This window comes from Amia ocellicauda, chromosome 12 (assembly GCF_036373705.1).
Source record: "Amia ocellicauda isolate fAmiCal2 chromosome 12, fAmiCal2.hap1, whole genome shotgun sequence".
In the NCBI taxonomy this organism is placed as follows: domain Eukaryota; kingdom Metazoa; phylum Chordata; class Actinopteri; order Amiiformes; family Amiidae; genus Amia; species Amia ocellicauda.
Window position 1 is genome coordinate 9207218 of NC_089861.1, and position 72089 is coordinate 9279306.

The 72089-nt window shown below is 36.2% G+C and overlaps 1 protein-coding gene across 2 annotated transcripts; it reads right to left on the minus strand.

The window, feature by feature from the left end:
* Nucleotides 1-526: 526 nt before the first annotated feature.
* On the minus strand, nt 527-54191 carry tusc3 (tumor suppressor candidate 3). Of its 2 annotated transcripts, XM_066718281.1 has the most exons (10): nt 54039-54190; nt 34136-34305; nt 30670-30787; nt 27102-27242; nt 26027-26167; nt 25526-25615; nt 9698-9761; nt 4048-4122; nt 1000-1090; nt 527-771 (listed from the first exon to the last, which is right to left on the minus strand). In XM_066718281.1, exons 1-10 carry the CDS (start codon nt 54141-54143, stop codon nt 756-758), a joined length of 1011 nt encoding a protein of 336 aa, XP_066574378.1. In that variant the 5' UTR covers nt 54144-54190; the 3' UTR covers nt 527-755. The 2 variants fall into 2 exon arrangements, with proteins under 2 accessions (XP_066574378.1, XP_066574379.1); XM_066718282.1 differs by lacking the exon at nt 4048-4122 and having other exon boundaries at nt 9686-9761; nt 54039-54191.
* Between the last annotated feature and the right edge of the window lie 17898 nt (nt 54192-72089).

Sequence of the window (72089 nt, forward strand, 5' to 3'; positions counted from 1 at the left end):
TAATGGGAAACAAGATTAAGGCATCCAGTTAGGAAATAGGGTACTGTGTTAGAAAACCTGCCACCACCTGCAAAGAAAATAATACAAATATTGTCTTTTAGCAGGATGTTTCAGAACAAACATTACATCTTTATGAGTTTATTGGAAAGTGAACAAAAACTTGCAGCACAGATCGATAATTGCGTGTATCCTTACAACACATGTACAAGACAGGCTGGATGTCATGACACCAGCTCAGGGCAGAGCACTCTCCATGAAAAGAAATCAAATAAATATATATAGTACTGCTGCTTTTCACAGTCATATATAAGCCAGTGATAAATGTAACCCTCTCATATATTACTTTTGTTAGAATAGAAGGACAATATAAAAATGAAATAAACATTTCATGACAAAATATGTATCCTTATGTTGTACAAATAACAATTCCAAATTATGCCGTTATATAAATTATATTAAGGCAACAGATGTGCTCCAAAGCACGCAGGTATTTTTTTAGATACACACAAATAAAAAGAGATAAAAGTTTGCAGAATACAAAACAGTTTAATAGGATTGGTAAGGAATGATTGTTCTCATTGTATTCATTACACTGTTATACATTTCATATAAATAACCGTGTCATTATTGTGGAAGTTTATTGTTTAGTATTAAAAAGACATTATATCTTGTCAAAACACATGCAAACTTATTTTTGACTGGTAAGCATGGGCATGAATTGCTTGTCTTAATGAGCTGGAAGACCCCTCCTGCTGTCACTTAATTAGAAAGCTGAAACAAAACAAAAAAAACAATAGTCATTTACACATGTATAATTGTGTATTATACTCATAACATAAGAACATGCTGTTTTATTGAACAATAGACATAGCTACAAATGACTCAATTATGTTTCCAAGGGAACAATACTTTTTAGAAAGCCAAATAAGCTATGCAATATACTTGTAAATTAAGAAGTTTGTCTTAATAAGCATTTAGAAATGTGTAAAATTGTATTACCTGTAAGGATAACCGTGATACTTTGATCTGAAAATGGACAGCAGGAAGCTGAAGAAAAACACCACCAAGCCAAGGCCCACAAGGCAGATAACTGAAAGAGAAAACGTAAAAAGCAAACAAATTGTAGGTATAATTCAGGCCACCGATGATAAAATACTTATATAAATGTGTTAAATGGTTCTTTCATTGATTAATAACCCCTACATGATTTCCCACTGCATATTTTGATAGAGTGGTAGTCTTAATACTGTAAATAGACAGACCTTTATTGGAAAAATGATAAATAATAATATGTACACACCTGCCAAAGCTTTCTGATTAGCAATTAGAAATTGATCCTCAGGCACAACTATTTCATACAACTTTTTATCCAAAACCTGTTACCTGGCTAGCTTCCCTACATCTGACACCAGCCCCCTCCAACTTCATAACTCTACTGCTTGCCTGATGTTCTTTCTACCCTGATTCACCAACGCTACTCTACTGGTCCTGGATCACAGCTCAAATCCCTTCTAAGACTCTTGCATTTGCTTAATGATGGCTTTACCAGACTGCACCCAGTTACCCATAGACTCTAATCTCTCTATATGCCCCCTCCTTAACACCCTGCTCGTGCTTTACTAGAAACCTGATGTACCCCCTCTTTGCTCCCCTACTAAGGTCAGGACCGCCCAGTCCCTGAGCACCTTCTGACATCTGCTCAAGTCACACCTGTGAAATAAGTACACAGTCCACCAGAAGGCAGGTTTGGGCTGCAAAGGACCCACCACAATCTTCTTGTTGGTTTTACCAGCTACATGATGAATACAACACGGCATACAATATTGAGCTACATCATGTTTTAGACCTAGCCAAAACAAATGTCTCAAAATCCAGTCATGCATTTTATTTACCCCCAGATGATGTGGGACAGTGCCCTGTCTAGATGCCAAATATATTCTCTCTGTATTACTGTTGCAACAAGACTGTGTAAATTATGTGCATTTCAGCTTTGCCAGATTCAGTTTCATTATAGTTGAATAAACTAGTTTGGTATTATTCAAACTGATCAGGATCTGAGTGTTCCTAGTCCACCTATCTATTGAGGGAATTAATTTCTCCTTCACTACCGTCATGAGCAAAACCTCAAAATCTCTTTATCAGTATACCAAGTAAACCCCCAATTTGAAAAACAATATGCCACTCGTCCTGAGCTGGAACATCAGGTGGTCTCCATTTCCTCATTAACACACTGTCTTGTACAAAATAACCAGGAGAAGCTTCCTACTGCATCCTCTGACAGTGCATTTTCGAACAGAGAAGAAAGGTCTTAGGCTTTCTTCTCCTCCAAATCAATAGCTCTTGTGACAGAGACAATTTACCCATCCCTTCTACGTGTACAGATTTAGCCTCCTTTTCAGGATGGTTGGATACAAAATATTGAACAAGACTAATAATAATGAGGAAAAAAAAACACTGCATCTGACACCTAATGACATAAAAACACGTTGAAAAGGACATTTACCCGATACAAAGTTATTTTTAACATACTTATTAAATAATGTAGTGTTGTTTTCTATTAAAATGTATCTTATTATATGTTTAAATACTTAATCCAGGAACAGTCACATTCAACAAATGAATAGTTATTATGGATGTATTTTTCCGCAGGCACTTCTAGAACTTTAATTTACATATCTGCTGCAGAATGACTGAGCTGACTGCTAATACTAGATTCAATGGAAGTTAAGGGCAATTCACATACAGATCATTATGTCTATTACTCCTGTCACGATTTTATTGAGCTCTACTTTGTGGAGCTAAAAATGGAAAATGGATTTGAAAGTTCATCACTTTACTAAATTAGATGGAAAAAAAACTACTTTGTTTATATAACAAGCATAATTCAAATAATTTACATTTTGTATTTAACATCTGAAACAATGCAGACCAGTCAAGTAGTGGTATCTACTCCTAGAATGTGCATTAGAAATGGGATTTTTAAATGCTATTAATTTGAATTTTTATTTCCTTCCCTATGTGTTTCTGCATTCAAACCAATTCAGAGATCATCTGATTAACAACTTTCGGTGAGCATATTACTATGAACACTTCCTGAGAACATGAATAATAAAAAAAGCTAAACAGAAACAATATTCTGAAACATTGTACCTGCATACTACTGTACTTCTCATGCATGTATGTCTCAAACACAACAATTACAAAATAAAATGTGGACTGCATGAACATAAATAGCCTCTGCCATTATGCATGGAAGAAATTAGTCTGAACCCTGTTTAAATAACCTACGTTTTTCTTTTGACATTACCGTTATATTATCAGACCCAGAAGAATTACAGTTTAGAGTTTGAGAACTGGATGAGCCTAAAAGCAGGTCTGATATTAAACTTAATCTTTTCCCGAGGAGATTGAAGAAAATGGCAGATAAAAAGCAGATAATCAGAAGACACACCAGATACAAGATGTAATGTTTTTGGAAGATGAAACCTGATTGCAAAGGGGAAGATGGCTTTTTATCTTGATTTCCTCAACATGTGCTGCCTGTATCAACCTATTGACCTTCAAGACAAAAATATGTAAAAACTACAGATAATCCCAAAAAGCATGGAAAGATGTGTGTGTGGAATAACAAGATGAGAGCGAGAAAGTGGCATTGTGAGAGTGAATCATTTGAATGCACATTGAATACTTTAAAGTTCATGCATATGAAAAAGCATGCGTAAGTATCCTGAGTTTGACTATTGAACACGGATTCCAGAATCTGAAGTTTAAAACTAAAATTCTAAATACAAGCAGAACATAAACTGTACATTTATGGAGATAACAAGCATTGAATAAAAAGACCACATGTGCATGATCCAATAAGATGGATATATTAACTCTACTGATACTCAAAATATGCACAGGCACTTTAGTTTCCTCATCAGTTTGGAGGCCATTTTACTGCTTCAACCAGTATGTTAATTTCTTAACAAATATTTTCTTTATTAATTTAAGAAAAAATATCAACATTATCAACGACATAACTAAATATTAAGTGCAACATACTTCTTCTTTTGCCAACGTCGCCTTTGGATGTTGCAGCTTCATTCAGAAGAACCATCCCCATGGTGATTGCAGCATCTGAAGTTGTTGTCAAGGAAACACCAGCACTGTGCAGCACATGGGATGCTTAAAAGAGGATCTTCAGAAGCAGATTTTCTGTTCCACTGAACTATAAAGTGTTAAGCTTGAGTTTTACATAAGTGTGATTTTCAAATATATATGGTAAATGTTGAGCGAAAGCTTGTTTTGTAATAAACTGAATTAAGTTTTAATTGTGTTCTTTGCAAAATGCTAGATGTCAGGAAAACTGTAATCATTTAACAGCTGCTACTGATGTGAAACTTTAAGTGCTTCCAAATATGTTGCTAAGAGCTCTATTTTCAAGAACACCTACTCAGAAATCAGTGGAGTTGAAATAAGGTCCAAGGAAATTGAGTACTTTACAATTGTCAGATCAGATTGAAGCATTTTTTCTGTTAAAACATTATTTATATATAGATATACATGATCAATGAAAATATAAAAATATAACCGTCAATACATTATTTAAAAAATATATGTTTTTAACAGAACAAAATGCATAGTATTATCCTTACCTTCAGGTCAGGTCAGATTGTTATTAATAGGAAGAACATTTTTTGTTAAAATGTATTCAATTCAATGTTTTGGTGTGAGAGCATTACATTTGATACTATCCTAACATTTTCTGCAATTGTTTGCAACACAAATACCATTTAAAAATAAAAATAATCAATTAAAATAAGTATAAGCATGATCATGAACTTAATGCAGAACTTGTATAAAAATAGCATTAAGCATTAAAGCATTAGCATTAAACATTATTCTCTGAAATCAGTGTTTTGCCAATGATGCAGAAAAACAGGAGCTAACAGTAGGATACACTTAATTTAATCAATACTGGACCCTTGCCAGATAAGAGATGTATATTTTTGGTAGCCAAATGGTGTTCCCCAAGAACTTAAATTGAATGAATAGCATAATGAATCTGGAATCCCTACAAACCCCAAACATCAAAATGTGGTATTTAAGTACATAAAATAAACAATCAATTTGATTTGGTGTGTACCCACAAATGTCTATTATAGTTCTCCATTATGAATGCATTAAAACAGCCACAGAGTAAGACGGATGTACTGTGAGGCACAATGAACTGCTAACTTCAGTAAAAGACCCAAGTGTCTGATATTTTTTCTAACCAGTTACTAATTATCAACTCTGATATGGACAGTGCCGTGTGTAAATGCCAAATATATTCTTTGTATTACTGTTTCAGCAAGATTGTGTAAATTATGTGCATTTCAGCTTTGTGTATTGCTCCAGTGTCTGTGTAGTCGGTTTTAGAATAAACAAAACTCTCTCTTTTGAGGTCATATATAGGTCAAAAGACAAGGGAGTATGTGATAAGGTTTGGGGTACCTCTCTGACATTCACATAATACAGATCAAATTATAGTCTGGACTGAAAAGCTGGGAAAATCACCTTGGAAGCTTTTATGAATTAATATTAAAAAAAGATTATTCTTAAGGCCACGATATACTATGAAATTTCCATGAAATCCGACTGCATGGAATCCAAATGTGTTTGATTTCGTTGGATTTAATGAAATCTGAATGCATGAAATTGCATGATTTCATCGGGTGAAATCAGATGAAATCGTGATGCAGTTGCATGCTATATAAAAGACGTTTGGGAGCGAGACTACGTGGTGACGTTTGGAGTTTTGAAAGAAAAAAGCAAGAAAGAAGATCGAGAGTGAAAATACTTTCTGTACAGGCATATTTAGTTATGGCAGCTTCAGCCATGCTGTACGTTGTGGCAAAAAGAAGAAGGCTTCACTCAAGCCTATGCAAGTGTACACTCAGTATTTGTTGCAGAAATTAATGAAAACAATACTAGTTTCAGTATTGGATTTTGCTAAAATATATTTGTCCAACATATTTGTATATTTGTTCAAAAATTGGACTTTAATATTTTTGTGATATCTAACACTGTTAGTCTACATTGTTTCATGTGTGCATGTATTTATACAAAACTAAAACAAACAAAAAACAACATTGTACACTTGACTTTGCTAAAACAATTTTTGTTACATTGACTCAGGGTTATGCATAAATCTGGAAGGCACACTATATGTAACGGTATGGTACAACAACATAAATTACACCAGTCTTCACAGTATATTTCTTAAAAGATAATTTATCGAGCATATTTAAACAAAATAAAAATGTCCACTACAATTACTGGAGATAATACGGTTAACATTAGAAGCGCTGACATTCTACAAGAACGAACTACCTACAAAAGCCAAAACTATAGTATAATAATGAAAACTAGCTCAAATGGAGTAGTGTATTTAAATGGAAATATGAACATAAAACATAACAATGATTGGTATAAATGACATCAAAGCTCTTTTTTTTTCTAAATGGGTACAATGCACAGTCAAAACACATAGATGACAGTTGTAAGGAGACTGTAATGCTATACAATGTGTTTGGTTTTCCAGCACATAGACAATGAGGTAGAGATTGCAACTTGTTGCAGGATTAAATCAAAAATGTTCTCACTGCGCGTCGCTCACAGAAGCATTAGCGGCATGTGTGCGAATGGAAATTGCGCTGCTAAACTATCGCGGTATTAAATCTGTCCCGATTTGCGCCGCAAAATGACCTTCTCGCAGCTCCTTTCTGGCACAAAACTGGTTTACGCAGGCGCTGTCGCGGCTCCACGGCTCCGTGTGTCCAGTGGAAATAACTGCTTATTGCTACAGTAACCGCAGTACAGTACAGTGCATGTAAGGAATTACATGTTGCGCCCAACATCCACACAAATAAAATGTTGCCTATTGTTTGTGCACAGAGAGAAAATATGTTGTAATTTTATATTATATTTTGTTCAGCAATGTGTCAGTGTTTGTTTCGATTATGTTTTTTACGTATTTCTTCATGACTTATTTGTTTAATTCACTCGTTTGTTTATTCTGTTGCTTTGTTCGTTGTTCTGAAAACTATTTGATGTCTTAAAACTGGTTTCCTTCTTAACACATCTTTCGTGGGAGTAGTACCTATCGAGTAAACATTAAACCTCACTACAAAGTTATGTATATTCAGCCTATATCATATAGGGGGAGTTTCCATGCATGATACATATGGCATTCCATTAGATTAAAGTTTTACACTTAACAGAAAAGGTGGGCTTGAGAAAATGCACTCACCAGTGAGAAACAGCTTATTCCAGACAGGTATATCCAACAGAAGGGCAAATTTAATGCCGGCCAGTATCCGTTCATATTAGGTTAGCATACATATTGTTGTTAAAATATATCAGCTGTTGAGCATTCACTGTCACGCACATCCAGAAACAGCCTAGAAATCCGTGTAAGTATCCTCTCTCACAATGTATCTGTACCATGGATGGAATGTGTATCTAATGTGTGCTTTTTGTAATCGAAATTCGGACATCAGGTTTTCAATAATTGATGCATCTCTCTCAATATGGGCTGAACGCAACTTTTAGGAGACGAACACTGCATCGAGTGACACTGCTGTCAACTTCCGTAAACATTCAGTATAATTGCAATTATTAATATTTACACTAAAGGTAAAGCATGGAGATGTCTGGATGATATTTCAGAAATCGGATTTCTTGTGATTTCACTGAAATTTCAATGAAATTTAGAGGAAATCGTGGGCTGCATTCGGATTGCATGCAATCGGATTTCATGGAAATTTCACAGTGTATCGTGGCAGAAGGCAAGAAGACATAAGAAATCCATGTTTTTCATGAAAACATAATCATCTGAACATCTACATTTGGAACTACAGTACCCATACTTTTTCTCATTTTGTAATGAAAATGTAACACTGATCATATAGTGCCTGGAAAGCAAAGGTGATGTGTTCACAGTGAGCTAATGAATACTGAAGCTTTTTAACTTTAAAAGTGATAAAGCACACACACTACACTGACTTTCCTCCTTAAGTGTATTCAGCCCCCCACAAACGCAAAAGCCTTTTGTTTTTTATGTTTCTTTTACACTCTCTTTCAGCACCTTTAATAACTTACATTTGAATACAGTAAATTAAGTGTGTTACTGTTGATAAAAAATACAAACAAGGCTAATTTATATATTTATTTAACAGCAAGATGATACTGAAATAAATAGGCTCTGCCTTGCATTTGATTTATTAGGAATAAATGGGTGGAAAAACACATCTGGTACCCATCATTTTTAAGGGCATACATATTAATACTTCACTCAGGTTTGTTTAATGAAACTGTGTAACCCATGTCTTGCAGATCAACGTTGTTGAAAACTGGCACAGACTCTAGAGATCTTTGGCACGGACCCAGATATGCTCCCTTTATTGGAGACAGTTGATGTTTTTTAAGAGACTGAACCTCCACACACCTCTATGAAAGAGTTAATAATCACTTTCATGTGAGAAATGGGATTCCATGTGAAAATGAACCAGTCATCCCTATGCTTTACTTTATTCATGTGTAAATCAGATTCACCACCTCCTTCTCTATCACAGTTTTTTAGGTCACCAAACTTATTTCCTGACTACAATGATTTTCTGAACCCAAACATTCAGAAGATATGTATAATCTTAGTCCACTAGTAGTAGAAAACTATTTATGGTTAAGCACTTCCTTAATAGATTTTTTAAACTGTATACTGAATATAAAATCAGAATATCAAGGCTTCTGAAACAATGAATTATTTTGTGTTTTCAATAATTAGGTTTGAACAAAAATCCTTGGCAAAACAGAAATATTTACATTACAAAACACAGGGCAACACTCTTTATACTGATTCCTATGGTACCATAAATGCTTTGTCAGTGTTGTGTCAGTACTTACGCGCGCAAAAAAAAACATTCCATTAAATTAACAAAACGGGTTACAGTGGAAAAAAAATTGCGAATGAGAGATCCACATTTTGAAATCAAATTGATTCCAGTCATCTCTAGTCTCCACTTGAAAGCAGCACATATACATTCTGTGTTGTTGCCGATAGCAACTCCATCTTTAAACATTTGTTTTGCAAGTTCTGACAACATTGGTGAACCTTTTTTGTATTAGGACTAAAATCACTGATTACTTGTGTCTGTGTATTTTATAGCATGGTACACTTGAAGGAACATGGTGCCATAGATACCAGTATACCGTTTTTCCCTGTATTTTGTATTGAATATCTGTTTTGCCAAAGATTTGACAAGCGTTAAACCCAAAATGTTCAGAAGTTTTTAACTACTGTATATTTAACTTTCAGATTTCCTCTAACCTTTATGCATGCTCTATTATGCAAAAAGAATGAGGTAGAATTTAATAACTGATACAATTATATACAAACATAGCTGCTTAATACTTTCTGATATTTTGACTTTATTGCTAAATGAAATAGCTAATTAAACTATGTACTTTTAATACATTGTTTTCACATATTTTCTGTCAGTACTCTTGAACAACTCTTTTTGTCTTGAACCATTTAAGAACTATATATTTTTATTTTATTTTAAAGAGTATTTTCTGCATCGCAGCAGTTTATGAAATGTTCAACTTACCTTCCTAATGAATACATTATGAACAAGGCATTTTATTGAGAGATGCTCACCACAAAGGATACTAAGCAGAAGAATTATGTGAGATTCTGCTACAAACTGTGCTTGACTGCTTCCATGAATATAGCTCTGTCAAAAAGAAAGAGAATAAAATACATTGTAATGCAAATTAACAACATAATGTACATAAATGCATTCATACACACATATACAGTACATCTGTTAACAGATGAAAATAATTGTGAGTTTTGTATTAATCAGTTAAATTATTTTTTTTGATCTGGAATTAATTCCATCACTTGATGTAATTTAAAGTAACCAAAGGCCTTTATGCAATTCATTGCACAGTAATGATTACATTGTTTCATTTATTTATTTAAAATAAGATGCCTCAAGACAAGGTACGGGTGAAAGGGGAATAAACGCTTCTTTCCAGATTCCACTAGTGATGCATGTAGACATTATTAAAAAATCCTATCCCCAGACAAAAAAAATAATGCAGTTAACTGGTTTTAGATGTAACAATTACAATTTATTGTAGGTTAGTGTCTTGTAATGTAAACCCTTCTAAACTATATACATAGAGGAAGCCTAAAGATAACCAATTTATTTTATGGAAAATGTTTAACAGAATCTGAAAATAATCCAACTGTGAGATACATAAAATGTGTGTTTTGCAAACATTCTGCCAATCAATCAGAATCATTGGAATATATTTTATAAAATATACATTATAGACAGATAGATACATAACATACATAACTTAACATCTCCCTAATATTATGTAATTATAATTCATATATTTATCACACACAAAGTTTCAGCACTAAAGCAGTAATTGGCTGAAGAAAAATACTAGGCCTAGGGCCGGATTAAATCAAAACTTTGACCCACCCACTAATAGAAAACTACAGAACTGTACTTCATTTTTAGTAAGATGCCGCTTTCTTATGATAACTAACCGCTATGATGTACAGGTTTGTAGTTTGTAGTCAGCCCCTATTACACATTTTAAATATATCACTTAAAATGTTTGCAATTGAACCTACTAACGTTAAATGATATATAAATGTATATATTACATACACAAGGCAAAAATATATACCTAATAAATGAGTAAAAAAAAACTAAAACAAAAAAACAATTACAAACTAATTTCCACATAATCATCCACCCTTCTGAATTGTATTGATTTTACTTCTTCTTAACATTGTTTACTTATTATTATTTCAAACCGATTCCCCCCTTCAGTTTTTCCACTCAGTGTTTTTGAAAACTTGTTTGACTTAAACCCAGATTTTCCACTATACTATAATCAATAGTTCAAATAAATTCAAAACCCATTTACTATTTGCTTGACTTACTTTCTGAAAACCAATCCTTGGCAATGGCAATTAGTTAATTAGTGACAGAACAGGTTTAACACACAGGTTTACAATTTCTCCCCCCCCCCCCCATTGGCATGATAAACACGTTTTGTTTTTCTCTAATTACTGAAAACAAATACTTTATACCCTACTGTTAGATCTACAGATGAGCAATACATCTCCAAACACTGCACTGCTTAGCACAGTCCTGGATTCATCACTCAAACTTTACCCAGTGTTGTCAGGTGCCTTTGCAATTATGAATCACTGTGGTTGGGTGAGGTGAGTCAATTCTAAATTTCTAGTGTGTGAGCACCATATTTCTAAGTGTTACGATAACCAGAGACCCAAAACCACACTCCATACCCTACACCCTATTTGATCACACATATTGCTTTATTTGTTTTAAGCTGAAATATTAAAATGATTAAAGCAATCTTTGACATTCAGTCTGTAACATAAGAAGCATAAGAAAATGTCCAAATCAAGAGGAGGCCATTCGACCCATCATACTCGTTCGTTGTCCATTAATAACTAATAGATCCAAGGATCCTATCCAGTCTATTTTCAAATGTTCCCACATTTTCAGCTTCAACCACATCGCTGGGGAGTTTATTCCAGATTGTGACAACTCTGTGTGAAGAAGTGTCTCCTGTTTAACTTCTTGAATGCCTTGAAGCCCAATTTCCATTTGTGTCCCCGGGTGCGTGTGTCCCTGCAGATCTGGAAAAGCTCCTCTGGTTTGATGTGGTCGATGCCTTTCATGATTTTGAAGACTTGAATCAAGTCCCCAAGTCTCCTAAATAATGTTATGGTTCAGACAATTGGGAAATTATGGTTATTTTCATAGTCAATGGGAAGAATGTGTTTGTGTAATTGTACATCCCTAAATAATATTGGTGGTAACAAAAAGGTAAATTAATTATATCTCTGTATATGTTGTACAGTGGCATGGCAATTGTTGCTGGGTATTCAGCCGATTTGTGTTGCTAAGGTAACAATGCATACCAGTCAACTTGATTGCAACTCTAAGCAGATTAGTGACAATACATTATTTCTAGTTATTTTCCACTCTATTTATTGCATATCTCAGTAGTTTTAAGATGTATACACCATTAATTGTATTCCGTGAGTTTTAGCAGCATATATGGAATACTATTACAATTATTAATATATTTATTTAGCAGACACACTTATTCAGGGTGCCTTACAATTATTACAATACATCACATTAATTTTTACATACAATTATCCATTTATACTGCTGAGTATTATTTATTGGAGTACCTTGCTCCAGGGTACAACAGCAGTGTCCCCAACCTTGGACAACCCTCTGCTCTGAGTCCTAACCACTACTCCACACTGCTGCCTAAACACAGAACAAAACTATAATCTTCACTCACCCTAACTTCTTAAATGTACTGCACATTTGTATCATGTTAATTGGTGTCTTATTTCCTTATTTCCTGGTGCACACGTGGGTTTCCACCCCATTTTGGATCTGAACCACCACCTCAAAGTGTTGCGCTTCAAGATGCACATGCACCACACCATCTCCTGGGCCATTCAGACAGCCAACTGGTTCATCACAGTGGATCTGAAAGACACTTTCGTACAGGGAGGTCCTACACTTTGCCTTCAAGGGCAAGGGGTACACTGTCCTCCTCTTTGGCCATTGCAGCTGTGGTTCCACACTCTTTGGCTGAACTTCTCACTCAGGGTGGGCCTAGGACGCCTCGAACCTGGGTCTGCAATGGCCTGTGTTGTTGTGACTGTGTATATCTAACCCAACTAAATTATTTTAATTATATTTTTACTGCCTCTACATTTAAACATAGGGTAAATAACACATGATAAAAACAACAATAATAATACGCAAACATTATTTGAAAATTGAATTGTATTTAGGAATCTGCAACTGATTTTTTTTATATTTTATTGTATTCCTATTATTTGAATGCACATTATGTTAATCTGCTGTGAGCATTAATAATATATCAGTACCATCTAAAAAGGTGCCTTACTAAATGTAACAAAATCATTGCTAAATTGGTCTTTCAATTTAGCATAATTTTTATCTGACATAATCCTCATACCAATTATATATTTTTGCTTGGTGGATGATCTGTGTCAGGTGATTTTCCTCCTGCCATGTAGCGAACATGTTGGGTGGATGGCAAAGTTTCGGTGCATGTGTGGGTGTATATCTGTCTCTGTGAGTAGGAAAGTGTGTTCGTGATGGCCTTGGGCAAAAGGGAGGCAATCTGTACTTAGATTTACTCATTCTTTAGAAAAGTATACAGTAGAGAATTTGCTTCCCACAATGCTGGGCTGCAAATATCAAGTAACTAAAGAGTAAATATACACAAAACTATTTGTTGAAGTTGTGGTTTATACAAGCATCCTTAACAATGATCAATATTGGATTCACAACATGTTTATTATTGTTGTATCTTAACAGGAACTCAAATGTTTATAAAGAAATGGTTAAAAGTTATTTAAATAAACTGGTTTAAAGTTCTTGGATTACTGCACAGATTTAAGTTAAGGCCCTGTGAATATGTAACAGCAGTAGATTTTTTACTTTCAGATCTTGCCTGTGTCTGCGATACCTGAAATGATTGTTGCTCCAGAGGAATGTGGCACGTACGTTAAATGAAGCTTGTAGTCATTCCTTTTCCTGTTCAATTCTATGTAAGTGATTTGAGACCACAGTAATTGGAAACAATGTCTCAGTGAGTTATTTTCCAGAGCTGGAGGCAATTCAATTAGCTTCAAGAACAGCCTGTATTAAATTTTAAACACTGCATATCTGTTTCTACAAACAGCCACAAGTGCATCCAAAAAAGGACTAGGATGTGTTGTCAGAATGCATATATAACAGAGAACATAGGTTTTGGTGGTTGTTTTTTAATCTATAAATAGTATTTCCACCACAATATATAAACTGAGAAGAAAATAATTCCCTGTGATTATGAAAATCCTATAATAAAAACTTAAAACTACATTACCTTGAGTTTCGCTTGGGTTTTTGAAACAGAACCCTCATGCAGATGGCATGTTTGATATGATGGCTTAAACATAACATTTTACATCATACTTGTAATCTTACAATCTATTTTGGAAAAAAGGCAGTGTGGTGGGTATGAGTACTTTGGTAGTTTTCAATATTAGAAGGTTTTAGGATTATTTTATGATAAAAAAGTTTCTGGATATTTTACAACCTTACTCTCTTGGTAATAACATGTCCCAGATTGTTATTTAGTCATTGCATTCCCTTGCTTCAATAATAGAAGCTTCTGTAACTCATACATTATTCATCATGTGGATTTGGCTTTAGCTCCATTAACTTGATGATTAAAAAAAAAACTATAATTCTCTTTATATGGACATATTGGGCAGGACTTACTTGAGGGGAGTTTTTTGCACAAGCTAGCTGTAAACAAAAAAATATATAGAAATTTAGAGAGTAGAGAGATGTAAAAGTGAATGGAACTGAAAGGCAGGACAACTGCACTGTATAAACTAAATTAGTACCTGCAGTTGATAGAAGGAGTAGTAATTGCTACAGGCATTATTTATACTTTGGAAGTTGTTTTTTTTTTTCATTTTGGGACACCAACCTAGTTTGTATTTGTTTATTTAATTAGTAAATAAAGGTTCCTAATTTTAACTTCATTCATCTAACTCCAATCCATATCAAGTTGGAAGCATCCATGTAATATGTGAGGTGGAACTGGTGTATCCAGAGACAGCTTGTGATGATGGAGAAGTGAAGTGAAGCACTAAAGCTAGGTGCTGGGGAGCACACTGACCCTGCAACTGACGTCTTGCCATTGGAATTTGTGCCTCACCAACAAGTCGAGGTGGTGCAAATTGCCTGGAGAGGGCACCATAAGAGGGCAGGAGGGGGTACACCTGGGCCATCTGCTGTGACTGTTCAGAGCTCAGACAGAGCAGTCAAGCATGGTCTCCACAGGGCCAAATATGAAGCCAGGCAAGATGAGGGTATCCAAAAGGCCTTATCTGCCTCTGGGACTGCCTTTGCTTGTGTCAATCATAAATGGCATCTTGCCATGACCAGGGACGCCCAGGAGTGTCCATGGCCCGAGCACCATGCTGTAAAGTCTGTTGCACTCCCCAGGGCTCTGTGAGTAGAGGTGTCTGGTGTCAGCAGAAGTTACTTGACAAGGCTAGCCATATAAATGGCCAGCAGGCTGCAGGTGTTGAGCAGCCTAGCTGCCTAAGCCTGTGCCAAGTAGACCTTCCACATCTTCTGATTATTTTAAAACTGCTATTAAAGCTGTCCCTGTTTGGTTGTGTTGAAAAAGATAAAATGGACAGTTTATTATAGCTAACACACAGTTTTCAATGTGTATTCCATTGAGAAGAGCTTTGTTTTTTAAACAGCCAACCTCTCTTTCATTTCAGTACTTTACAAGTCTGTCATCTGCCAGGCTTCGCATTGCTGCAAGAAAGAATAAATGAGTCATAGAAGACTTGTACAATTTCTCACCATGAAAGAATTACTCACTGACTGTACATTGTTTTCCCTCTAAAACTCCCTATATTGCAGAAGTCATACAGCAAGTTATTGTTGTGTTTGTGTCAGTAAGTAATTTCAAGTTTTGTATTACTTGCACAACCTTTAAATCTTGTATGCCTGCTGAACATAAAGGTACCTTTAACGATATTGTATAATGTAGTGGCTATTCACTGTGCTTCAACATCAGCAAAGTAGTTTTCAGGTTTAAATGAGAGAACCGTGTACAGTTTACAGAGCACTGCTGTAGCAGGTTGGGTGAAAGTCAGCTGAGCAATCTTTAGTTGATCACACACCAGCTCCTCCCTGTCGCTTCTGCGGTCCCTGCAGGTTTAGATTGTTAGCAGCCTCAGCTGCATCACTCTCTGATTGGTGCCACAGCTAGGCTGCAGGCATTTTGGACTTATTTGCAAATAATAACAGATGGCTTTGAGAATGTAATGTTTTTGTCTCATCCCTCATCTGCTCATGAAAAAGTGTTCTATTGCCTGTGAATGCTGTATAGGAGTAACTGTCCCGGCTGCATTTCTAAAACAAATGTGGTTACCTTCCTTCTATTTCACATACATTATGCCTTTAGTGAATTTTACTCATTCACTGGCCATGGTGCCTGTAGTCGCCTAAACTCTATTCTATTTTCTATACTGCCCGGGGTGACAGAAAAGCATATTTCAAGATGATAACTATGGAGCATTATAAGGGTCAAAATTAATTATTTAATTCATAAATTAATTGGTCAATTCTCAAATTAATTCACAAATTAATTTGTCAATTCGTAAATTAATTCGTAAATTAATTCATCAGTTCATAAATTTATTCATCAGTTCATAAATTAATTCATCAATTCATAAATCAATTCATTAATTTATTGTGCGGTTTGCCAAGTGATCTTTCAATATAATTTGCCAATTGATCTTTCAGTTTCATTTGGCAAACGAACTTCTTTTTAATGCTTGTCAATCACCCAAGGGGGATGGTTTTGGCCTTCTGGAGGCACCAATCGCACGCAGGGGGCGGGTCCGATCGATGGCACTGTGATTGTGACGCGGGGCTGGTGTGCTGCTGGGGAGGGACGACTAGTGTTGACGATATTTCCGAGTCCGTTTTGACTCGTGATAAGTGCTTTAAAGTCTCCTCAGTGAATGTCCAAAAAGCATATGTAATAGAGTGCTGTAACCCTATACACACAATTTTTTTCTCAATATATACATTTATTTTAAATGAATTCCAATAATTCAGTCATATGGACTACATGTAATTAGGACAGTTGACTGTGGTAGGAGGGTACTTTACTGTGTATGTGCTGGTGTAGTGGTTAAGAAATACAGCTACGAATCTGCGGATGTGGGTTCGACTCCACACGGGGGGGACATGGCGGGGGTCCCCCCCATAACATTGTGAAAATGACATACATGAAATTAGGCAGATTCAAATATATCTTTGCTTCACAACCACCTCTCACTATGGGACAAATCTGGCGAATAAACCTCACATCAACCGACATTATGCAGCAAACTAGACGCGGTTTCTGGTGCTTGTCAATCACAGATCTACTTCGGTGGAGCTGTAAGTGAAACGGGTGAGGATGCACACCTTGCTGTGTGCGCTGCTACAAATGTGCGTCTTCCTTGGAAATCAGCTGTTTCCGCCGCTGATGTAGGAGAATGCAAGTCTCCTGTTGTGATGCCCGAATTTATCAATAACATCAACATATATTAGTTTGAGGTCCATATTTATGCACAGATGAACGAGTCCATAGTCTTTCTGTCATAGTGGATCGAACATTTGAGTAGTTTTAGCCACTGAATGATTGCTGTTGCGGTCGTGACTGGTACATGAGCTCGTTACACTTTATATAACTCAGGGACAGAATCTGTAGCGATGAACACTCTGCAGCTGCGCAGAGCAGCGCCGGAGTTGTGCTCCCCATCCTGGGCAGAGCTCCGACCTACAGAAACTTTATTCAGGAAGAAAAAATATACAGCTCTGGAAAAAATTAAGAGAACACTTAAAATTGATTTCTGAACTTGGAGTGGTCTCTTAATTTTTTCCAGAGCTGTATATATATTTAAATCCAACACCTACATAGTAAATAACTTCTCCTCAGTGTGGAGTCGAACCCACATCCGCAGGTTCGTAGCTGTGCTTCTTATCCACTACACCAGCACAAACACAGTAAAGTACCCTCCTAACGCAGACAACTGTCCTAATTACGTGTAGTCCATATGACTGAATTATTGGAATTCATTTAAAATAAATGTATAAATTGAGAAAAAAAAAATTGTATAGGGTTACAGCACTCTATTACATATGCTTTTTGGACATTCACTTAGGAGACTTTAAAGCACTTATCACGGGGTCAAAATGGACTCTGAAATATCGTCAACACTAGTCGTCCCTCCCCAGCAGCACACCAGCCCCGCGTCACAATCACAGCGCCATTGATTGGACCCGCCCCCTGCATGCGATTGGTGCCTCCAGAAGGCCAAAACCCGCCCCCTCAGGTGATTGACAAGCATTAAAAAGAAGTTTGTTTGATTTAAACAAAAAGTTCATTTGGCAAATGAACTTCTTTTTAATGCCTGTCAATCACCCGAGGGTAAACTGTAAGATTACTTGGCAAACAGCACAATAAATTAATGAATTGATTTATGAATTGATGAATTAATTTACTAATTAATTTACGAATTGACTAATTAATTTATGAATTCAAGATTTAATTTTGACCCTTATAATGTTCCATAGATAACATTACTATCCAATCAAACGCACGTTGCTATGCATACAAAATTGCCATTCAAAAAAATTAGGAGGAATTTTGAGGTGCTGGGAGATGCCAATCAGGCTGTGGAAATGGATGGGTCAGTCAGTGGAAGGAGTGAAAGAGAGGGAGGAGACAAGGCAGGCTGAATAAAACAAAGAAAATATGTTGGTGTGTTAATTTGAACAAACAAATGCAATTATATCGAATACATATAATTATAGATTTAATTTCACCCTCGTGCTCATTTCAAGTTTAATGGTCTGATTTAAACTGCATAGGGAGGTCTCAAAATTAAAAATTGTTACTGTATTGTCTTCTTTCCTACATTCATTTAATTTGTAATGAATACTAATATTTTATATAAAACATCTCATTATTCCACTTAATCGAACAGATCACGTCCAACTTGTTCAACAGCATTGATGAACCCTCCCAATTAGCCAGTTCAGAAGGAAATAAAGGACACTTCAGGCAAAATTATCATTCACTTCTTTTTTAATCTCAGCAGGATAAAATACAAATGTTAGCTATTCATCAGGTCTGTTAAACTAATAATAAATGCTCAGTAGTTAAAAATAATTTTGCCTGAAGTGTCCATTATTTAAACACTGAATGGAAAAGATGCTATGCCTGATGAAGAGGAAATTCTAGCCTCAGGGTTATGTCACTTTTGCAAACATTCACATACTACTCTTCTAACGATAATGTTCATATTGTACTCTAAGATGATGTGTGACAGTGAGTTTCCTTGCTATACCCCTGTGCTATGCAGTACGATAAGCAAGTCAAAAGCAACTGCTGTTAAACAAAACAAACTGCCAAATCTAACATGACACAAACACGACACTATATGGAGCCACTTATTTATATGATAAGAGTAGTTAATGTAATAACTGTTAAATTCACAAATGAAATATCAAAACTTCATTTGTTTTTAAAATGTGTATATTTGCATTATACTACACATTTGCAAGAGAATGCTTATAATTATAAACAATAATTATATCAATTTGAAGAAAATGTTCTGTGACTAATATTAACAAATAAATGTAAAAAGGAAAAAAAAAAAAAAGAGTACTGGTGCTACCTATAGTTGATGCTCTACAGAATATCTGTAACACCTTTTGGTAAGTAATTGGGTAAAAAACTATTTCCCCTGCCAGAAATTGTCCTTAATCCGTTACTATTTAGAATAATACACCATAGTACTAATAGTATTGTATATACAGTGAGGAAAAGTATTTGATCCCCTGCTGATTTTGTAAGTTTGTCCACTGAAAAATAAATGATCAGTCTATAATTTTAATGGTAGGTGTATTTTAACAGTGAGAGACAAAATAACAAAAAAATCCAGAAAAACGCATTTCAAAAAAGTTATAAATTGATTTGCATGTTAATGAGGGAAATAAGTATTTGACCCCTTCGACTTAGTACTTGGTGGCAAAACCCTTGTTGGCAATCACAGAGGTCAGACGTTTCTTGTAGTTGGCCACCAGGTTTGCACATCTCAGGAGGGATTTTGTCCCACTCCTCTTTGCAGATCCTCTCCAAGTCATTAAGGTTTCGAGGCTGACGTTTGGAAACTCGAACCTTCAGCTCCCTCCACAGATTTTCTATGGGATTAAGGTCTGGAGACTGGCTAGGCCACTCCAGGACCTTAATGTGCTTCTTCTTGAGCCACTCCTTTGTTGCCTTGGCTGTGTGTTTTGGGTCATTGTCATGCTGGAATACCCATCCACGACCCATTTTCAATGCCCTGGCTGAGGGAAGGAGGTTCTCACCCAAGATTTGACGGTACATGGCCCCGTCCATCATCCCTTTGATGCGGTGCAGTTGTCCTGTCCCCTTAGCAGAAAAACACCCCCAAAGCATAATGTTTCCACCTCCATGTTTGACGGTGGGGATGGTGTTCTTGGGGTCATTCATCCTCCTCCAAACACGGCAAGTTGAGTTGATGCCAAAGACCTCGATTTTGGTCTCATCTGACCACAACACTTTCACCCAGTTCTCTGAATCATTCAGATATTCATTGGCAAACTTCAGACGGGCCTGGACATGTGCTTTCATGAGCAGGGGGACCTTGCGGTCGCTGCAGGATTTCAGTCCTTCACGGCATAGTGTGTTACCAATTGTTTTCTTGGTGACTATGGTCCCAGCTGCCTTGAGATCATTAACAAGATCCTCCCGTGTAGCTCTGGGTTGATTCCTCACGGTTTTCATGATCATCGAAACTCCACTATGCGAGATCTTGCATGGAGCCCCAGACCGAGGGAGACTGACAGTTATTTTGTGTTTCTTACATTTGCGAATTATCGAATCAACTGTTGTCACCTTATCAACAAGCTGCTTGGCGATGGTCTTGTAGCCCATTCCAGCCTTGTGTAGGTCTACAATCTTGTCCCTGACATCCTTGGACAGCTCTTTGGTCTTGGCCATGGTGGAGAGTTTGGAATCTGATTGATTGATTGCTTCTGTGGACAGGTGTCTTTTATACAGGTAACGAGCTGAGATTAGGAGCACTCCCTTTAAGAGAGTGCTCCTAATCTTAGCTCGTTACCTGTATAAAAGACACCTGGGAGCCAGAAATCTTGCTGATTGATAGGGGATCAAATACTTATTTCCCTCATTAACATGCAAATCAATTTTTTGAAATGCGTTTTTCTGGATTTTTTTGTTGTTATTCTGTCTCTCACTGTTAAAATACACCTACCATTAAAATTATAGACTGATCACTTCTTTGTCAGTGGGAAAACGTACAAAATCAGCAGGGGATCAAATATTTTTTTCCCTCACTGTAGTTATAAATTTCATATACAAGCAAATGTTTCCCACTGTCCAATTTACAGGTTTATAAAATAATATTGCTTCACAGTGCACAGGTTTATGATACTGTTGTTTGCATGGGATTTCTCATAACCCTAATGTATATATACACTCACCTAAAGGATTATTAGGAACACCATACTAATACTGTGTTTGACCCCCTTTCGCCTTCAGAACTGCCTTAATATTCTACGTGGCATTGATTCAACAAGGTGCTGAAAGCATTCTTTAGAAATGTTGGCCCATATTGATAGGATAGCATCTTGCAGTTGATGGAGATTTGTGGGATGCACATCCAGGGCACGAAGCTCCCGTTCCACCACATCCCAAAGATGCTCTATTGGGTTGAGATCTGGTGACTGTGGGGGCCAGTTTAGTACAGTGAACTCATTGTCATGTTCAAGAAACCAATTTGAAATGATTCGACCTTTGTGACATGGTGCATTATCCTGCTGGAAGTAGCCATCAGAGGATGGGTACATGGTGGTCATAAAGGGATGGACATGGTCAGAAACAATGCTCAGGTAGGCCGTGGCATTTAAACGATGCCCAATTGGCACTAAGGGGCCTAAAGTGTGCCAAGAAAACATCCCCCACACCATTACACCACCACCACCAGCCTGCACAGTGGTAACAAGGCATGATGGATCCATGTTCTCATTCTGTTTACGCCAAATTCTGACTTTACCATCTGAATGTCTCAACAGAAATCGAGACTCATCAGACCAGGCAACATTTTTCCAGTCTTCAACTGTCCAATTTTGGTGAGCTTGTGCAAATTGTAGCCTCTTTTTCCTATTTGTAGTGTAGCCCATCCGCCTCAAGGTTGTACGTGTTGTGGCTTCACAAATGCTTTGCTGCATACCTCGGTTGTAACGAGTGGTTATTTCAGTCAAAGTTGCTCTTCTATCAGCTTGAATCAGTCGGCCCATTCTCCTCTGACCTCTAGCATCGACAAGGCATTTTCGCCCACAGGACTGCCGCATACTGGATGTTTTTCCCTTTTCACACCATTCTTTGTAAACCCTAGAAATGGTTGTGCGTGAAAATCCCAGTAACTGAGCAGATTGTGAAATACTCAGACCGGCACGTCTGGCACCAACAACCATGCCACGCTCAAAATTGCTTAAATCACCTTTCTTTCCCATTCAGACATTCAGTTTGGAGTTCAGGAGATTGTCTTGACCAGGACCACACCCCTAAATGCATTGAAGCAACTGCCATGTGATTGGTTGGTTAGATAATTGCATTAATGAGAAATTGCACAGGTGTTCCTAATAATCCTTTAGGTGAGTGTATATGGAAACATGGCTTGCCTCTTTGTAAAGAATATGTTTTTGCCTATCTATATCATCTATAAATCTATATCATGTTATACAAATATATATATATATATATATTTTTTTTTAAAGTTAATTATAATTAGGTTACAATGCCCATTGTCTTCATGTTATCTGCTTTGATATAGAAAATAAAATCTTACTGATATACTGCTCTTCATTAAAGATTTAGATCTCATATTACGAATGTGGCATTTGCATGACTGATAAGAGGTACAAAGTCAAAGAAAATAAAGTTCTGAAAGTCACCATTTATACGTGTTAGAGAAGCATTTTAAATGTGTAAAGCATCACAATGTTCCTGTCAACTTCATACAGGTTTAACTGTGACTTTGGAGTAAAATAAGTTACTAATATTATCACCACTGAAGGTCAAACATAATAATCCAGATCACTGCCAATTTTATTTTCAATCTCTCTCTAGAGTAAAATAATTCTAATACATATCCTGACACATAGAAGTTTCTTTACATATTCAAAATGTACAAAAAGAGCAACAGGAGAATAAAGGAGACACCTATTTTGTCATTTTATCAAATTAAAGAACTAGCTTATAGGCCTATACATACACACACACATCTCTGCATATAAAACAATGTTAAATTATTCAAATTCATTTTGCAAAGCAAGAGAGAAAATGCTAAAATACAGTTTAAATAAATACTCTATGCAAAATGTTTTTCTTTTACTTTGGAAATCAAGGTTATGTTTTTCAATTTCATGCATGAATGCACAACCATAAACAATGAGGGCAGATTTCTGAGCAACACTCTCTGTTTTCTGGTACTTTAATTTCACAACTTTCAATGGTGACATTGTTTTATATAAAGCAATCATAAAAAAACTAAACAAAAAAACTAAAACAAAACAAAACACACTCATATATGTGCCATTAAATTAAATCAGTTACATTAACAAACATGAATAAACTACTTTGATGCCTTGATCTCTCCAGGGACAAATATATCATTCTTCAACAGAAGACATGATTATTTAGAAATGTCCTATTTTTGGCACTTACGCCTAAACAGTACAGTTCAGATAGAAATCAAAGGATCTGATTCAGGTCCTGGAAACAGGCATTGTTGATATCTTTTATTAATACTACAATAATATCAATGTCAATCCACTCCTGGATGAAGGTCTGCCCAAGATGCTTGCACTTGGTTCCATGTACATGGCCTCTTTTTCAGGTCACACCAGCAAAGTTACTGATTTAATCTTCCCATATTCCAATCTGGTCTTGTTTTTCTTTCTCATCTCTTTGGATCCATTGTATAGCTTCTTTAGTCCATCTTTGGTCTGTTCTTCATGTCATTTTCACTCTTTCAATTATGCCACATTTTCATTTTGTCTTGGATCCATTCATTATTTTTCTATCTAGAGTTGTGTAATTAGCTTTTAATTTGGGGTCTTGATTATAATTTATGTATCTTATTTTCTTCATATGTTATCTTGTTTCTTGAAATACCTTTTGATCTTGTTGTGATGCATTGATTCCTCCATATTATCTTGCAGTTTCCGTGGTGGTACTACTGATTTTATTAAGTGTGGTGCATGTTGATGATTTCTTGGGTTTATGATGTCGATCAGATTTGTTTGGTTTCTTCATTAGAATTATTCTTTCCTCTTTTGTATTGAGATCAGCTTTACACCAAACCAGTGTGTGGTTGCTTCCAGTTTTTAATCTATGTAGGGCAGTGCAAACTTTTATTAAATGTTTTCTGAAGCAAAACTTCAAGAGTTGGAAGAAGAACTTGGTGAAGTTAAATGGATTATAGAACTTTGTGAAATCAGAAGAAAAGGAAAAGCACTGAAGTTAAGTCAAGAGTAGAGCTATTTGATCATGGAACATAAAATGGTTACACAAGTGGTGTTGGATTAATTATACACAAAAGACTGAAGAATAACTATTAAATTTGACATCAGTTTTGACAGAGCAACAAGGACTGTTATCCAGCTAACAAAGAGATATCAACTTGCACCTGATGAGGACATATTAATTGATGAAGAAACAGGACTTCTATATGAAAAAGGAAGAGCACACTTTAAAATCATCGAGGGAGACTTCTATTAAAGAATTGGAAAACAAAAACATTATGAGTCCTCAGTCGGTAAATAGGCATATGGAGACAGGAATGAAAGAAAAAGCAAACAAAATTGACCTGGACAAATCCTAATGGAGAACTTTAGAAATGCTGACTTTTAAAATACATGTTGTGGCACAGTCTGCAATTATTTTCTTCCCATGCTCTAGAATATGTCTCTTCACTGATAACTTAAGTTGTGCATCTTAATAACTTAACCTCTCCACCTTCTTTCCTAATTGCTTCTTCTGTGTATATTGTTTAAGTTACATTTTGGATACTTCCAAGCTCATACACATTATTTCTAGCACAACACTAATGTAACTAATGTCATCTAACTAAAACAGATGTTGACATGATTCCAGACCTTGTTAGCCATTTGCATTTCTGTACTTGGAGATTAATTTCCTAGTGTGAATAATTTATAACCCCACTAATTATATTCAGGTGATGCAGTCTGAGCAGTTGCTGAATAACAAGAGTGCTTAACTAAATTAATGTTCCATCTTAACTTTCTTTATTTTCTTTAGTTGGTGACCAATCACTACTAAGTGAAGTTAAGCATGTCAATCCATTGCATTGCAGTTATTGGGTCGTGTGATGTGTTATAAATAAGCCATAATTGTTTTTGTCAACTTTAAATTGCTTTTTTAATGCATTGATCTCTGTGTGGTTGAATACGCATCCTATATTTTGAGTAATTGTATTGTTAAGTGTTTACACAAGAGGACAGCTTAAAAAACAAACATGTATGCACAAACTGATCAGAGTAATTTTATTCCCAAATCTCTGATCAGCATTGTAAGAAAAGCCCCATCCATTTTCATATAAATTTATAAAAAGTAAGTAATCAATGTGCTGCTTCATCCCAGATTCTGAGATGCTCTTTCTGCTCAGATACCTAAAATCTGCAAGTATGATCTACACTAACAAATTCAAATGATATTATTACAAGATAAAACAGCTCACCACTTGTCCATTCTGTGGGTTCTTGTGAGCGTAGGGCGGGCCACGTATATGATTCCACATCTGTCCTGATGTCATGGCAAACACCACACACTGAAACAAAGACAGGGATACTGCTGAAAACTCTGTCAATGTTACATTTCATGTAGACCACATACTGCACACTGCCACTACCACTATGCAACTCACTCTCCTTATGCAATTAATACAAACGCAGATGTGTGAAATGTACCTATTCGATTAAAACAATTCTGTCTATTCCATCTACTGAGAAATATGTTTTTGTTTATAATGAAATTGTAATTAATGTAATGTATGTATAAATCTTAACATTGGAGATTTGAAAGCCTATTTGACTTCCACAAGGGTTCCTTGCAAAGATCAGCAGCACATGCCCCTGAAACTTGAACCCTCAGCAAAGCTTTGGATACATTAAAAACTGAAACACTTTAATGATTGCATACAATTTAAATTTGAGAAAAATAAACCAAAACATTTACATACCAGAGCTGCCATTGCCCAGCCAGTTTTATTGTAGATAAACTCCAAGTTATTCCTTCTTAGATATAGCAAACCACCAACCAAAGACACTAGGAGAGCCAGAGCTATAGTACCAGAATAATTGGGTGGTCTAAAAACCCGGATCTGGAATACCAATTGAAAAAAGACATATTAAAATAATACATAAAATACGTACATTTATTATAGCATTCATTTACCAGGGATTTTTTTTCCATTGCATAATTCAAAATTCAAAGTAGTTTTTTAACATTTAACATTACCACCTTAATATATTAAAATTGATTGACCTCCATAAAAGAAAATGCAACCGAGTACATGTTGTACTGCAGTTTTGCTGTAAACATTAGCTGTTTCCATCCACTTATCGAACTTATGTTTTGTGCAAAAATTCTTAAGTTCACATAAAAAGTATTTCCTAAGCTAAGGTGCGTTTCCATTCAACTGATGCAGTAAACACAATATGTAAAAATATAAAAATCTGGACATAATTTCCTGGAAAAGCACTTAGTCAAACTTATTCGATGAGGCATTAGTAAATCGGTAAAACCCATTTCAAAGGCATTTGTCACATTTGTATCATACTATCTACATGTGAACAAATCCACCTCTGTTGAACGTAAAAAACTTTTTGTCGATGTTGCCAAAATTCAATCGACATTTGCGGTTTCCATCAAGTCTGTAATAAAGTTGGTTTTATTCCAGAGGACTTTTTATTGCAAAAAAAGGCTTTATGGAAACCTGACTATAGTTAGTTTTCAGCCATTTGAATACAAATTTTATAAGCACTCCATACATAATATATATGAACATTTGCTTATACAATAGTGCAGAATAACACTAACAACTGCATGTAATGGAGAGGCCTTGAGTGGTATGTATCCTCAAGTGAAAAACATGTTGGTAACATGATATAGACTAGCTGTATCCTGCACAGGTTGCATAATAAAGCTGTATAAAGCCAAAGTCAGGCATGATGGCCTTCCAATTAGTCAAGGTGGAGAATGCTCTCAGCACTTGGAATGAACACTTTTCAAAAGTAAAAAGAAAAGGAACTAACTTGCACATCAGTTCTGTCAGCTATCCACTTAGCCAACTGCTCTGCTGCAAAACCAATCCGCTGCAGGTCGAATGTGTCAGCTCTCTTGGGCTTGCCTTTTGGCGGAAAATGCATGAATGTCGGGGCTGAGTTCATGTTGAGCTGTGAAGGAAAAAAATGGTGCCTCTAAATGTTAATTAAGTCAAGCTTATATTGTGCATATCAAACAGCTTCTGGTTCTTTTGTTTTAGTAATTCATGCATGTGGGTGACATGGATTTTGTTGAAAGGCCTCACAAGTGGCTTGAAACATTTAATTATTGCAGTTTTCAAAGTAAGAATTACATAAATTATTTGTTATACATTAATGAATACGTAATATTATGAATACATATTACTTAGAAGCCTCATCCTGTGTTGGTTTCCTAACCCAATTTCCCTGCAGTTACAGGAAACATATACTTCACCACAACATAATTAATAACATTTATGAAATGCTTAATTATAATTGCATAAAGCAAAAAGTGTGAACTCGTAATTATTTAAAATTAAATATATTTTTCATGTTAGTAATAAAAAAACAAGCTACATGGTCTCAAAATAATTATTCAGAATGTTAGAAATAGTATTAGTTTACCAAATAGTCATTAGGGTTGTGACGAAATTCGAATCCGTATTCGTTTACCAAATCCAAACTCCGTCGAATACTAAACCAAATGAATTTGAATTTGTAGCAAAATATTTTTGTCTACCATTGCAACACGCACATGCATGAAGTCAGCCCGCTCATTCGGTCCAGATGTTATTTTACAGAGAGAAGGGATGATGTGGTTGTTACAGATAGGGCTGTAATGTTGTCGGAGCGCACTAGACCAGAGCGCCGCTCCGGCACTTTAAAATTTGTTAAGGCAGAACTCCGCCTCTGACACAGGGGTGAAGTTCAGCCAGGAGGAGCGGTGCCACTCTTTCAACACCATGCTTCTCAATTCGAAATATTTACCATTATTAATAAATGTATTTAAAACATTTCCTTGCGCGGCGTATTTGTATGAAATAATATGATGAGAATAAGTAATAAAGCCTGATTAATAATGGAACAATTCATATAAAAACAGTGCATCCAGCATCCGCTCCTTTTTATACTACACCATTGGAGGTGACTGAATATTTTGGTGAAACTATAATTCAACGAAAGAAAAGCACATTGTTGTGGAAAATGAACCAGTATCGACTACCTGTCCTTGCAAGGTAGGTTGAAGTGCATCTTTCTGCACCACCCTACAAAGTCAATGTATTTTCAGTGATGGTGGTATCTATGGCGGAGTTGACGTGTGTGTTTTAACTTCACTCACAAATTAGCTCTATGTACAGCTCTTGTGCGGTTTTTGCAGGAAAATGCCAGAAAGGCTGACAACATGTTCAAATTAAACTGGTAGATGTGCCTTGCGGCTTTAATAGTTTGTATTAGTGTACTTGAATGAATTAATCCTTGCTTGTCCTCTCGGTTGATCAAAGTCCAGTCCAATAATTATTTATTGTGAAGGAGAATGATGGTTGCATTGTCCCACTTCTTTGGTATTTGTTTCATTTTAAAACACTGAATTCAATAATACAAAACTATTAAGTGGCTTTATATTGGTGTTTCTCTATACACTCAGTGGCCACTTTATTAGGTACAATTGCTCGTTAACACAAACAGCCAAACAGCGAATCATGTGGCTGCAATTCAATATATAAAGCATGCAGACATGGTCAAGAGGTTTAGTTGTTGTTTGACAAAACAGAATGGGGAAGATACGTGATCTAAGCAACTTTGACCGTGTTATGATTGTTGTTGCCATGACATGGTGGTTCCAGTATCTCAGAAACAGCTGACCTCCTGGGACTTTCACACACTATAGTCTCTAGAGTTTACAGAGAATGGTGTGATAAACAAAAAACATCCAGTGAGCAGCAGTTCTATGGGCAAAAACACCTTGTTAATGAGAGAGGTCAGAGGAGAATGGCCAGATTTGTTCAAGCTGACAGAAACACTCCAATAACCACTCTTTACAACAATGGTGTTCAGAAGGGCATTTCTGAACGCACAACGCATCAGAAGCAGAATGGGTTACAGCAGCAGAAGACCACGCCAGGTTCCACTGATGCATCACCTAAGAACAGGAAGACGAGGCTGAAGTAGGCACGTGATCACCAAAACTTCAATTGGAAAAATGTTGCCTGGTCTGACGAATCGCGATTTCTGCTGTGAAATGCAGAAGGTAAGGTCAGAATTTGGTGTAAACCACAGGTATCCATGGATCCATCCTGCCTGGTGGCTGGTGGTGGTGGTGTAATAGTGTGGGGAATGTTTTCTTGGCACACATTAGGCCCATTAATACCAATTGAGCATCATTTGAATTCCACAGTGTACCTAAGCATTGTTGCTGACCATGTGCATCCCTTTATGGCCACAGTTTACCTGTTTGCCCCATATCACAAAGAATGCATCATCTCAAGCTGGTTCAGCGAACATGATAGTGACTTCAGTTTACTTCAATGGCCTGCACAGTTCCCAGATCTCAATCCTATAGAGCACCTTAGGGATGAGCTGGAATGAGAGGTTTGCAGTATGAATGTGTGGCTGAAAAATCTGCAGGAACTGTGTAATGCTATGGAGTCTGCATGGACCAAAATCCCTAAGGAATGTTTCCAGCACCTTGTTGAAGCCATGGAGTGAACAATTCAGGCTGTTCTGGAGGCAAAATGTGTCCTACCCAAGAATAGATGGGTGTACCTAATAAAAAGTGTAAATGAAACAAAAAAGATAATGTTTTGTTTTTGTTCCAACCGAGCTCACAATTACTTAATTGAACCTTAATTAAAGTAACAATCTGCTTTGATTTGACTTTGTATATTGTGTAATAAAAGAGTTGGTTCTTTAATAAGTGATTTATGCCATTCTAAACTTAACTTAAAACCCCTACTGTTTAAAACAATTAAAATGACTTAGGAAATTATTACTTCAATTAGGTAATTGAGAGCTCGGTTGGAACAAAAACCAGAAGGGTAGGGGCTCCTCCAGGACCAGGATTGGGAACCACTGCTTTCAACAAATGATTGTATAAAAAAACAATGCAACCATTATAGCATTATTAAAATAGCAGGTTTTCAAATGCAACCAATGTTTCAGCATTATTAAAATATTGATTCGTTGTCAGTTGTAATGTTAATGTGAGATTCACATCTTTTTTTTTTAACTGTATTATTATGAAGGAAGGGCCAATGTTGCCCAATGTCTGAATTGGAAATAAACACATGATTATTCTATACCATAGTCACTGGCTATGATTAGAAATTCATGAATGTTATTAAATATATACTAATAATGCAGGGGAAGGGGGGTTATTTAATTTTAATTTGTATTTATTAAATTTGGTACAGTGAAATTATAATCCACAAAAAGAGAGAGAGATAAGTTATTGTGGTAACAACAGAAAAAACATATTATCATGTGACAGTGAATTACAAACACTTTGTGTGTGGTTACTTTTGTTCTCTCTGGAAATGTTAATTAGCTCAAAGAAAAGCACAATAATAGACAGAATTACCTGCTGGAACACATCCGCCCCCTCATCATAGTCCACCACAGTGAAGAACAATTTGTTAGAAAAAGCAGATGAATAGCGCCAAGAGTTAGCCAGCACCTGGTATTCTTCATTAGCTTGTCTGTTAGAAAGTGCAGAAATGAAAGAGAAAGGGAATAATCAGTATGCAGGGTTAGTAACTGAAGCAGTGAAGGAGAAGCACAGCATCTTGTATACTACTGAACTTTTGAAAATAATAAGGCATAAAGAGGGGTTTTAATGACTTCCTTGTGTTAAAGGTAACGAGCGATTGTATTTATTTTATTTATTACAGATATCATATTTTAAGATATATTACATTTTTGTATGATTTATTCCTTCAAACTTGTTTTAAGTACCAGACTGGCTATTGATTGGATTAAATACAAACTTTTGCAGGGAAAAGCTGCAAGAATGTTGCAGATCTGAATTTAGCATTTTTTCTTTTTGCTGTAGTGAATCTCAAGTATTCAGTATATGTGTACTTTGATAGTTTTCGATATTAGAAAGTTCTAGAAATATGCATTTAGATTAACAGCATAGTTTTGGCATAACAGGAAGTTCTGAATATTTTTGAACTTTTTTTTTCCTCTGTAATACAATGGGCTAGATTGTTTTGGGTCCATTTATCTGTGGGTTTCATTGCAATCTATTAATTTGAGAATAGAAGATTCCAGAGCTCATACATATTGTAGCGATTCTGAAGCCTTGCTAAGGGGCCTGGGCCTTTTAGTGTTTGTAAGGTCGCTGCACTTTGGCATGGGAGAACGTGGCTCGAGTTTAGCCATGGCTGGAATCTCACAGTATGTTTGTGGGTTTGACTTTAGCACCACTGACATATATGTGGAAAAAGCCAGAATTCTCTTTGTATGGACAGATATGGTTGGAACTTATTTGAAGGGATTGTTTCCAAGCTATCTTAAAATGTTATTTAAGTAGATCCAGTCCTGTGTAGAGAAAACCATTAAGGAAATTAAGGAAAGCAGCAGCTGATCGAAGAAGCAGGAATATCTCAGCTCAAGGAGAAATATATAAACTTTGGAAGATACTATATAAATTGTAGGCTACCAAACCTATTTGATTTGTTTATTTATTTAATGTATTTATTGTTTATCTGGTGTTTAACTATACTATACTGCCTATCCTCTGTCAGTCTTGGTCCATGTTATAGTATCTTGCGTAGCGCATAGGAGACAGTAGATTGCTGGTGTAGTTTACAAAATTTTAATGAAACGGCAGCATCATGTTATGGGGATGCTTCTCTTCAGCAGGAACTGGAAAGCTTGTCAGGATTGAGGGGGGGAAAGGATGGTGCAAAGTACAGGCGAATCCTATAGCAAATCCTGTTCGAGTCATCCAAGAATACATACTGGGTGGAAAAAAAGGCTAAAGGCACACTGGAATGGTTTAAAATTTAGAAAGTGAATGTACTTGAATGGCCCACTCAAAGTCCAAACTTGAATCCAATAAAAAACGTCAAAATGTTTGGCAAGACTTGAAGATTGCAGTCCATCAACAATCCTCAACAAACTTGTCAGAACTGGAGTGATTTTGCGAGTTTAAAATTACACCATCCCACTCTACAAACGTGTTACAAACCAATCCAAATTGTAATTGCTGCCAAGGGTGCTTCCACCAAGTACTAACATAGGAGGCTGAATACTTATGGAATCAATATGGAAGAGCTCAATAAGAATCGTGTGGCCCACTAGGGTGATTCAGGGCTGCAAATCTGGCACCCTTATTGTCACAGGCTTTTTGCCATGGCTTTAAAAATATCTTCTCTTATGCTTAATTAGATAACTTGTACCCCTTTCCCAAATGTAAGTTCCCAAGTTTTGTGTTAACTATATCATGCTTGTTAGTTAACTAGACTACATAAGGAAAAGGTAGGAGAATAAGCAAATGACAGTGATGTTGAACAGATTTTACATTATGACCCAATATATAAATCTGTCTGGTCTTAGACATAAATTAACAAACATACAAGACAAGACACATCTAGAATATTCTTTGACAGAATAGAAAACATGAGTGATACATTGGTAAATACATACATAAATAAATAATACTCTATAAAAACATGACACTACAAATTCCATATGTCATGACATGTCTGAAAGCATAAGTGTCCTTATGATATATTGACCTTACATATCTTAGCAGGGATAGCAATCATTTTTCAGTTTTGGACCACAAACACCTTAAATATTAAAAATAATCTATGAGAACAGATCTGTTCTTCCCCCAGTCCATTATCAAAGAAGCTTACTATAACATGCTATTAGGATGGGTAAGATGAAAGGCATGGTTTGCTCCAGGCAATTCATGAAAGATAGGAGAACTAATAATAGCATCTCTATAATACCATTCAACTCACTTGTAAACACAGTTGACCTGCTAGTGAGGGTTTAAGGCCCAGAATATATCTCCTTTTGCAGATGGTAACAACTTCTTTGTCAGGCATGTCTGCATAAATAAGGTATGTTTTTAATGGGTATGAGGAAAATCATCCGGAAAAATATTTATGCTGGCAAAGCATGAATTCAAGTGCAGCTAATGAAGTACCTAGACAAAATAAATCACAACTGTAGCTAGAACCCACAGGATGAATCTATAACTTTCATAGAATGAGAGATGGTAGATTCGTTATCTAAACTTACAGATTTTATTAAACAATTGCATCAGACACAATCCCCATTTTCTCCACTGTGAAATAGTTTGGGTCCTGCATTTTGCACATGTATTTCAATCTTTCAGCTCAAGATATAGCTACTCATTAAGCCACCTATTAAGCAATCATTAACAATCATCCCAGTACATTATTTCAATCTCAATTACTTATTCTATTCCTACAAAATTGAACATATTTGCACACTGAATAACAAATGTATGACTAACATTGATTTAATGGTGGTTGTGTTAGTAATAAGTTGTATGAAGTACTATTCAGACAATGTGTAGATTCATTTATTACCAGAACACTGATTATTGTTTATATTTGACATTTTCTCAACTCATGCAGTTACTCATTTAACTTTAATGTTTTATTTGTTTTACATTTCTTTCAGTTATTGGTTTGTGGGGGTAGTAGGGGGTTTGTCAAAGCTGGGGCATGGGGGTGCTGTTATGGATTCAATCTTAAGCTTCACATATTACAATGTAATGTATTAAAGAAAACCTTATTTAATTCATTTCGTCATGTTTTGAAACAAAAGACTGTAGATTTAATTTTGGCAATATTTTAAAAGTATTGTATATAACAGAAATGGTGGCCGGTGTTCCTTACACTTACTATTATGCTATTATTATATTATTAAGATTACTTTTACAGTATCCAGTTTTACTATTAATAATTAATAATAACACCAAGTATAATACTAATTAGAGCAAATAATGTTCCTTATTTTTTTATAATGGACTCTGCGGACGGACATTAATTCCTCTATACCTGCACACGGAGCATTGTCTCTGAGGTTGCAGAGCAGTGAACATCACTATCACGGAGTAGTTACGTGGAGGTGCCTTAACAAATCTTCTGAATTTCTCTCCATTCATGCGGATGACGGAACGTCTGGAGCTCCACTCCATCAACTGGTCGACTTTCTCGGCCAACATGTTCTGTTAAAAAACAAACATGTAAGAATTATGCTGAAGAAAAAAAATATAATTATGATTATCAGTTACAAAGTACCTGACTTAAAAAATTCAACCCCTGCCTTCAAAAACAATAAGAACAATTCTTAATAACAAGATAGGAAAATAAATACATTTTCATTTTAACCTACAATATTGTGCATGCTCAGTAGAGCATCAAGTCATTTTGAATTTTTTTTTTAAACTGCCTGGTGCTCTTATCTTTAAACCAGAAGGAGGACAGAATTTTTTACATTAAAAAATAGCAGGGTATACATTATGTTCTTAGCCAAACCAATACTAGACTGTCAAAGTGTTGGCTCTGCATATAACTGTATGCAGGAGGTTTCAGAAAACTGCATTGAGGCCTTTGATAAAATAAATCATTGTACAGGGTTTATTTTTATTTGTTGTATTATTTATTTACAATGTGCATGAATATCGTCTAAATATATATTTATTTTTAATGCAGCTGTTCCTTTGTAATATCCAGATTTAACATAGAAGGCTGCAAAAAAAGCAATGCCTTAATAATAGTGGTAGCAAGTGCATACTGTTAAAGTATATGAATCAGGAACTTCAGTGGTTTTTATTGAGACAATCGATCAGATAAATTCATAAAACACCCCAGGAATAATTAAGCTGAAAACTGCATTTCAAACAGAGCCTGATATGGAATAAATCATGTTAATGTATTCTCTATACTGTGCAATTTTACAAGTAATTTTCTATTCTCTTCCATGGATTTTAGTAATGCAATAAAAATGCAATTAAATAGCTCTCATAGATGTCTGGAGTGATTGTCTTCATATCTAGTATCACAAATAGGATCTTCATTCTACAGAAGTGTCGAAGGCCAAAGCATATGTCCTCCTGGATATGTTATGCAACAGAGATAATCAGTGTAATAAAGATCATTAATGTATTAAATTCATTGAATACCACTTTAACAATAGATAGGCCTACTTTAGCACAGAAATCGGTAATACTCATTATGTAAAAGTACAGGAAGAGAATTGTACTTTGGTGAAAAACTTTCAAAGAGGTAAAGGCAATATGGGTGATTGATGATAAAAGGGGGGGGGGGGTAGTGTAACGTAGATGATTTACCTGTACAAGAAAGGTTATTTACTAGATAAGTAATTCCTTACAAAAACCACAAGTTATCCAATCAACCATCACATACATTGTAGGCTACAAAGGGTTAGATCAAATCAAAGTGATCATGCCTCTAAAACTGGTGTGAAAGCTTTCCGAATCAAAAGGAAAGAAGAGCTGCAAAAGATACCAGTGTCAAAACAACCCCTTTGATGTCAAAAAACAGGAACTCTTTAATTGATAGGTGAAGTAGTTTCACATTGGTTTACCAAAAATCAGTTCACAAGCCTTTCAGAAGTCAAAATCTATTGTGACTTGAGGAAAAAGCAATAAAAATATATCAACCATTCTGAATACCTTGCAAATGCCTCAAGTAATTTCCTGTATATCATATATTGATGATGTGCACACATTATATAACAGTAGACAAACTATTGCCATTACATGCTGATGAAAAAAGAAAATGCTTCATGAAAGATAGAGCAAACTTATTAAAACCATTAAAATATAGTGAAAACATAATGAAATCTTAACACTTTTAGTTGCAGATTATTTTAGAAATGTGTAATGTTGTTTATGTCTAGTATATCAACTATATAACTGCAAAAACATTGAACATTTAACAACTGAGTTCTTTATACTGTATATTGTATGTGAAATATGAAAACGTATTAGCCAAAGGCACATGAGGGCTCCCACACTGCCAAATACCACCAGCTGGCCTGTTGATTTCATAGTGACTGCTCATGTGTTCAAGGGGATCTAGTGATAGTATTATCAGTGTTTTTTCAGAAAGCACAGTTAGAAAGATCTGCTCTGTAGCTAACCACCAAAACACATTTTTTCCACTTAATAATGTGGCTTTAAATATTTGCCAAGAGCCCCTTTCATTATTCCGTGCTCTAGTAGAGGTAAGCTGCGAAGCCAGGGACACATTGCACTGACACACTTCTGTTGACACTGTTAACACAAGTGATTCTCTGAAGAAAAACACTAACCAAAAACAATATAAGCTTACTACTTTACATTTCCTGCTGCAGATTCATGTATGAAATGTCATTTACAGTAGATTCTGTATCTCATGTTATGCCTTTTACTTTCCATAATAATATGGTGGGTATGGTTTAAAGGCTGCCAAAATCTTTTCAGCAAAGCATGAGACACTACTATTAATTTCTTAATTAAAAACAAACATAAATAACATGATTTACCTAAGCCTTTACATACCCCCTTTAGCCTAGCATGTGTTTAATGCAGAGGAGTAACATGGGATTACTGAATCAGTTAAACCAACCAATACAATTTGGTAATGTTATAATGCATTTGATGTTATTTCTCATGGAAAATATGATTCGCATAGCACTGTTTCACATATTATAATTATGTATTGGTAGATGCCGTTATCCAGGGCAACCTACAATTTACATAATCATTACAAAAGTGCAGTAATACAAATCAATATAAAGTATAATTTGTAGCATTATGATGGGTTATTTTGATAAGAGCATTTTAGCTCTGAGCTGAAGCACTGATCCAAAGAAGACCTCTCCCCACAAAGTTATCAGATTTCCTTAAAGAGTGGGACTGGTTTACATCAAAGTGACAGTCTGGGAGGATGGCAAAGAGAATAGGCCAAATAGTTTGGAATCCTGCTGTGAAATGTCTGGGGAAGGGGGCCTGTAGGTAATAAAAACTCTTAGAAATGGACGAGAGCCGAAATCCAGACACAGAGCTACGAACCCGGGCCAACCGGCATTTCCAAAAGATGGCATGGATTGACATCAGTCATAAATCAAGCCCCCCTCCAATAGGACACTGGGGGCTGAAACCGAAATCCAATCTCACAAACTCAAGAACCAATCACCTATTGATCTGACAGACGTATAAAGAACAGCGCACGGTCTCTCTCTCTCTCTCTCTCTCTCTCTCTCTCTCTCTCTCTCTCTCTCTCTCTCTCTCTCTCTCTCTCTCTCTCTCTCTCTCTCTCTCTCTCTCTCTCTCTCTCTCTCTCTCTCTCTCTCTCTCTCTCTCTCTCTCTCTCTCTCTCTCTCTCTCTCTCTCTCTCTCTCTCTCTAACCAGAAACTCGCTGCCACAGCTCAACCTGTAGCTCTGTTGCCAGAACCGGAACCAGAAACCAACCAAGTCTTTGCCGGCAACAGAAGAGTTAAACTGAGCCGTACGAAGAATTCTTTTAAAGGACTTTATTAAATAAAGAACTTTACAGACTGCGCTGCCCGCCTGTGCCCACCTGATCAGTGGAGTTTTACAGCTGGACAATTGAAGTCGACTGTATACTGTATATAACTGTGTTCAGTTATTTAAATAGCTATTTGAGTCTTAAGAAACTTGACCCTTGGAACGAACAGGTCCCTGCTCTGTTTGGAAAAGACTCTACATTCGCGAAACCCCAACTTCCAGGTGCATCGACTGAGTGGAAGTTCTTGCACAAAGCCGAACCGGACTGCCTTTGTTCCAAACCACACGGACCTCGTGCCGTGTGCTGTTATCTGAGCCCGAAGCCAGAGAGGCCTCTCTGCGACGAAGTTCAGATAAGTTTAACAGTTTGGAGTTCATGATTCATGACATTTGAGAAATCAATTAGAAATGTTAATCTGTGATTCATAACTCTAGAATGTGTAATATCATTTAGTTTTCTTAAATATAAATGTGTGTTGCATTAAACTGTTTTGTTGATAATTTTAGAAATAAAATCTGTCAACGCCGAGAAATATCTTCTCATTCCTGTTTAACTGTTTAGTCTGAAATTGACACAAGTTAATAGACACCAGATTATAGATGGCCCTGAATATCCTTAATCATTGAATAATAATCAGTTAAGGGAAATTGTGGTAACAAGTAATGATAGGATCTTTCTCAGCACCTAAACGTAAATGAGACTGATATATATATATATATATATATATATATATATATATAACGAGAAGTTACCTGACATAAATACTAACCTGCGTAGTTATTTAATGTCTGACTAACAATACTAATGAGAGACTCACCTTCGTCTTACTAACCGGTATTGTAGTCAATGTGTCAACTTTTTTTTTTTAACGATTTGTGTGTTATCATATGTGATCCCATGGTCTTTGATTTGGTCACGGAAGTGATTTGTCTTTGATTTGTTTGAATTTGAATTTTAATTAGTTTTTCCCTTTTGTATAATTAGTGTAGTGCTACATTTAGTCTTTGTTTTTGAATAAATTTGACAATTTATATCTTTGGAATTGGTGTCTGTGTCCAATTATTACAGAAATTGAGTTCTACAAGATTCCAGGATTCGTGATAAGGTGATACTATAAATTCACTTCTTTAATTGAAATGTATAAGTGTACCTTACGCTACAAATTTATGCATTACAAAAAATCAGTAGTACACTTAATATAAAATACAAAGCATATCCTAGTTAAAGAGTTCAAGTGCAGACATGACGCAATTAAGTTCTATATGCGATAATGTTACTGGGCTTGATGAATTGAGTAAAGCCATTCATTTTAAATAAAACTGAATCTAAAATTCCACTGTACTAAATCTCCCACATTCTGAAATAATTGACTTTGGACTTACAAGAGAAATGTACACAATGTGTTATTCTTATTTATGTATTACTTACTTATTTATTTAAAATCTCTTACATAAGCAGATCTGGCTATTACATATTTCATTGTACTAACATTAGGAAATTGAGCGTTTTGTTATCAGAAGCTATAGCAGAAGTTCATTTATAGTTATATCTAACCAACTGCATAAAACAATACTTCAGTAAACTGTAGAACATTTTATTACAGATGGAACTACATTTCTGTTGATCTGGTGTGTAAAATTAAACTACAGCTGACATACTGTATCATAATAATGTTCCAAATTTATTTTTTATACACTGTTTCTTATTTGCCTGCTTCTCTGAATGAGTGATGTGATTTCTATTGCTTGTCAATGATTAAGTAGGCCTAGACCTGAGGTCTTTAAGTCTGCAAACACTGCCATTGAACAGCACATAAAAGGTCATTCACTTAAGCCAAAGAATTGCATGTTCTGAATAACCTCTCTTGTTTTGTTCAACGCTCTTTATTCATTGTTTAAACCCCAAAATATATTGAAGTTTAGGAAAGAGATGCACTGCATGACTTTTTTCCAGCATCAAAATAGCTGTTTATGTTTTGCATGGGCTTTTTGCCTTCTAAACCACAATTATATATTTTTTGGTTGTCAGCTGAAGCTTCCAGAGATTGGATTTAATATACCTTGCAATAAAATAGGAAGGGAAATAATATTTAATACTAAAGCCATGACAAGTCATAAGAAATAAATCTGAAAATGCCTTGACTAATGACTTGCTGAATTAAACCCCAGGTCTCATTTTTCCCCTGTCATCTAGGCTTTTTGCAACAGGCACACAGCATATTTAAGACTAAAATCATGCAACATTTGGCTAAGATAAAGTACACTGTGCTTCCAATCTTAGATTGTCTCATTAAATAGAGATTACTTAAATGTATATAAACCTGGGGCATTAAAAGTTTTTATCCCATTTCACATATTGTTTTTATTCATGAATACCGTTATCATTAAATAAATAAATGTATTAATAATAATAAATAAATCCCACATATACAGTAACAAGTGCTTCCCAATTACAGATGAACTAAGCACATCCTGAAACACTGAACAGCATTCATTTGTCCATATAGAGAGCAGCCACTGAATAGATGAAGGTTTCGATTTGTTAAAAGTTATTAATATGATAGAACTAAACAGAAAAATCAGATACTTATACACTCCTACCAATAAATGAGAACATATAAACCAATCATTTTAGTGTAATAAACAATACTGATATCAAATTCATAACCACTACTCAATTAATAAAGAGCCTTAATGTAACTCTGCCATCTGGGGTTGCTGAAGTCTGTAATTTTACGATGTTCTGACCTTGTACAACCTGTTCCTAGCTGGGGATTTACAGAGGCAAAATAAAAGCATAAGTAATGTGTAACCCAAAAGAAAGAGTTTGCAATACTCAAACGTCTGCAAGTCTGCAGCCACAGATCTCCAACACAGGTAAAAGTATCACCATGCTCAGAGGGGAAACTCAAGCGCTGACAGGAGCTCCCTCTACCTCCTCCCCTGCTACTTTTACGGTCCCCTCAGCCCATTGTCCCTTGTCAGGGTATTGTAGAGTTAAGGGGGGGGGTGTATTTTGATAGAATATTCTAGCTCTTAGCTGGAGCTCTGATCTAAAGAAGACTTCTCCCCAAAAGTTACCAGAATTTCTGAGCTCATCGGCCCAGGAACTGTTCTACATCAAAGTGACAGCCTTGGGAGTATGGCTCACCTAGAATGGGCCAAATGGCTTGGAATCCCTGCTGTGAAAACATCTAGGGAATATGGCTTGGAAGTCATAAATCCCTTTGAAGCAGGCGAGAGCCGAAATCCCGAAACAGAGCTACGAACCCAAGCAAATCGGCATTTCTAAAAGATGGCATGGATTGGCATCAGGCATGAATCGAGCCTCCTCCAATAGGAGACTTGGGACTGGCACAAATCCAACCTCGCAAACTCAAGAACCAAATCGGCTATGATCTAAAAGGCATAAAAGGTAGCGCACAGCACTTTTTCTCTCTCTCTCTCTCACCTGAACCAGTAACTCGCTGCCACAACTCAACCTGTAGCTCTGTTGCCAGAACCGGAACCAGAAACGAACCAAGTCTTTGCCGGCAACAGAAGAGTTTAACTGGGAGAAGGAGATTGAGCCGTACGAATAATTATTTTAAAGAACTTCATTAAGTAAAGAACTTTAGAACCTGCGCCTGCCAGCCTGTACCCATCTGATCAGTGGAGTTAATACAGCTGGACAATTGACTAAGTCGACTGTAATACAGAAGCGTTGAGTCATTTAAATAGCTATTGAGTCTTAAGAAACTTGACCCTCGGAAACGAACAGGGCCCTGCTTTCCTCAAAGACTTTGTCTTCAAGTAACTACAGTGGAAACCCTGCTTGCCAAGAAGACATCCTGTGCACAACCTTGAAGCATCAAACCAGTGGAAAATCTGTTTGGAAAACTTCCAGGAGCATCGACTCAGGAAGTTATTGGACAAAACCGAACCGGACTACCTTTGTTCCAAACCACACGGACCTCACCCCACCCCGTGGAACCTCGTGCCATGTGCTTTTATCTGATCCCGAAGGCAGAGAGGCCTCTCTGCGACGAAGTTAAGATAAGTTTAACAGTTGGAGTTTATTATTCATGACATTTGAGAAATCAATTAGAAATGTTATTCTGTGAGTCATAAACTTTAGAATGTGTAATATAATTTAGTATTTTCTTAAATATAAATGAGTACTGCATTAAACTGTTTTGTTTCACAATTTTAGAAATAAAACCTGTCAACGCCGAGAAATATCATCTCATTCCTGTTTAACTGTTTTAGTCACGTTAATAGACACTAGATTATAGGTGGCCCTGCCTAGCCTTAATCATTGAATAATAATCAATTAAGGGGAATTTTGGTAACAAGAAATTATAGAATCTTTCTCGGCACCCAAACGTAAATGAGACTGATATATATAACGAGAAGATATTTGACATAAATACTAACCTGCATAGTTACTTGATGTCCAAACTAATAATATTAATGAGAGACTGACCTTCATCTTACTAACTGGTATTGTAGTCAATGTGTTTGTAATTTTGTTTAACGATTTGTGTGTTATCATATGTGATTCCATGTTCTTTGATTTGGTCACGGAAGTGATTTGATCTTGAGAGAATTTTAATTAGTTTTTCCCTTTTTGTATAACTAGTGTAGTGCTACACTTTATTTTTGTTTTTAATAAACTTGAGAATGTATATCTTTGGAATTGGTGTCTGTGTCCAAATATTACAGAAATTGAGTTCTACAAGATTCTACGATTCTTGATAAGGTGATACTTAAATTCACTTCTTTAACTGAAATTTATAGTGTACCTTACGCTACAGCATCCTGGTTGCTGCTGCAGGATGGGTGGCTGCCACTCAGCCCTCCGCCATCTCCATTGCCACAAAATAACTAATAAAACCACAACACTGTATTAAACAACAGAATATCATATTTCTCTCAGCAGATACAGGTAATTTGTTACAGAACAGCAGCATTGTTTTTTCAACCCTGAATGTCTTGTTCATAATAAAACTAACACCATTTTAAATAATACAATATATCTCATAAAAAAAAAATCTTTCAAAATTAAAAGTTTCAAGTAGGAATGTCCCATTCACGTCCTGAACATTTTGCTTGTTTTAAGTTCTTGGCCAGGAAAACAAGTGTCCACGTGTTCTTCTGTCAGCTTAATATATCCAGGACTGCAGATTATGACAGATGTGCTGAAAACTCATTCTGATGCACAGATGGAAGCTGCAATGCATTATTTGCAAAATCTTCACATACATTTGCTGATGCATGGCCAAAATATTGGGTCAGATGACATTCATTAGACTGACGATTCATCCATTACAATTTAATTTAAAATAACATTTTTTCACTTAACACTTGCATTGAAACGTTAGTCTAGCAACTAAATTCTAAATATGAATGACATAATAGTAATGTGAAATGCAACTCTGAGTTATGACAGCAATACACCCTACTAGCTAGACATTGGTTTGTTTGCTTGGAAGCAGCCTATCCCACCCACACATTGTTAGTGACTAAAGGACCTCATATGACATCTGAAACTTGAAAATCCACTAGGTGTGGATTCATTACAATTGTTCAGCCTGGCAATTCCTCCTCTTCAATTTATATTTTGAAATTCTTCTGCTTTCCGATTTTACCAGTCTTCCCTCTGCCCCTCTTCTTAACCACTTATGATCCTCCTCAGTCTCTCCTTCTCTCTCTCTCACTTTTTTTTTATAACTCTTACATATTACAAGACAATGAGTAGGGACTGTTTGAATTTTTGTCTACAGTCCCATAATGCCCTTTTTTTAAGGTGTAATGTAACCTTTAGCCTAAGTTATTGAATATAAATAAGCAGCAGTCTGCAGTAGTGGTCAGGGCTCTGGATTCCTGAGTGGAGGGTCATGGGTTCAATCCCAGGTGGGGGACATTGCAGTTGAACAAGGCACTTGACCTAGATTGCTCCAGTTAAAACCCAGCTGTATAAATGGGTAATTGAATGTAGAAAATAATGTGATATATTGTAACAATTGTAAGTTGCCCTAAGAAATATAAGAATAATAATGTTACTAATCATCCAAAAAGCAATTAAGAAAATAGATTAAACAAAAAAAACAAAAAAAAAAAGATTATCTTTAAAGCTATATTAAAATGCATAGAACATTTCATGAAACAAGGACAGTCAAGTTTTGGTTTAGATGGTTAGATGTAAACAGCCCACAAAGGGCCATATTCATAAAACTTTATGTTCTCTTTTTAAAAAGGTTGAACTTTATTTAGAAAATCAATGTTCATAACTCTCATGCAAGCAAACCCAACTTAAAATGAACATTAGACTTCCACAGCAAACAGAATACTCTGTACAGCAGCTCCAGAATCTGAATCCAGTGAAAAACTTTTGTTAAATACACTCATGAAGTAAGAAATAAATGTAACTAGAGTTGTTAAATATTACTGAGTAAAATCCATTCTGTACTCTTTAATGGCTGCATCAATGTAGCATTTTCCAATGTATTGTTAAAAGTGCGAACACCACCACACAAACTGATTAAACACTGTTTTCTTCAGCTTAATGAAGCAATTAGAAATATACTAATTGTATGCAATAAACCAAAGCCTCTATTTGCAGTTGAGCAGACTAAGCTTTTATTTCACATATAATGGGCACATTTCATTAAAATGTAAATGTGCTATTGATTATTTGTAAAGTGAATTCTTATCAGAGAATGCTTTCTTTAAGTTTCAAAACTATCCTATTCTAATATCTCTAATTACTCTGTGCTCTTTAAATTGTTTTATTCAGATTAGCAATGTGATGCAAAAAAAAAAAGAGAATGTCTTCTCTATTTTAATAACAGTAGTTAATGTGAGTAATTGACCTATAAATTGTCCCATATTATTGTTTTAATTAGTTTAAATACAATACATTCATATCTATGGGTTTCTGGGTAACTAAGTTTGAGTTAACACACAGTTGTGAAAGATCGCAATTCTTGACATGACAATGACCTCAGCAGGATGAAGGTATGTGATACATAAAGTAGTCCAGGCTAGTTAAGGGAGGCAAGGGAGGCAGCCCCTCCCCAAACAAATCCTTCTTAAAATTAACTTGATTATATAAAGAACTATTCTCAACACTGCAGATAAAGGAGTGTACACAGTCCCACAACTGAAAGAAAATCTGCCACCATATTACTAATTGTCTGGTTTGGGGCACAGTGGCTCATGATAAATGTGTACTCACAAATGCAAAACAAGCGTCACATTTCTTTTTTCATCTACAAACACAATTTTGATTGCGTAAATTTGTGTTGGACAAGGATCTACAGTATATGTATAGATAGCGGATTGTTAAATGTAATCTTTTTCACTCTTTCCTCCATTAAGGATTCTCCAGGTCCATTTTCTTATATATTAATAATTTCTTATATATACATACGATGCCTTGCAAGAGTATTAAACCCCCTGCAAAGTGAAGAAGGTTACAAGAAAATGGCAAAGCTACTGAATATGGTGAAGAACACACTAAACTCATATTGTGCATTTTGTTCAATCCTCATATAACCATAATTAAGAAATGGAATGTGCTTCATACCGCCACTGTCACTACCCAGATTAGGGTGCTTTTAAAAACTGAGCACCTATGCAAGCTGGTTAAGAATGCCATTGAGAAGCCAACGGTGACTCTGAAAGATTTGCAAAGTTCTATGTCTGAGATGGTCAGTGTTCATACATTTACAATATCCTAGAAACCGTTAACACTTACTGACCCCTCTCAATCCTTCTAGGGCTGACCCCGGGCTGCCTAAAATTTTGTCCTGCTTTTTTTCTGACCCATTTTACTGTTGAGGTTTTAAGAGGTTTGTTCACATTTGTAGCTGAAACGGAGGCCTAAACGTGTGACGAAACGAAGTCAGGAATGAATAAAATCTGCTAAAACAAACCAGTTACACACGACATGTATGATTACAGGTGTATACTATACTTTGGTGGTCTGACTTGCATCACACACTGGCATCATGAGTGGATTTAAATAACTGGAGTCAATATGGTCTCAATGTCACATAGTTGAAAGCCTAACTATTTTGTGTTACCAGGATAATAGAAATGTTATGATCATAATATAGCTTTGTTGGAGAATTGTAATGGCTTTAGAATTCCCTTTGTGGAAAGATTTAGTATTGACTGAGGGTGACTGCCTCAAGAACAAATCAATTCTACTGAGAAGGTATTCAGTGAGATCTTACAGTGACTGGGCTAAGGAAAAGGAAATCTGCCTGCCAGGCTTTTCTTAGGAATCTCAAATGCTACCATTATGCTGCAAACTGAGACCTAAGCCAGTTTAGATCTAGTGTTAAAGGAGATTATGTCATGTTTACACTGTGGTCCAGATTACAGAGATTCTTAAAGTGCGTTTACACTGTGGTATAACTATAATATGAAGAACGATTTTTTGGGGGGTAAGATGTAGATAATTACACGCATAAATAGATACTCAATTATTATGATTGATCCAGGCATAGAACCCCTGGATCGAAGAAGACTGCATTTGTATTGCAGAAGCTCACTGATACGAAATAACAGTGTTTTACTGGATTTGCTACTAGGCAAGATAATAGTCATTAAGTTTGAAAAGTGTAGGGAGAACAGAGGACTCAAAGGTAAATCAAGTAAGACTGATGTGGTGCTCCGATAACATTTTTTATTTTATTTTATTTTTTCAATGTGAGGCTTACACATACATTTGACAAATAAGGATGGATTGTCTAAGACGTATGGCACCTCAATTTCTAACTTCATTTAAAAATAATTCTGTAACCTGCTATGAAGCAACAAGGTTCAAGATTTCAATCTGTGTATGAAATTGTATAAAGAAAAGAGCAGTGACTAAAGAGAGTGACTAAAGCTGCTGTTCACAGCCCTTATCCTGGGTACCCCTTGTGTCTTCTTGACGGGTGAAGTAAGAGCGCAGTTGCAGTTTTATTTGACAATTTCCTGTCTGCTCTTAATATCACTTAAAACATAGTTTGTCTTTAATATAGATTTACAGACAGTCCTTTTATTTAGGTGGTGCTATAAGTCGAAATGATGTAAGACAAATCTGATTTTCCCATGGAGACAAATTATGTAATAAAGGGTTATGTTCCTGTCCAATTGCCCATTTTTTATAGAAATGACCTACAATGTATATAGATTCAGCAAATGTATGTAAACGTACATAACTTTTAGGAAGGATGTCTGACTCTCACTTTATTCGCTATACGCTGTTATACCTATCCCCTCAACCTGGTGCAGATGTCTACCTATGGTTACCTGGTATGTTACAGGTACCTGATAATTTCTTAGTAATATTTTAATGACATATAGTTTTTATTGTACTAGTTTTTGTTTAAATCTTCGTCTGTGTGGTTGCCGGCAGAAAGCAGATAAAATGATTAATTAAAGAAACAATTACTAAAGACACCATAAATTACGACTTGCTGTGGATTTAGGCTAACCCCATCAATAAAGTCACCTCAATAACTCCCAGTTGAAAAATACAACACTGAACACAAATTTAAGGAATCTCCATCATTTTTTCTATTTGTTCTCTTCAGGCATGACCCACTGTTTATTTTATGGTAATTATAGGGTATGATTGTTAGCCAAGATACATTTAAATATATTCAAGATTAGTTTTATTTGTATTAATAATGATTTGTATATTTCTCCCAAAATTTCCTATGATGCTGCAGATTATAATCTAGTATGTTATTCCTCTGTAGACTCCTGTTTCCAATAATGCTATGCAAATTAGGTTTTTTTCCAGGATCATGATGCATTTGGTTATCTTCTGACACACTGTCATTCTTTGCAATACACAGGGGTTGAAAGTATATTGAACAATTTAACAAGAAAATATGGAATGGAAAAATATGACTACTATGACATGATGAGATAATTAACTTTGATTATAGAAATGCAGGCTCTCGAGTTGTGCTGATTTATATCTCACACAGATTACTAAAAGAAGCTGGTACATCAATATTGCAAATCTCATTAAGTAATCAGAACATATCACCATGTTCATGAATTAAACAATTTCTCTAATTACACTAGTTATTCCTAAACAAAGCATAACATTCAGTATCTCTTGTTTATTTCACATATGCATTTTAATATGGCTGCACAGAAAACATAAAGAAGAGAATAAGACAAATCTTGTAATCCTTTTATGTTATACAAAGATTCAGGCTACAATGTCAACTACAGCTGTAGATTAATTAAGCAATTTCAACTATCAATGTGATTTATGTCCTTTTACTAATAAAAGGAAAGTGATTAATCAATTACCACATTAAACCTGATTTCTATGTCACTGATGACAGTTGTTTTCAGTGTAGATTTAAATACACAATGACTGTACAAAGTATTAAGTACAGCCAAGGTAGATGATATATTGGTAACATGCATTTAAGGCAGTTACTTATTAACTTTAAATATTGCTCATCTTTTATCAACCAAACATTTATTAAGATTCATTAAAATCTAAATTAATCTTGTAAATCGCAAAAGGCCTACATGTTTCAAGAATAATCTTATTGAGGAGCAGTTACCAATTTGTATACAACAAATATGGCCTGTTATCATTTTAACATGCTAATTTCAACACATTTAAAAGGCACTTTTAGCATCTAATTGTATTATCCATGATACCCATGACTAATGGTTCAGATCTATACTGGAGTGTATGTGGCCTAAATTCTCCCATTGAAACATGCCAGTCATTTGCATCTGTTAGATGTCGCTATGATACAGGACTCTCATCTAAAATCAACAAGACATTTCTAGATTTTACAATAATTATGTGTCAGCATTCTCTACTACAGAAAATAAAACTATAGGACTCTTCATTGTTGTTGCTGCAAATGAACTTTTATCAGGCTTAGGAAATGATGAATCAGGAAAACCTATAAACCTGAAAACCACTCTCCTGAGTAAAGAAAAATATTTTGTCTCAGTGTACGCTCTTACAATCTTTTTTGCCTCTCGCCCAAATTTCTGCTGGAAGTTACAGACTAGATGCAGGTCAAAATCACAAAAGATTAAAACCCAAAGCTTGGCATCAACATTGTGAAAATGTATATGATTTGGCCCTCATCAACCTGTCAGTCAAGGAATTTGCTTTATTTTCATCTATACACAGATCTCACTCCAGAATCTACCCTCCAACCTTTGGTGTCCATTGTACACTCTACTATCATATTACTTATGTCATTATCAGATCATCATGCCACTCTTTATAATTTTGCATGGATTGCTAAATCTCCCCATGTCCACTGCTGGCACATTAACTCTATTCTATACAAAAATGATAGTTCCACTCTATTTTGTTTTTCAATTAAACAAATCTAGTTTAATAAATGTACCTGTTTAGAACATTGGAAACCTTTTTTTTCTGATAGTAGTGCGTAAGAACATAATCTTCTTATGAAAAATCTTAACTTATTACATTGAGCTGAATTTCTTATACATAGGTTGAGACAGAACTATAATTTCAATGGCAGTCGACCCAGACATTTTTTAGCTTTGAAACTCCAAAGCAATTAACGTTTAGCAGATTTTTAAACAATTAGTTCACCACATGAGAAACTGACAGACCTTATGCAAATTAATTCTACATTCCATTATTTTTATTCAAAATTACAGTAGTGATATTACACATGATCAGGGAAAATGTATAAGCTTTCTTGAAAATATTCAATTAACTCACCTATTTTCTGCTGAGGCAGATGAACTTGGTGTGCATATATCCATAGATTAATTGAAGGAGGCACTACAGGACATGAAAAAGGGTAGGGCCTAAATCTCCTGGAATCGTTGGCATGCCCCCAGAATTATATTGGATCCCATTTTACTTGAAATTACAGCGATTGCAGCTGAAAAAGGCTACTTTCGAAGAGACATTAATACTGCAATAGCTTTATTATTGAAAATAGACAGATGGAAACTATTCTGCTTTATCTCCGATTCGTACAGATGCCAAAGTATATGCCAAAGTGTTAGCACATCATCTTCAATTGACCAGATTAGTACATCATGACCAGGCAGGCTTTATTAAAATCTGTCTTGCCTCTGACAGTGCTTGTCACTTCCCTTATATTATAGGCCACTAGCTGCTACCGATATTGTTTCTCTGTGTGTGATTTTCTTCCATTATTTGCCAAAAAAGCCTTTGATCGACCTGAATGGGCTTATCTATGCTTGGTTATGGATTAGATGCATCTGTGATCAAATTTGATCAACGTGGCAAAGAGTTTGGACACTAACTTCTCAGAAAAGGTGTTGACAAGGCTTAATTGTTCTTCACATTTTCTCTATTTTTAGATGCACTCATCAGGGCTGCCCACTTTCATCTCTCTTGTTCATTTTATCTTTTGAACCAGGAGCTCAAGCCATCTGCCAATCTACTATATTGACCACAACTGCGACAAGTTTATGACAAGTAATAGTCCTTCCTTTTACCCACAATGGAGGAACAAGGGAATACATAGATTAGGAGATATCCTTAACAAAGATGGCTTGTGTACATTCCAGGATTTACAGTCTCAGTATGACTTGCCAGGACCTTTTTTCTTTTTCTATTTACATCTTTGCTCTGCATTGCATGTGTAGCCAGTGCAATACTCCGCAGAGATGTTATAAAATTAAACTCATCTCCAGCCTGCTGTGTATTTTCTGTTCCAAGGATGCTAAGGGCACTTTTCTACATATGTTTTGGGAATGCTCAGATAAAATTAGCTTTCGGAACCAGGTCTCTTTATCGATGTCCACCATTCTTAACAAAAGTATTCCTCTCTTACTTAATGCTTTCATTGACTGATGACTACAACTTTGATATCTCAATACAAGAGAGAAACAGACCTGGTTAGCAAGCATCACTGCAGATAAGAAGATACAGATTATGCACTAGGAGCCTATTTACTCCCTTTGCTGGCATCATTGGATCCTTGCATTTCTTGACATTATTTATATGAAGCATTGAACAGATAGATCCACAGTGCCAGGAGACTATGAAGGCATTGAACACTGCTGCTGAAGCAGTTAAATCTTTGTTACACGATTCACTTTAGGGCATATTAAAACCTCCTTATGTTGTGTTCTATGCAAGAAAAGAACATGGCAAATGTTTAACAGATATGACCCACTGCAATGTAAAACTTTGAAGTCAGGGCTGACATGTTTTCATTTTCATCTCAGGGCTCCAGGGTTTCTGTAACTAAGTAGAAGGAATGTATCGGTTATAGAACACTGCTGCTAATACATTAATGAAAAGTTTAAATGAAATACACACTTTTAACATAGGATGTATTCAGATGAAGAAGATAATAAAAAGACAACACTACTACTATTATTAATCTTAATCATTAATATGGTGATTTTATAATGCTAAGCATCAACAAGAATATTGATTATGCCTATATAGTGCTAAACTACAATGTAAAAGCCTCCCATTTAAAAATAATGAAGATAGCGATTATGTAGTAGGGTTTGGCGATATGAAAAATTACCTTGCGCTGATGATAGACGTTTAAACATCGTGCTATCTGATGTTATCAGCCCGGGGAGGGGAGGGGGGGGCAATAATCAATTGTGTACTGACTATTAAGTTCCCCACTAGAGTGCACCATTACTATATTGGACCTGAAGAACAACATCTGCAACTGCTCCTATTTGGGCGTTTCTTGGTTTTTGGCCAAACGATAAGGACGTACCATGGGACATAGCGGAGGTTATTTATTGCATATGCAAAAGACAGATATCTGGCAAAGATGCCCACACAGTTAATCTACATTCTCATCTGTGTTACCATCACCCCACTGAATTTGCCACATTGCCTTCAGCAACCTTCAATAGTGGGAGCTTTTGCAAAAAGTAAAAAATAAAAACTGTATGGAGTCATTATCACCGATAGAAGATTATCATCATTGTCTATCAGCACAACCCTATTATGTAGTGTTCAACAACAGTGACAAAATGCAATTCATAATCATTATTATTATAATGAAAGCATGAACAAGACCAATAATGGAGCATTTCAATATACTTTCAGAGTGAATAAAGAAAAAGTATCAAAGAAAGAAAATACCCTATTATGGATTGAATCTACAGTTGTTATAGTTAGGCTCTACATTTTATGCAACCAGCTTTCTAAAGGCTGCACTTGTTCATTTACTCATTCTAACAAATTATATTGAATAAGAAGTATTAATAAAGCAATGTATGTCCCTTTAAATAAATGCCCATAGTTCTTGCTGCTTAATCAAAATGCCAATGTGCCTTAATAGAATGACTAATTGAGATGATTAAAAGAATCGTGAGATTATTAATCAATATGTGGTTTAATTAAGCAGACTACATGGCCACCTTTCACAGGGAGGAATGAAATGCAGCCCTAGAAAGCAGGTTACAAAATGCATGGCTCTAATCATATTAAATTAGATTGATTAATGCATACTATTGGGGTTACACCTATACCTAATCATTTTACAAATCATTAATATGGAATTTTCAAACATCTAAAATCTCTGACATCAAGAACATTTCTGTTTTGGGATATGGCTCAAAGCTGATCAGACATTCCAAGTTTTAATATAGGGCCTATTAATTCAGTGGTGACACTTGAGCCTCCCACAGAAAAGAAAAAGAAAAATGGCATATAAGATATTGTTTTTATATACGTCATTCTACTCATAATTTAATTTGTACCCACCAGCAGAATACGAGGCAAATCTTGGGTGAATTGTGGTGTAATTTCTCCTATAAGTATTTCAGATCACTTTGTAATGTACCCTACATTTCTTTGGAAACAGCTTAGAGTAATTTTTTTCAGTACTACAGTGATAACATAGTATGTGAAAAAACAATGTGGAAATGCATAAATTAAGCAATGGCATTTTTTTTTGGTAAAGATAACAGAAATTTTCTAAAAGACATAGAGAAAAAGAACATACTTTTATTTGATTTTAAAGCAAACACATATCAAATTAAAAAAGACGCACACCATTTCATTCATACAGGAACATATCCTGTATGAAATGATGTGAAGCCCTGCTAATACTTCAACTTAAACCAAAATGCATGCATGCAAACATTGAATTACTTTATTTGATATTGAACCTTTTTCTTGAAAAATATATAATGTTACTGATTAATTTGTTATTGAATCAAGAGCACAACTATAACAAAAACATGAATAAATAATGCCTATTTTTAATTCACTTTATGCATATTATTCATTGTTGATTGATGTTCTCTCTAATGCCCAATTCTCTTGGAAAATAATTATTTATCTTAATGTGAAGCTACTGAATATAATACTGCATATGTCAGCATTATTGTTTTATGAATATCCAGAAATCACAGGAGTGATTTCACCAAGAAGTAAAATGTAAAATGCTGCTTCACTGCTTTAGCACTTTTTAGTCCAATAACCTTCTCTTCCACCTCCCCTCAGAGATGACTTCCTTCAAGGTAAATACAAATAATCTTTTTTCCTAGAAACATATATTGTCATATCAGCCCTCTGTGTACAGTAATGGAGGTTTTTACTTTCTGTCCAAATGTGCACGTACACCTTAGTAAGAAGCAGCCCTGCAACTTGTATAATATTAATTTAAACAGCTGCAGTTATTGTTGGTAATATCTAGCATTAAAAACACAACTGAATTAAGTAAAGAAGTAGCATCCATACAGGGATCAGCATGTTACTGCATAACACCTAGGCCTACTCCTTATCAGCACAAAGAAAAATATATACACACATATGGAAGAAAATATAAACCAGAATATGCACTTTACAAATGTAATCTCTAATTAATGTTTGGTTCATCACGTAAATATCACAAGTTTTATTCTGATTAAAGTACAACCACATAGCCTACTTTCTAAAGCATGTGATGCATTTTAATATAACACATCAAAAGGGGGGATGGTGAGAGACACCTAAAATATATTAAAAAGCATTCATTTATGAAGAACAGGTTAATTATTTTTTTTATCCATTACTATAATGTTTTTAGGTTAGTTAATATGGATGGATGTAATAATAAATTCATATTAGCTATATAAGGGGTAAAATCATTCAATTTAGAAATGTACATTTAAATAAAAAACACGTTAACGTTTTCTGTATGTGATGGTATTTATCCAGAGCATCATAGTTGTTGATGTTTTTTGGAGATGTAATCGCATGAAAAGCAGTACGATGTTTTAATACAGACAGGACTCATCGCGTTATAATGTCATTTATTGGAAACGATGTATATGTAAGAACAGACCTAAATATATCTGATATCTTTCTTCCTTTTCAACACAACACCCAATGAGAGGTCATGACAAGGCATCATCCAGCATCAGCAGGCAGGACCGCTGTTTGAATGACATAGAGAAATAAATGTGTCTGTACCTCCTTTTTCTTCTGGCCTCCTCCTAACTGAACACATAGTACCAGGATAAACAGCAAAGAGGTGGATAGCAGGTGAAGAGGAGACGTCTGGTTAACGGACGCCATGTTTGCAGGTGCTCTAGTGTACAGCTCTGTAGTTAATCACTGGTTACTGACTTGCCCAATAGGAAGCTAGCGGGGGATTGTGGGAAATGCAGTTTAAGGGGATATCCTGAACTGACGGTTATGTGACGGTTTGTGTTTACTTAGGGAAAAAAACAGTTAGCTAATTTTAATTGTTTGAGTTTATTATTATTATTATTATTATTATTATTATTATTATTATTATTATTATTATTCAGAAGAAAGACAAATTATTTGGCAAGGTTAATTGTGATTCATTTAAAACAGGAAAGTATAATTGTATGGCAATTTTATGAATATGGTTGGTTAGCCTGATTTCTATAACCAAAACACTTATAAAAGTGCAGCAAGTGGATACTTAATATATATTTTATATAAATCCTTTTGAAACATGACCCAAATTAGTTACAAAAAAACTTATTTTCTAATGTTTATCGGTAAATTAAATAAACCTGGTCCTAATTTGCTAAACATAAATCTCAGAAGTAAATCAATCAATCAAACAAAAAACAAATCATGTATATATATATATATATATATATATATATATATATATATATATATATATATATATAAAAACAGTTTGCTTTTACTCTATAAAGAAGTGAAATTAACACATTTACAAAAAGCTACCTAGATACTAAATATCTGACATGTTAATTTGTTTGCAGAATATAAAATTCTCTTGATTACTACAAATCACAAGTGACATTTTATGATGGTATCTAGAAGTATTTCCAACAAAGGTCAAATTTTATTGTAATTTTAAATTACATAAAGAAGAATACCCAGACGTATACCTTAATATACTACACATTGTTTTGTTTACGAGTAGAACGTCTCTACTGATTTAGAGAAAATAAAGAATTTACAAATTCATGACGTCGTAACATTTATTTCTCCCTCGGAAACAAATGCAACAAACCAGATGCTACAGCACGTAACGTACTACCACAGAAATCTCTCCCCAGAGTAGATGGCAGTAGTAGGGTTCGTAAAGCTTGTACAAGACCGCAGAAAACCATAATTACCACATCCTCTACCAGAAGATCTCCAGTTGAAGAGAATTAGATGACAAGCCAGAAGAGAGGCAAAAGCTAAGGCATTTAATTTTGAACTCTGTTTATCTGACTTATTGCTATAGTTTTACGACAAAGATGAGAGAAAGTTGCAAACACTGGAATCAGGAATCCAAGCCCTTCCAGCACATTCCTCTCTCTCCCTCCCTGCCCTACCCGCTGCTCTGTGCATAGCTTGTGCAGAAATTAAGCAAGAAATGTCCCCGTTCTCCATCTAGCTGTAAATGATCCCTTTTTAATGAAGACAACATCCAGCAGGGACATCATTATTGGTGCATGGGTAAAACAGCTTCTTCTACTCCCCTTTCATGTTATTATTATTATTATTATTATTATTATTATTATTATTATTATTATTATTGAAGGGTCTAGAAAATAAACTAAAAATAACTCTCTGAAACTCTATAGCTACATGTTCACAGAAACAGATAAATGGAACTGAGGATTGATGCTGGACTTTCACCTCTCCTGAAAATGTGGGCTTTACAAGCAGCACATGTACACTCACCTCTGCTGACAACTAGGAGTAAATGTGCACAGGAAATGCATATGTCCTTATGGAGGATACAAACAGTGCTGACTCAGGGGGAGGACAGTGGTTGGGGAATACCATTGAAGGAAAACCATCAACATATGTTACATGAATCCTGTAAAGTATACACCGATCAGCCATAACATTATGACCACCTGCCTAATATTGTGTAGGTCCCCCTTTTGCCGCCAAAACAGCCCTGACCCGTCGAGGCATGGACTCCACTAGACCTCTGAAGGTGTGCTGTGGTATCTGGCACCAAGACGTTAGCAGCAGATCCTTTAAGTCCTGTAAGTTGCGAGGTGGGGCCTCCATGGATCGGACTTGTTTGTCCAGCACATCCCACAGATGCTCGATTGGATTGAGATCTGGGGAATTTGGAGGCCAAGTCAACACCTTGAACTCGTGATTCATCAGACCAGGCCACCGTCTTCCATTGCTCCGTGGTCCAGTTCTGATGCTCACATGCCCATTGTAGGTGCTTTCGGAAGTGGACAGGGGTCAGCATGGGCACCCTGACTGGTCTGCGGCTACGCAGACCCATACGCAACAGAACCAGCATTCACTTTTTCAGCAATTTGAGCTACAGTAGCTCCTCTGTTGGATCGGACCACACAGGCCAGCCTTCGCTCCTTGGCCGCCCATGATCCTGTCACCGGTTCACCACTTTTCCTTCCTCAGACCACTTTTGATAGGTACTGACCATTGCAGACTGGGAACACCCCACAAGAGCTGCAGTTTTGGAGATGCTCTGACCCAGTTGTCTAGCCATCACAATTTGGCCCTTGTCAAAGTCGCTCAGATCCTTACACTTTTCCTTTTTTCCTGCTTCTAACACATCAACTTTGAGGACAAAATGTTCACTTGCTGCCTAATATATCCCACCCACTGACAGGTGCCATGATAACGAGATTATCAGTGTTATTCACTTCACTTGTCAGTGGTCATAATGTTATGGCTGATCGGTGTATATAAATGTCCCTTAGTCCCCGGCAGCTGGATTGCCACTGACCAAGGTAGTGGTCAGGAGAGCATGAAAGCAGAGTACAATACATATTCAGTTTGAATATAGTTTACCCTTTTCAGTTTTTCAAATAGTTTGAAACCAGTAACATGTTGAAAAAGTCCTAAGCTGGGCCAGTGGCAAGGCAAGCAAATAAAGTAGGAGAAAAAAGCCCAGGAGCAGTGATTCACACTGTAATAACCTCTCAGCTTGAAAAACTATATTCGCCTGAAATAACAGAATTTTCAATATGACTATAATAGATAACACCATTGTTCAAAGTCGAAATCTCACAGACTAAGACAGCTGCTTCAATTTTAGATCTAGGAAAAATAATTTCTGATTAGTTTAAATCAGATTGTTTAAATATGTATGTGGCCCTTAAAGAAATAGAAAGTGTTTTAAATGTTTTTACTTGCTTTAAAATGAAAGTATAAAAAGCATTAATATGCACTGTAATGCAATAGTAAAAAAACAAAACAAAAACGTTAATCTTGTCAGTGAATTCTTTTGGGGCCACAGAAAATTTGCCAATGTTTAAATGGAGGTGTTGCTGAGTAAATGTTAGCTTGTCTTACAGCTTAAAGGTCAAGTAAAATGACGGGTATTTCACATTAAATAAACAGTTACTATCATAGACGTGACTTTTTCACTTGATTAGTCACTTTATTATTTGCTTTTATTGTGTGTGTGACTAATTGTATGTGTAATGGCGTGGTTTATATTTATTTATTATTATATTCGTGATTAACCACTCCTGTAGCCACTCGCCACACACGCCGTTCCCTGTGAAAATTCACACTCCTGTCCTTGCCTCATTGGATGCTGGACCTATTAAAACTCACCTGTTGGGAAAGAAGAGCGCAGAGTTACATTTTATTTATTTTTTAAGTTCAGATCGGGAGCTGCACTGCAGCAGGCATGGCAAGCTAACAGAGGAGATTTCCTGTTTAATTGTGTGTGAACAGGGCTCATAGTGTACATGAGCATGTTACAGGTGAAGTAGCCCCTCAGTACAGTGATAAGCCTCCCGCGTCGGGAGACCTGGTCTTCTGGCGTAGCGGATTTATCGCTCAGAGAAGTGTCTCTGCAGCGACACTCGAATCCCGTGCAGGGAGCTTCGTCCCACACCACCTACATTGGTGCTGTGACTCAGATTTCATCAGACTGCCTATCAGTTGCTGATTTTGCTGCGGGTAAACTAAGGAGGATATATACAGCTCTGGAAAAAATGAAGAGACCACTGCAAAATTATCAGTTTCTCTGGTTTTACGATTTATAGGTATGTGTTTGGGAAAAATGAACATTTTTGTTTTATTCTATAAACTACTGACAACATTTTTCCCCAGTTCCAAATAAAAATATGAATGGAATGGAATGGCTGCCATACATGTAGAGAAGCTGATTTAAGAAACATTTGCAGGGTCTCTTAATTGTTTCCAGAGCTATATATACTGTGTCGCACAAAATATATAATTAACCCCCTCTGCAAAGTTTCTACATTTTGTTGCCATCTGAGTTGCCCATTCTTCCTCACACAAATGCTTCAATTCTTGCCATACATTTCCTATTGGATTCAAGTTTGGGCTTTTACTGGGCTACTCAAGGACGTTAGGACTGTCCTGCTGAAATGCTGATTCTTGGCTGACTCAAGCAGGCTTTCCTCTAGGATTCACCTGTACTTTGCACCCCCATACTGACAAGCTTACCAGTCACTGCTGATGGGAAGCATCCCCATAACATGATTAAGCCATCACAATGCTAGACAGCTGGGATGGTGTTGACTGGGTGATGTGCTGTGTTGGGCTTGACCCAGATGAAATGCTTTGAATTTGTCTCATCTGACCACAAATTCTTCTGCCACATGTCTGCAGTGTAATTTAGATGCTTTTGAAGAGTCACAGAAATCCAGAGAGAGACGCACCTCCAATCAAAAGGTATTTATTACAAGCAGCTGCAAGGAAGAGGTTCAAGAGGCAATCTCAAGAACAGACCAGACAGGAGAGAAAGTTAACAGGCCCACATGTCTGTCCTGTGATGAGTGGAAGTTCAGTTTCTACCTGACAACTGCTCAGGAAGACCCATATATAGTGAAACCGGGGAGAATTAAGGCATACGTAATGTTTAATATAAGGGGTGTTTGTACGATGTATCAAGCCCAAATTGCTGGTGAAAACTGGTTCTTATCCGTCTCTGTTCTTCTAGGTATCAGGGTTGAACTATAGCACAGTACCGTAGCACAGTGAGACAGAGAAACAGTGACCTTGATACACAGACACACAGGAAAGAAATGCAGTTCTTCACTTTGTTGTAAACCCCATAAGAGTTGTATGTATGTATTTATTTATTACTTTTTCAGTAATGGCTTTCTTATTATGTAGGGATTGACATATTATTGATGTATGAACATGCATGAGTTCCATATCTCACATAGAACTTTGCAAATCTTTCAAAGTTACTTTTGGCTTCAGAGTGGCATCCCTAACCAGTTTCCTGCTTGCCAGGCTGTTCAGTTTGGAAGCCTGATCTGGGTAGTAACTGGATGGAGTGAAGCACATTCCTCTTCTTAATTATGGTCTTCAAACAAAAAATGTAATACGAAATATGTAACAACCACAATAACATGAAAAAAAAATATCCAAAAACATTAATATACAGTACTATATGTGGATTATGCATATAATGTTTTCTTTACATATTTCTTTCAGTATAATGACAATTTTAAAATCCTGTCCTAACTCAAAGGTTCAATTGCTGCAAACTTAAAGTAGCTTACAAACCATTAATTAAACGATTGTTAGTATGGAAAGTGAGACTGTTTCTACCAACTGGAAAAAAACTACTATTTGGGGATGATCTAAACTAAGGACTAGTTTCCCTATAGAAGACTGAGTGCTGTACTAACTTAATCCAGTATCTTCTTTAGACTAATTGGCTGTAGTAGCATACTAATTTGAAGAAAGTAAAAAGGAATTACAAAACATATTGCTAACTGTAAATTAATGAAGATTCAAAATTGACCAAATTTCCAGCAGGTATTAACTGCAATCCAATAATGTGAATGTATATTAAAAAAAAAGCCAAAACATTTTAGAAGTTATATATAATACAATGTATGTAATTACTTGGTAATGCAGTTAAAAACACTTTGCTTTCTAAAACATTAAAAAAGCAATATGAAATGAAATGTCAAAAATCATAGTGAACTGAGGGTCCTTTTTTAGCTTTCTAAGGTATGATATTGGATATGATATGGGGTTGAAGTTCATGGAATAATGGTATTATGTTGATACTTTGATTATAGGTTTGCCAGGCAGCATATACAGTAGATAAGGAGTAAGCGATCCAGTAGATGTTGCTGTCTGGCTGTTAGAGTGGATTGCTCTAAAAAATAACAAGTGTTGAAATTCAAATGTGGTGTAGATTAGATGCCTATTTTATCTGTTTATATACAAAGAGATTTAACTTTAAAATAAACAATCGAGAACCAATCACTGTCACTCCCACTCTGATTAAGGTGTCCAATTTATGCATGAGTTTCTAAATCGAAAGATCAGACATTTGGTGTGACACCAGGTGCACCTAGGAGTTCCACTTAGTATACACAAAATTTGAATTGTAATAATATTTTTATGTATATGGAATATATGACAGTTTATACTATATTGCGATAAGCCATTGGAATATCATATTTTTTTATTTAGTTTTTTAGGATGAAGTGATAGTTTCAGCAGAAATTAAACAATGATATGGAAATCAAGCTTCATCAGCTATACAAAAGTTAAAACTCTCCTAGGGTTGAAGTAGTGTGTTCCTCAGGGTTGGACAGACAATACGATAGACAAAGATGAGATGCAAAACCGAGAATAATTTATATATATATAAATAAATCTAGCCCTTAGGGCACTGACTAATATCTGAGGAAGCCCTAACAATTAGGCTACTATTCAGTTTTCCTGGCTGCAATGGTCTTCTCACCAGATGACAAGTTATAATCTCACAGGCAGTCCTATTGACATCCCATTGGATTTGCCCCTTGCAATGCTGTATAATTCCAGCTAATAACATCTTGCCAGTGAGTCCTTTCCTCCAATTGTTCTACCCCTCACCAAATCACAAAGCATAAGGAACTATATTCCAATGGCTTGTAAATACCCTTCCCAATATTGAACAGTCTTCTTCAAAAAGCCAGCAAAAAAGAGGTGATGGGTTTCCTTCCTGAAAGCCAAGGAGATGGTCAGTGCAAAGGTTCCCCATGAAGCAAGTAATACAAGATGGAACGTCTAACATTCTTGGCATGCTCGTCAGTAAAGAGAAGATTGCATTGCTTAAACTGAAGAAAACATTTATCTTTCTGAAGCTGGCACCCAGTTGATCATGGCCCTGATCATCTTTGAGGGTGGCAAACGCCCCACTGCTGTGTCAGCCACAACATCATGGAGGATCCGGGATCTTACCTTTTCTCTGGAACATACAAAATCTGTGGATTTGTTATGAAAACCGACAGGCACCTTGGAAATCTCACCATATGAGAGATGTGAAAGATACTGGCCAATCTGCATTAAGCCTTCCATGTGGCTTTCACTAAAATCTCAAAGCATTGGGATGTCCACCCAGCAAAGGAGCTCTAGCGGTTGCTTCAAGTGTTTGACCCTAGGCAGGCACCTGCCATGGCGAAACATATTGAACAGTTCAGCAAACCAACACCTCTCGCCGAACTAGCAGTTAGCAATTGGTGTACCAACTCATGCATCCAGAACGAGCCACTCCCAGACCCTTTGGATCTCTGTGACTACTGGAAGGGTGTGCAGGGAATATTTCCCAAAGTAGCAGAGGTTGCATTTCCCTACATGTTTTTCCCCATTGGCTCTGTGGACACAGAGCTTCAGCAAATACAAGATGTTGCCAATGGATAAGAGGGAAATCACAGACCGAGGAAAACACAAAACGGCTCACAATTATGCATCATAATAGGTATGTCTTAGGTGGCTCAAATAAGAATTGTGTACAGTAACCATTCTGGGCAGATTTTCTACTGCAGAATGTAGGGTATAGTTGCGGCATTTTCTCCAAAGTTCTCAGGGAAATTTTATTCAATTGTACAGAGTACACTGATCACAATTATACACTCACCTAAAGGATTATTAGGAACACCATACTAATACTGTGTTTGACCCCCTTTCGCCTTCAGAACTGCCTTAATTCTACGTGGCATTGATTCAACAAGGTGCTGAAAGCATTCTTTAGAAATGTTGGCCCATATTGATAGGATAGCATCTTGCAGTTGATGGAGATTTATGGGATGCACATCCAGGGCACGAAGCTCCCGTTCCACCACATCCCAAAGATGCTCTATTGGGTTGAGATCTGGTGACTGTGGGGGCCAGTTTAGTACAGTGAACTCATTGTCATGTTCAAGAAACCAATTTGAAATGATTCGACCTTTGTGACATGGTGCATTATCCTGCTGGAAGTAGCCATCAGAGGATGGGTACATGGTGGTCATAAAGGGATGGACATGGTCAGAAACAATGCTCAGGTAGGCCGTGGCATTTAAACGATGCCCAATTGGCACTAAGGGGCCTAAAGTGTGCCAAGAAAACATCCCCCACACCATTACACCACCACCACCAGCCTGCACAGTGGTAACAAGGCATGATGGATCCATGTTCTCATTCTGTTTACGCCAAATTCTGACTCTGTCTCAACAGAAATCGAGACTCATCAGACCAGGCAACATTTTTCCAGTCTTCAACTGTCCAATTTTGGTGAGCTTGTGCAAATTGTGGCCTCTTTTTCCTATTTGTAGTGGAGATGAGTGGTACCCGGTGGGGTCTTCTGCTGTTGTAGCCCATCCGCCTCAAGGTTGTACGTGTTGTGGCTTCACAAATGCTTTGCTGCATACCTCGGTTGTAACGAGTGGTTATTTCAGTCAAAGTTGCTCTTCTATCAGCTTGAATCAGTCGGCCCATTCTCCTCTGACCTCTAGCATCAACAAGGCATTTTCGCCCACAGGACTGCCGCATACTGGATGTTTTTCCCTTTTCACACCATTCTTTGTAAACCCTAGAAATGGTTGTGCGTGAAAATCCCAGTAACTGAGCAGATTGTGAAATACTCAGACCGGCCCGTCTGGCACCAACAACTATGCCACGCTCAAAATTGCTTAAATCACCTTTCTTTCCCATTCAGACATTCAGTTTGGAGTTCAGGAGATTGTCTTGACAAGGACCACACCCCTAAATGCATTGAAGCAACTGCCATGTGATTGGTTGGTTAGATAATTGCATTAATGAGAAATTGAACAGGTGTTCCTAATAATCCTTTAGGTGAGTGTATTTGTAATAATAGAAACTGATATACAAATTGAATTGGTTATGCATTTTTTTGTATATATATGAAATTACATTTCTGATGTGAAAATTGCAGATAATCAACAATTGTTTTATTTTAGATCAAATAGAATTGTCATTGTCAAATTCATGTTATCAACATGTTAAAATGGCTTGACATGAACAGAGAGGATTAAAGGAATTTATTAATAATTCAAGTTGATTAATTGAGCAGACAGCTGGATTGATGAATAAACACCTTAAAATCTATTTGGGCTCTGAAGCACATTTAAATCAGTGCAGAAAAATATCTTCACACTTGGGTTAAAGCTTCAATCCCTACAGTGGCAGTTCTGAGGGGGAGCCGGGGAAAAGTCTGCCCCCCCCCCCCGTAGCTACCATACGGACAAAACACCGCCACCTCTCCCCTCCCCACACACCCCGAAATAACCGCCATTGCATCCCTAAAGCATTACTTAGCCAGTAAGTCAGTCTGGTTCCCACATCAACCAGTATTCCAAGTCCATCAGCTCCTAGTCATCAATGCAGTTTGCCCCAATCGCCCAATCGCCCAATCGCCCAATCGCCCAATCGCCCAATCGCCCAATCGCCCAATCGCCCAATCGCCCAATCACCCAATCGCCCAATCGCCAGCCCTGCTTCATCCAGCTCTACCTGCCATGCAGCTGGTCCAAACAATGGCATATCTCTCCTTTCTTCCTCAAACACCCTGCTTTTGTATCCTCACATCGCACTAGAGGAGAAGGGGAACAGGTGCAGCACATGACTGGGGAAACCTGTTGCCTAGCAACGCCCCTATCAGCAACAGGTGTGCTCAGGGGGAAATCAACCTCAATTAAACAAAACAAACAAATAATTACACTCTAAACCCACACAAAATAATGAAAATCATATCCAATACAAAAAAAAAACCATGAGGATATAAAAAACATTAAAAGCCCATAATAATAATGATTATACACCCAATTGTAAACAAGAATCAATAACACACAATTAAACAATAATCAAGCCCTAGTCACCTCCTGTGACACTACCTGTGTTTTGTGGCTCGAGTAATGATGATTTAAAGAATATGTTTCTGTTTTATTTTCCTTTTTTTTGTTCCAACATAATTGACCATTGGGATACTGCCAGGTTCCAGTGGAAATCTCTAAAGTACTGCCAGTGGTAATTTGTCTAAAGGAAACAGCGTCCTAATGGAAGGTGGTTTCCCATGCAAGCAGGAGAAATAATTAAGGTATTGCAACTCTGCTATGCTCTGACTGGATAACCGACATTAAAACTCATGACAGCATGTTTCTAATATACTGGAACTAACCCAGTTCAGAACTGTTCCAGTAAACCTGATTCCTGAGAGGAGCTGAGAATCTGTGACATACATAGTTTACAATCCTGCAGATAGAAGTGGCTTGTAAATACAACGCATAAGCCAGTAAGTATTAATTTAATGTAATATTTTGCCAGTGATACATGTGAAGTCATAATACGCAGGTAATCTTTATGTCTGTTGAATTTCTGTGAAGAATTTATACACTGTGACTATTTATGCATATGCAAACATGCATATAATGCCATATATCAATGCATACACTATCATATATTAATAAACTGCAGTTTGATGTCCATTGTGTGCCATCTATGTTTTCAATTGGTCTGGTAATGGGGAAGCTGGACAGGAATGGCACGTTACAGAAGGTGAACATCCTCACTTGTGTTCCTGGGAACTGGAACTCTGGTCGGGCTCTTATGCTCCAGTCTTGGTGGTCTAAGTCTAATGCTAGTGCTAATTTACAGTGAGTTGTATATGATTAAAATATGTTCATTCAGTCTAATCAGTTTATAGAAAACACTGTGTACATTCAAATCTCTATACAAATGTACTGTATATGCCACAGGATTCTTAATACAACAAACCTCTTGCCTACAACAGAAATGCTTTCACAACATGCAAAAAAGATTTTAAGCTATTTTAAGCTCTGTTTTTTTAATACATATATGCCTTGAATTGTTGAATCTTTAATAACCTTTGATGCCACACAACAGATCTTTGCATACTGAATTTTCAGACGTCGTCCCAGAGATGAATATTCTTTCTAGTCAAATATAATATTAGCTACCTAGTCTAGGAGACTAGCACGTGAGATCACCTCATGCATTTATGTATGTATATAATGTATAAGTTTCCTTATAGAAATGTATGTATATATTCATTTAAGCTATGATTAAACTCAGTTTGTAGAGTGTGATTAATTGAACAAGAAAAGCAGATAATTAAACCACTACATAAAAAATTGCTTTAAGTTAACTTAACTTTATCTTACAAAACTGTATTTTAGTTTCATTCGATAACTTTCGATCCCCTGATAATTAGTGTCACTTTCACAACAAAATTCATGTTGCCTTAGATGCCTTTCATTGTAAATTGAATAAATGGAACCTTTCTAGACCCATTAAAGTTGTAAACTTTTTAAAAATGTAATCTGTTTAACATAACAATACATTGCATTTTACACACATTCTAATATGTTTCACTGATAAAATCAGTAGTTAATTTCTGCTGATAGCATTGGAATCTACAAAACCATTGATGACTAACGTGTTTGTAGTTTTCCCTTCTTGTTCAAAGTATTATAAAGTTGACATTGCTGGTCAATTGGATCCCGTTAAACAATTTCCTCTTTTCCTCCCCGACACACATTCAGAGGGTGGGTTCACTTATTTGGCAATAATTGGTACCACAAATCCACCATCAAAATGTCCCTCTATTTAATTCATAATTTTGTAATATCTTTTTGAATTTAATTTTTTCTTTTTCATTTTGTGTTAATTTGTTTTATATGATGCAAGCACGTTCCAGTAAATGTCAAATTTTTTTTATAAAAACTGATCTTGTAGCCATCTATGCCACCTATGTCAAAATATAAGTGTTGTTAGCCAGAGGGATTGCATCAAGTTGAGCTGCTGCAGTTTAACCCAATATGATAGAAACCATTTCTTTGACACATGGTAGGAAACAAATGTCCCCAATGGTGTGCGCTTTTCCAGTTTTAGCAATGCAATGTGACACAGCAAATGATGCCTGAAGGCTTCTTCATTTGCTGTAAATGCTGTGTTCGATGTTGTTTTCAAGGCCCCTAGCTCCCTCAACTTCTGTGGAAAAGCGTTTTTGTTTGATCTGCAAGTACCTTTGCCACACACTGAGGCCGTGGATCTAACTCAGAACCAGCCCAGGTAAAATCATGTTCAAAGTAATTAGGATCGTATTTTCTGTTCCTTGCTTTCATCCTTGAATCTTCACTTTTAGTCCATTTTTAGCTGCAAGTGGCATCTTATTGCGCTGTCCTCCACTTTTTGCAAGAAAACAATAAATTTTCTAAAAATATTTTAAAACTTGTGTCCACCACAATAGGGTAGGCCAAATGCAATTTTTACAAATAATAAATATTACATTAGTATATGCCAGAGGTGGCTAACCCTGGACCTGGAGAGCCGCAGGGTGTGCAGGTTTTTGTTTTATGCAGATTATTAACTGCTTAATTGAACCAAGTATGGTTCTTAATTAGGAAAAATGTCCCTGTGGTCAAGATATGCATTGATTGGTAATTTAGAGAGACCTAGAAAACCTGGAGGATTGTGCCTGTCCAGGAACAGGGTTGGCCACCCCTGGTATAGGCTCTAAAATATTATTATTTTGACCAGCACAATGCAGGGGACAGGGTTGGTAGGTGACACAATCAGAACACAAACTGCAAAAACTTTTCAACAGTGCTGAGCAGCAGAAAGGGAGGTACTGGGTTTGATTCTGACCTCCACTGTAGGGCATCCCAGCTTGTAATGTATTATTATTATTACTAGTATTATTATTATTATTATATGGCTGACGGCAAATATTATTGCTATTATTGTATGTCTCACTGAAACATTCCTGATTACATTAACATATGCAAGGTTTGTTTAAAAATTTCCCAGACCAGGCGACTCTATTGTAACATATGACCACTGTGGGGTCGTGACTCGCAGTTTGAGACTATTATTCCCTTCATAGTCTTTATGTACTTAATGCCGCAGATGATTCTTTTTTTAATTTCACTTTGTGCTCTGTGGCCATTTGTTGCAAAGTGCACTATATTAAATTCAAATATAATTTAATGTAATTGAATTCTTAACCTACAAGCAAATGCACATAATTTGTAGTAATGAAATTACCAATTAAGATGATTAAGGTACCGCAATGGGATTATTGTTCAAGTGGCTTTCAGAGCAGGACTGAAATACAGGTTACAAAGCCCAGTCGAGAAAAACACAATGTCTTAATAATAAGAAATAAGTACAAATATTACATTATTCTTTAGGCAGCTAAGAGAAAGAGTGCTATCTAATTGCAGTTTTGTAGAATAAGCAAACTTGTGTTCCTCAATTTTAAGAACTAGGTTACATCAATAAAGACATAGATATTTTTGGTATTCTTCACTCTCCTACATTCCTACAGCACTGCTTTACAATGCTCACTACAGGAGAACAGATCCAAACCGTCCTTTGCTTCATTCTTGAGTTTATATATTATTGAAGCACCTCATTAACTGTAGTTTCTTATCTTGTAATTTATTTTGCTTGACTGTATTATTTATTGTGTTGAATTCTATTTTTTTTTGTTAAACCATTCTAGACTAGGTAATAAAGATGCCAGATAAATAAATAAATAAATCCAATTTAGAGGCAGTACTACATTTTAAGATAATTTATTTTTCCTATGTGTCAGGGGTGGCTAGCCCTGGTCCTGGAGAGCCACAGGGCCTGCAGGATTTTGTTTTATCCAGATCATTAACTGCTTAATTGACTGAATTGTGGGTTTTAATTGGACAAAATGTCCCTGTGTCCAAGGTATCCTGTGATTGGTGATTTTCAGAAACTGGTAAAACTTGGAGGATTGTGGCTCTCTAGGAATAGGGTTGGCAACTCTTGCTATATGTATATTAAAAAGAAACATTACTTCTAATGGAAAGCTTAGTCAAATTAGGCATACAGGCTTTTTCTTGTGGTCCAACATATGCTGTTTAAAAAAACCTTTTTATTAAAGTAAAATATAAAGTCAGATATAGTACCAACCCAAACACTTCAACACATTTTTACTGCGGTCAGACATGCTCTACTTTATGCATCTCAGGAGATCCCCCCCCCCACACACAGACACAGACACAAAATAAACCCCTCTCCCAAAGCCTCTGATTAAAGATGCAGTAATTATTCCTGAAAAACCTAACATGAGCTTGGAAGGAAGGATTTTGGAGAGCCACGGTGCAGGATTAGTAGTCATGTTTAAATCAACTGTTTACACCCTCAAAGTGTGTTAAATGTTTTTAGGTAAAGCACAGACCATGTTGACCATGTGCACTACAGCTGCCTATCACTGCCGTCCAGTCTGTGTCCCTTCTCCATCCAGAATGATGTGTGATCTCCAAAATCTTACCTTAACGCATGAAACAACAGTAAACCATCAGCTTACATTGCCAAACTCAAGCCTTTTCCTGCTTTAGGACCCAGGGGAATAATTGCCAAGGTAGAACCGTTTGCTTTCTGAGTGATGAAAAAGAAATCGTTCAATGTTAGAAAGCAGACTCGAGTGAAGGCAGTCACCTGGTGGTGAAGGACAGTAAAACCAGAAAGAGGGAAATAACTGCACTGCCAGGATAGCCACCTTTTCCTTTCAACTCGTTCAGCATCTTCTTTATGGGAGGAGAGATTTCCTTTCGGACTTTATTGATAGATCAATAGACTCCAGATCTAAATTCACTGCTGGGGATGGTATAGTGAACAGCTGGGGTTTTGAGCAGCTAATTGATCATTAGCTTTGCCTGCAACTGGTCTGAAATGGCATTTTCCAATACATCAGTGATCGGGATGTAGAAGGACAGCTATTGCCAGCACTGCTCTTCAATTTGAACACATTTTCCTTAATTTTTTGCCGCATGAAGCTGCCCAAGGATGTGGGTTTTCTGAGGATGCAGCAATTTGCTAGTCGCCGGCTCATTGCAGGAGACATGATCTCACATGGATGGGATTTGCTTGTTTAAATTAGCCTGGCAAAGTGATCCGTTTGACAGAAAGATTTACCTGTTATGAAGTTCAAGTGAATCGTTGTTATTTTTATTTTTAATTGTAACCAGTGGAGGCGTGATCTGTGGGAATGAGACTGAAAAAAAGCAGCCGGGGGTTGCTGGAGGACTGGGCTGAGTTTATGTGGGAAACTACAACAAGTCTAGATTTGACAACTTACTGACACTTTCAAATCCGATCTTTCTTTATGGACCGATCGACGTCCTTGGACATTGAGGCTCTGAAGGTAAGTGGAAACTAAATCTGCTTTCATGTTATAAAATGCCTTGCAAGAATTGTACAAAGACTACATTGTTCACAGTGTCTGTCTGAAAAGAGAGCTTGCAGATTGAGGATACTAGTTATATCATAGGATGGTGGTACTGTTGATGTGCATATTTCAGTGTCTTGGGTTTGGGAATAGGTTGTCTTAAAGTTGTTGCGTGAATCCACTGCATCAGATCGATGCACTGTGCTTGTTTCTATGTATTTTTTATTTTTAGATCTGCAAAATGCGTTCATGGGTTAAGGCATTGTAGGGCTATTGCAACTTGGCTCATAACATATCCCGCTGCCAAATGCTTTTTTTTTTTTTTTTAAAGTCAGATGTTCATTATTAACTGCAAAAGAACAGCTCATTCATAGGGATGAAACAGAAGGTCAAATCAGAAAAAAGCTGGACATTATTCAAAACCTACAGAGTAATGCTGTCGGCATGAATTCGACATTAATAGGATGCTGCAATTGGAAGTGCTGCTCATGAGGATGCTAAGATGTGCCTTTGCTATGCTGTGCACGGCAGCCTTATGAAACAGATCTGGACGGATGGAGACCCTACATCCCGAGGTTTCACAGACCTGCTGTCTCTTTCCCCTTTCTTCAATGTATAGTGCATGCACAATTCGCCTCCAAGTCCACAAGCAAGACATTTGGTGCCGATTTCGAGCAGAAACATGGAGCTGGTTGTGATTTGTGAGAGTCCTATTTAGACTGCTTTGTATGCAGATTAAAGCCACCTCGTTTAATCGTGCAAATGCAATGAAAGCATGAACACTAACATTGACAGTAATCCTTGGGAATTGCCTGTGAGGAGAGTTCAAATTCAAATCAAGTGCGTAAAAATCATTTCAAATAACATTCAACTTGATTTGCATCAGGTTCCTTAAAAAAAAAGTGAAATCGAAAGATCTACTTGAAAATATGATGCACTCACTCCATCAGAAAAGTGGGAGAATAAATCTAGCAATGATCTACAGTTGGGAGGCAAATGAACAGATGTATACATCCACTTATCTTTGGAAATCTTTTTTATATTCATACAAGTCTGATTGTGTGTTGTGTCAAACATTTTGGAATCAAATAATGGAAAGCTTGCTGTATATAAAAATATTATTATTATTATTATTATTATTATTATTATTAATAATAATAATAATAATAATAATAATAATAATAATAATAATAACAATGATCAAACTGGTGGCAAAATGGGGTTAAAGGCAGGGGACAGGGGCAACATTATTGTCAGTTTGTAATACCTGTTGTTTTTTTATAACAATTCTCAAGTTACTTGTGTTACAGTAACATTAACAAGTAATAATGTGGCAGGCAGTAGCTTTTGTTCATTTTATTTTGCACAACAAATAATATTAAATAATATTGGTTCACACATTATCACACATTGAGCTTTGCACCATTGTTTCTTTCTTTCTTCTATTTCTAGCCAAGTTGAGCATTGAGATGAATGATCCTACTTAAAAAAAAAAAAACCTTTTCCCACAAGTAGCCTTCCTGAGAGTATTGTAGTTTTGTAAGTTTTGGAATAGCAGTCCCCACAATCTCCATGTCTCTGCATACTGAAGGATTTGATGAGGAATAGAAATCTGCAGAAAATTGAGTCCTGTGGCCGGATTAAATCAAAACTTTGACCCACCCGCTAATAGCAAACTACAAACCTGTACATCATAGTGGTTACATTTATGATTAGAAGAAAGTGTCATCTTACTGAAAATGCAGCCGCAACTGAGTACAGTTCTGTAGTTTTCTATTAGCTGGTGGGTCACAGTTTTGAGTTAATCCCAGCCTTAGTGTTCAAATAAGTACATGGATTTACAGTGTATGCGATGTACACTTTTTGTACACAACTACATATGTATTGAGCCAGGGACTTATTTGTAAACAAACCTTTTAATATAGCCTTAAAAAGAAAATACTTCTAAGCTAGTGAAATCTGATGATTAAGTTATTAATTCTAGTCTTTATATGTAAGGATTAATTTCAGTAAATATTAAATAATACAGGAGTAACTGATTTTCATTATTATTTTATATAATTTTCATATAATATTTTTCCAGAAAAATTATAAACACTAGTGAAATTCAATGATAATGCACCAGTAATGGGTATATTAAAGTCTTTCCCCCTAAAACCTAAAACACATATGACCATGGCATTATTATTTGTTCATATAAACATAAACATCCAAAAGCATGTAAACAGTGAATGTTTTTGGAATTAATCCCAAAATAAAGAAGGTGAGGTTCAAGTAAAGCTTTGTTGTCAAGTGTCACCTCAATTGCAAACTGTGAGAGCAATATACTGTATTCTGTACTTCACCTCCGTATTGTTTGGTTTGTTTGTTTATTCTCTTTTGGGTAAAGTGAAGATTGATAGCAATCTATATGACCTCAAGTACTTAATGTTCTGAAAATCTCCCATCAGCTATCATGCCGCCATGAAGTCTCAACCCAGGGTTTTAAAAATTACAATATTTATCTGTCTAAGTAAGTGGTAACTAACAGTTCATATATATTGGTTAAACAAAGACTGCTGAGACTTTGTGGTAGGTTAATTTGCAATTAATAGGTC

Bases quoted from the DNA above. Each gene is read 5' to 3' on its own strand.
- tusc3 (XM_066718281.1), bottom strand. From the start codon at position 54,143: ATGGCGTCCGTTAACCAGACGTCTCCTCTTCACCTGCTATCCACCTCT. The intron at 30,788-34,135 runs GTATAGAGGAAT...ACTTTCTAACAG, and splicing joins AGACAATGCTCCGTGTGCAG to ACAAGCTAATGAAGAATACC. The intron at 25,616-26,026 runs GTATGTAAATGT...TCTTTGTTTCAG, and splicing joins GCTGGGCAATGGCAGCTCTG to TGTGTGGTGTTTGCCATGAC.